Source organism: Cibotium barometz, chromosome 60 (assembly GCF_041138505.1).
Source record: "Cibotium barometz isolate CiBa-2024 chromosome 60, ASM4113850v1, whole genome shotgun sequence".
NCBI classification, from domain to species: domain Eukaryota; kingdom Viridiplantae; phylum Streptophyta; class Polypodiopsida; order Cyatheales; family Cibotiaceae; genus Cibotium; species Cibotium barometz.
The window spans coordinates 26,997,943-27,070,031 of record NC_141105.1 but is presented as its reverse complement, the minus strand read 5'-3'; the positions used below and the strand labels follow the sequence as shown (position 1 = coordinate 27,070,031).

General features: G+C 41.5%; 1 protein-coding gene across 1 annotated transcript; it reads left to right on the top strand.

Moving 5' to 3' along the window:
* The first annotated feature begins 23,546 nt into the window (after positions 1 to 23,546).
* On the top strand, positions 23,547 to 56,543 carry LOC147605187 (kxDL motif protein). Its single transcript, XM_086793939.1, has 3 exons — positions 23,547 to 23,705; positions 55,986 to 56,138; positions 56,233 to 56,543. The coding sequence occupies exons 1-3, from the start codon at positions 23,590 to 23,592 to the stop codon at positions 56,342 to 56,344; spliced, it is 381 nt and encodes a 126-aa protein (XP_086650065.1). The 5' UTR covers positions 23,547 to 23,589; the 3' UTR covers positions 56,345 to 56,543.
* Positions 56,544 to 72,089: the final 15,546 nt, after the last annotated feature.

Sequence of the window (72,089 nt, the reverse complement as noted above, 5' to 3'; positions counted from 1 at the left end):
AACTTTCTTTTATTTTAGAGAGGGAATAATTATAAGATCAGAAAGGGAGATTCTTACTCCTGTATACCTCGAAGGCTGGGGAGGAATCTTACATTCTACCCCACTTAAAAAGTGCGAGATGTCCTCATCTCGCAAGGTAGAGGACAACTCTTTTTCTTAACATCCAATTTATTTTGGGGCTCCTTATATTCTGGTCTACCCAACAGAACACTGGGATAAATATCCCTTATATAGAACTCATCATTAATATTCAGATCATATCATTCATATCTTTAACATGATAATGGTCCATTAGACTGAAAAATTTCCTTCTGAACATTCCTCCACGGGAATTTCAGTGAAGCAAGTTCTCAATTTGTCATCCCTTAACTTGATCTACTGATCAAGTGTTAATAGTAACAATTTGACAGCACAACCCACTAATCTCATAGTGATTTGCTGAATTCATTATCATCATTCCAGTTATGAATATCATCACTGGGACTCGTCCCATTCATCCTCATTGTGGTTTTGTTCAGATTTTTATATTTCAACTAATTTCAGAAATCATCATTTTTCAATCAGAATTTTCAATCAGAATCCAATTCAATTCATCAATTCTCAAACAGAATTAAAAATCATATCAACCACATTCGAATTCATCATCTGGATAGCATTAACGCTTATAATTTCAAGTCTTAGATTTACTCGTATATACTGTCAGTAAAGAGCTGCAGTTATACTCTCGGTATATACGGATAGTCACGGCCCTTGGAATTATAAGGTAAATACCATCATGTCTTGGCCTCAAGCAAGTCAAGGATTCTATATAATTGCGGTACTTCCATCTGAAGACCCAATTACCAAATTACGAATTTCAATTTGAATATCAAATTGTATGAATTATATCACACAATTACAACCTTTTTGTGTTTCTTGATAAATTTCTGACCTATTTGTCTTCTCAATTGATCTTTATTAACCAAATGCTCTGATACCAACTGTGAGATCCCCCTGTTCCCATCGAGCAACGGATTCGGGTACTAGCAGCGGAAGTAGCACTTCTCGCACGGGAGAGGGGTCCCACATTCGGGGCCTCGTCCACGGATATCCGGACAAGAGACTAATCCGTCGGTTTTTCCAAAACCGAACCCGGAAAAAACTTCCCTTACCTGGAAAGCACGGGCGATTCCACCAGGATAATTTTTTACTCTAACGTAGTCAAGATCATTACTGATCACGCTGATCCAACTGCACCTATAAAGATACTCGGTCGGATCAAGGAAGAAACTTGCACTTGGATCATTGGGATCAACGCTTTTTTCCCCATCAAGAGGCACAGCCGTTGATTCCTATCCATAGAACAATTACTATCCGGGACTTACTTCATCTATCGTAATAACAGAAATTGAGTCTCGGTTTACGGATCCATCAGTCCAGCCTAACCCCATCCGATCCCATGGGTTAGCCAACCGCCCAACCACTGTAGTGATGGGATCCAATTTGGAATTTGGTTAGGTTTTGTCCCGGGTACCAAGGAAAAGAGTTCCAAGGCCCCCTAGCCGGAATTTCATGCAAACATAAAACTAGCCACACCACTTACACACCCAATATGAAAATTGCCTTTTTCTTAGCATCAGCTAACTTTAAAACAATCCTTTAATGAAACCATAGTACCACTGATCACAATCTCCCAATTTATCCAGTTGATTCATAATTTCCCATCATTCCTTCATCAAAGTATCTATGGCATCATTGGCAACTAGAACGCTCACCACCTGTCCACACAGGGGCCGTTTCAATAGTTCCTAGCCCATAATACTCAACAATATAATCACTTATCAAGATGGACTCTCGTTGAAGATCAGCAAGATCAACCAACAGATCCATATAAAAGAGCCATGGACTCATCCGTTGAGGACCAGCAAGGTCAGTCAACCAGATCCATGCCCGGTTCCAGAAAACAACTCTTACTCCTTGTTCCAATATCTTCCTCGACGCACGCGTGGGTATCCTAGGCGACCCAGAGCCCGAGCACGGTATGGTCAGCACCCTCTAGGATCCTTCGCAGGTGACCTAGCGCTTCACTCATAGGCCGCTTCCTTGGTCCCTCATCCACCGTACCGGAAGCTCACCATTTTAATCGAACCGAGGCTGGTCAAGACCTCGGCCGACCTTGCTACGCGAGACGTCCTCCATTGACTCTCCGTCAGCAGTTGCAACTTTATCAGTTAGGTCTCCACGACCTTAATCACAAGACGGTCAAAATGCTTTCCCAGCATTCTTGACATAAAACAGCCATTTACAAACAGCATTTACAAACGGTTTACAAATACAATTTCTATATTAACTCTCATTTTTCCACATTATCCCTCATGCAATCCACATTACTTATTCCACATTTCATTTATATGTGTACTCATCCAATCATATCATTTTCCATCTCTTCACTTCAGATTCCTTCACATCACATATCATATATTCACATCCATATCCACATCCATACATCCACATCCACATCCACATTCACATCCATACATCCATATCTACATGCTTATCTCCATTTTCACATCCTCATTTATACATCCACATCCCATATCCACATTCATACATACACATCCATATCCACATCCATATCCGCATTCATACTTACACATCCATATCCACATCCACATGCATACATTCATTATCACATCCTCATTCATACATCCACATCCACATACATACATACATACATCCACATCCACATCCACATTCTCATTCACATCTATACATCCATATCTACATGCACATTCACATCCATACATCCACATCTATATCCTCATTCACATCCATACATCCACATTCATGCATCCACATCTACATGCCTACATCCATACATACACATCCACATTTACATACATGCACCACATCCACATCCTCATTCACATCCATACATCCACATTCATACATCCACATCCACATCCACATTCACATCCATACATCCACATCTACATGCTTATCTCCATTTTCACATCCTCATTTATACATCCACATCCCATATCCACATTCATACATACACATCCACATCCACATTCACATCCATACATCCACATTCATACATCCACATCCACATCCACATTCACATCCATGCATCCACATTCATGCATCCACATCTACATGCCTACATCCATACATACACATCCACATTTACATCCATGCATCCACATCCACATCCACATCCTCATTCACATCCATACATCCACATTCATACATCCACATCCACATCCAATTTCACATCCATACATCCACATCTACATGCTTATCTCCATTTTCACATCCTCATTTATACATCCACATCCCATATCCACATTCATACATACACATCCATATCCACATCCACATGCATACATACATCCACATCCACATTCCCATTCACATATATACATCCATATCTACATGCACATTCACATCCATACATCCACATCTATATCCTCATTCACATCCATACATCCACATTCATGCATCCACATCTACATGCTTATTTCCATTTTCACATCGTCATTTATACATCCACATCCCATATCCACATTCATACATACACATCCATATCCACATCCACATGCATACATACATCCACATCCACATTTCCATTCACATATATACATCCATATCTACATGCACATTCACATCCATACATCCAAATCTATATGCTCATTCACATCCATACATCCACATTCATACATCCACATCTACATGCATACATCCATACTTCCACATCCACATTTACATCCATGCATCCACATCTACATGCATACATCCATACATCCACATCCACATTTACATCCATGCATCCACATCTACATCCTCATTCACATCCATACATCTACATTCATACATCCATACATCCACATTCATACATCCACATCCACATCCACATTCACATCCATACATCCACATTCATACATCCACATCCACATCCACATTCACATCCATACATCCACATTCATACATCCACATTCACATCCATACATCCACATTCATACATCCACATCCACATCCACATGCATCTTATCATATCTTATCACTTCCCATATCTTTTATGCATACCTCTATGCATGAAATTCAATTATGCTAAAAGTAACACTTTTATAATAAAATATTCAACTTTTATGCATACCTCTATGCATGAAATCCAATATGATAAAAGTAACACTTTTGATAAAAAAAAATTATCCTTTATACATACTTCTATGCATGAAAATTAAAAATGATAAAAGTAACACTTTTGATATAAAATTTTTTTCTTTATGCATACTTCTATGCATGAAAATTAAAAATGATAAAAGTAACACTTTTAATATAAAAAAATTATCCTTTATGCATACTTCTATGCATGAAAATTAAAAAAATGATAAAAGTAACACTTTTGATATAAAAAATTTTCCTTTATGCATACTTTTATGCATGAAAATTAAAAATGATAAAAGTAACACTTTTGATATAAAAAATTTATCCTTTATGCATGATATTAAAATTCAATTTCTCCATGATTATAATGAAATTCTTTCAATTAATCTAGGATGATAATTCCTAGAATATGGTAGGAAGTCCTCTTTTTATGCTTTGAATGAAATTATTTTATGCATAATTTTTATAAAAATTTTGCCATAGCTCCGCTGCTATGACTGATAAATCTCAATTTTTTCTAAGGGATAAAGCTTATCATTAAGGAAATAATTAAAATGATCTCTAATTGGATCATTAATCTATAGTGGATTGAATCATCAATATGCATAAACTAAAAGCATAGAAAAAAGCCATTAAATTGGCCTCAAGCATAGCTTAATCTTGGGTTAAGGAAAAGCTTTATGAAAAGCTTGATTTGGATTGAGAACGGGTCATGAGTATGACCATTTCTTGAGTGAGAGAGAGAATTTACATAAAAATCATTAGAATTTAAACATAAATGAAAATTAACTTCAATAGCATTTATTAACTTATGTAACTCTTCACTACTATTCAAACTTCAATAGTATTTAAAAAAAAAGCCATACCAATTAAACTTCTCAAGCTTGAGAGGGGTTGAGAAGAGAGAAACATTGAGAAATTATAGAAAGATCAATATTCACTAATTACCTTACAACTTGCTTGATTCTTTGTTCACGGTAGAGGCCCCCAACCAATCAATTGGTTAAGTATGTTGATGGAGCCACTAATGGGGATTGAAGAAAGAGGGAAGCTCCAAAAACTAGTGAATTATTAAATGAATTCACAGTTCTTGGCTTAGGTGGAGTAGAGTAACGATGCATAAACACTAACTATTTTTCAACAAGGGGGAGGCTTCTATTTATAGGAAAAATTGAGCTCCTAACCAAACAAACTGATTCTAGAATTTTCTAAATCAGTTTGGTCAATATTTGACCATTTTTAGGTCAGTTAAGCTAACTTTTTGGAACTAGACTTGAACGAGGAGAGAGGAGAGATGAAATATCTCAATTTTTATGAGTTTAAAACTCATTCAAGCATGTGAAATATGCACCTCCTTTAAAGAACTCCCCTTCCTTACATATGTGTCATAATGGAATCATTTTAATATTGCTCATAGTTTTTTTTTACTAATAAACCTTGTACATTTTCAACTCTTCATCTTATGTGAAATATGCACCTCCTTTAAAGAATTCCCCTTCCTTACATATGTGTCATAATGGAATCATTTTAATATTGCTCATAGTTTTTTACTAATAAACCTTGTACATTTTCAACTCTTCATCTTATGTGAAATATGCACCTCCTTTAAAGAATTCCCCTTCCTTACATATGTGTCATAATGGCATCATTTTAATATTGCTCATAGTTTTTTACTAATAAACCTTGTACATTTTCAACTCTTCATCTTATGTGAGCATTTACTCATTTTTGGATACCCAAAATATCTCATATTTTTAATATTGCTCATAGTTTTTTACTAATAAACCTTGTACATTTTCAACTCTTCACCTTATGTGAGCATTTACTCATTTTTGGGTATCTTCTTTTTTACAAATTTGGATTTATCTCTTCCCTACACATGGATTGATGCTATTGGCCCATAGGAACCTTAATTGGACCATAGTCTAAAGATTTCTGAAAATCTAGACCCTTAGACTAAGGTTCTTTATACCTATTTCCAATTAATTCCAATTGCACATTGGAAAATTCTTTTTGAATTTCTATTTCAGGGGAACTCATCTGAATTATAAGAGATATTTTTCTATCCAAAAATATTCAAAATCTGAATATTCTCTCTCTAGAATATTTTTCTCTCTCTAGGCTAAAACAGATAGAAACAAGGTCTTTATATTTCTGAAGAGGGTTGATTACAGGGGAAGATACTAGACATCAAAAAGGGGTTGGGGGAGGAATCTTACATTCTACCCCACTTAAAAAACGCGAGATGTCCTCATCTCGCAACTTGGAATAATTTTGCAAGATGCACGAATATGAGACTTAGAGAAAAATTTTAATCACGATTAACCACCAAGAAAAGTCTTAAAGAGAGCAAGATTCAAAATAAGAACAAGATTTAAACTTTATTCATTCTCGGAACTTATACAGTAAAGATAGAGAAACTCTTTACACTTCCATAAGCCCGTCCATCATATGGTCACAAAAGCAGTCCTCACAAGCTGCACAAGTATAGGGTAACTCATCTATGGGAATGATTCTGCTGGTTATTGCTGCGCCTATCTCAGTGGTATGAGGTGTTCTAACAAAAGGACCTCTGAGAGGCAAGCCAAAAACGGGGTAAAGGCATATCTTCTCATGAGGAAGAAAACATGCCAGTAAGAAGACCCGCTCAGAAAACCCAAGATGCCTTGATCTCATGACACAGTAGTATCGGGGACCCAAACCCAAAGCTTCAATAACCATGGCCAAGCGGACATTGTTACGAAAGTGCTGCTGACCCCAGGGTGTTACCCTAGTTATGTCTTGATAGGTCCGCCATTTGGTCTGCGCTACAGAAGTTCCCAAGTGAGGGAAAAGTGAGCGCTCATACTGTTCTATAAAATCCTTCTTCACAGACTCACTTGCGTCTTGAAGGTGAGGAATCATTATGGATAAAACTAATTCTTGTTGCCAAGCCATGAAGGAGATTAGGAAGAAAGGAGATCGATGGGAGTAAGATTACTGTGAGCGACAAGTAAAAGTTACGACTTATATAAAGGAAGGAGCTAGCGTAACTTAGAAGCCAACGGTAGCTTGCCACTGAAGTTTTACCGTCTTTCCATGATTTGGGTTTGGCACAATTTTCTATAGAAGGCATTAAGAACTTTGAGATGAGGAGATAAAAGAAGCTTGTAGGCTAAGTCACCTACATTCATTGAATTCAGATATAAGGCTCACAATATCTGGGGGATAACTTCATATACTCCCCAAGAGATAAAGAACTTCTTTTGGGCCGTACTCGAATGAAGACCAAAACCTTGATATCCAAAACATCGATTCTCACTTCTGAACTCATTGTTCTGAATCCTTAAAACAGGTGGGACTCTTGAGAAGTATTCTAGAAAAAGGGTCTTCCTTTGTTAAACAGAACTTTCTTTTATTTTAGAGAGGGAATAATTATAAGATCAGAAAGGGAGATTCTTACTCCTGTATACCTCGAAGGCTGGGGAGGAATCTTACATTCTACCCCACTTAAAAAGTGCGAGATGTCCTCATCTCGCAAGGTAGAGGACAACTCTTTTTCTTAACATCCAATTTATTTTGGGGCTCCTTATATTCTGGTCTACCCAACAGAACACTGGGATAAATATCCCTTATATAGAACTCATCATTAATATTCAGATCATATCATTCATATCTTTAACATGATAATGGTCCATTAAACCGAAAAATTTCCTTCTGAACATTCCTCCACGGGAATTTCAGTGAAGCAAGTTCTCAATTTGTCATCCCTTAACTTGATCTACTGATCAAGTGTTAATAGTAACAATTTGACAGCACAACCCACTAATCTCATAGTGATTTGCTGAATTCATTATCATCATTCCAGTTATGAATATCATCACTGGGACTCGTCCCATTCATCCTCATTGTGGTTTTGTTCAGATTTTTATATTTCAACTAATTTCAGAAATCATCATTTTTCAATCAGAATTTTCAATCAGAATCCAATTCAATTCATCAATTCTCAAACAGAATTAAAAATCATATCAACCACATTCGAATTCATCATCTGGATAGCATTAACGCTTATAATTTCAAGTCTTAGATTTACTCGTATATACTGTCAGTAAAGAGCTGCAGTTATACTCTCGGTATATACGGATAGTCACGGCCCTTGGAATTATAAGGTAAATACCATCATGTCTTGGCCTCAAGCAAGTCAAGGATTCTATATAATTGCGGTACTTCCATCTGAAGACCCAATTACCAAATTACGAATTTCAATTTGAATATCAAATTGTATGAATTATATCACACAATTACAACCTTTTTGTGTTTCTTGATAAATTTCTGACCTATTTGTCTTCTCAATTGATCTTTATTAACCAAATGCTCTGATACCAACTGTGAGATCCCCCTGTTCCCATCGAGCAACGGATTCGGGTACTAGCAGCGGAAGTAGCACTTCTCGCACGGGGACAGGGGTCCCACATTCGGGGCCTCGTCCACGGATATCCGGACAAGAGACTAATCCGTCGGTTTTTCCAAAACCGAACCCGGAAAAAACTTCCCTTACCTGGAAAGCACGGGCGATTCCACCAGGATAATTTTTTACTCTAACGTAGTCAAGATCATTACTGATCACGCTGATCCAACTGCACCTATAAAGATACTCGGTCGGATCAAGGAAGAAACTTGCACTTGGATCATTGGGATCAACGCTTTTTTCCCCATCAAGAGGCACAGCCGTTGATTCCTATCCATAGAACAATTACTATCCGGGACTTACTTCATCTATCGTAATAACAGAAATTGAGTCTCGGTTTACGGATCCATCAGTCCAGCCTAACCCCATCCGATCCCATGGGTTAGCCAACCGCCCAACCACTGTAGTGATGGGATCCAATTTGGAATTTGGTTAGGTTTTGTCCCGGGTACCAAGGAAAAGAGTTCCAAGGCCCCCTAGCCGGAATTTCATGCAAACATAAAACTAGCCACACCACTTACACACCCAATATGAAAATTGCCTTTTTCTTAGCATCAGCTAACTTTAAAACAATCCTTTAATGAAACCATAGTACCACTGATCACAATCTCCCAATTTATCCAGTTGATTCATAATTTCCCATCATTCCTTCATCAAAGTATCTATGGCATCATTGGCAACTAGAACGCTCACCACCTGTCCACACAGGGGCCGTTTCAATAGTTCCTAGCCCATAATACTCAACAATATAATCACTTATCAAGATGGACTCTCGTTGAAGATCAGCAAGATCAACCAACAGATCCATATAAAAGAGCCATGGACTCATCCGTTGAGGACCAGCAAGGTCAGTCAACCAGATCCATGCCCGGTTCCAGAAAACAACTCTTACTCCTTGTTCCAATATCTTCCTCGACGCACGCGTGGGTATCCTAGGCGACCCAGAGCCCGAGCACCGTATGGTCAGCACCCTCTAGGATCCTTCGCAGGTGACCTAGCGCTTCACTCATAGGCCGCTTCCTTGGTCCCTCATCCACCGTACCGGAAGCTCACCATTTTAATCGAACCGAGGCTGGTCAAGACCTCGGCCGACCTTGCTACGCGAGACGTCCTCCATTGACTCTCCGTCAGCAGTTGCAACTTTATCAGTTAGGTCTCCACGACCTTAATCACAAGACGGTCAAAATGCTTTCCCAGCATTCTTGACATAAAACAGCCATTTACAAACAGCATTTACAAACGGTTTACAAATACAATTTCTATATTAACTCTCATTTTTCCACATTATCCCTCATGCAATCCACATTACTTATTCCACATTTCATTTATATGTGTACTCATCCAATCATATCATTTTCCATCTCTTCACTTCAGATTCCTTCACATCACATATCATATATTCACATCCATATCCACATCCATACATCCACATCCACATCCACATTCACATCCATACATCCATATCTACATGCTTATCTCCATTTTCACATCCTCATTTATACATCCACATCCCATATCCACATTCATACATACACATCCATATCCACATCCATATCCGCATTCATACTTACACATCCATATCCACATCCACATGCATACATTCATTATCACATCCTCATTCATACATCCACATCCACATACATACATACATACATCCACATCCACATCCACATTCTCATTCACATCTATACATCCATATCTACATGCACATTCACATCCATACATCCACATCTATATCCTCATTCACATCCATACATCCACATTCATGCATCCACATCTACATGCCTACATCCATACATACACATCCACATTTACATACATGCACCACATCCACATCCTCATTCACATCCATACATCCACATTCATACATCCACATCCACATCCACATTCACATCCATACATCCACATCTACATGCTTATCTCCATTTTCACATCCTCATTTATACATCCACATCCCATATCCACATTCATACATACACATCCACATCCACATTCACATCCATACATCCACATTCATACATCCACATCCACATCCACATTCACATCCATGCATCCACATTCATGCATCCACATCTACATGCCTACATCCATACATACACATCCACATTTACATCCATGCATCCACATCCACATCCACATCCTCATTCACATCCATACATCCACATTCATACATCCACATCCACATCCAATTTCACATCCATACATCCACATCTACATGCTTATCTCCATTTTCACATCCTCATTTATACATCCACATCCCATATCCACATTCATACATACACATCCATATCCACATCCACATGCATACATACATCCACATCCACATTCCCATTCACATATATACATCCATATCTACATGCACATTCACATCCATACATCCACATCTATATCCTCATTCACATCCATACATCCACATTCATGCATCCACATCTACATGCTTATTTCCATTTTCACATCGTCATTTATACATCCACATCCCATATCCACATTCATACATACACATCCATATCCACATCCACATGCATACATACATCCACATCCACATTTCCATTCACATATATACATCCATATCTACATGCACATTCACATCCATACATCCAAATCTATATGCTCATTCACATCCATACATCCACATTCATACATCCACATCTACATGCATACATCCATACTTCCACATCCACATTTACATCCATGCATCCACATCTACATGCATACATCCATACATCCACATCCACATTTACATCCATGCATCCACATCTACATCCTCATTCACATCCATACATCTACATTCATACATCCATACATCCACATTCATACATCCACATCCACATCCACATTCACATCCATACATCCACATTCATACATCCACATCCACATCCACATTCACATCCATACATCCACATTCATACATCCACATTCACATCCATACATCCACATTCATACATCCACATCCACATCCACATGCATCTTATCATATCTTATCACTTCCCATATCTTTTATGCATACCTCTATGCATGAAATTCAATTATGCTAAAAGTAACACTTTTATAATAAAATATTCAACTTTTATGCATACCTCTATGCATGAAATCCAATATGATAAAAGTAACACTTTTGATAAAAAAAAATTATCCTTTATACATACTTCTATGCATGAAAATTAAAAATGATAAAAGTAACACTTTTGATATAAAATTTTTTTCTTTATGCATACTTCTATGCATGAAAATTAAAAATGATAAAAGTAACACTTTTAATATAAAAAAATTATCCTTTATGCATACTTCTATGCATGAAAATTAAAAAAATGATAAAAGTAACACTTTTGATATAAAAAATTTTCCTTTATGCATACTTTTATGCATGAAAATTAAAAATGATAAAAGTAACACTTTTGATATAAAAAATTTATCCTTTATGCATGATATTAAAATTCAATTTCTCCATGATTATAATGAAATTCTTTCAATTAATCTAGGATGATAATTCCTAGAATATGGTAGGAAGTCCTCTTTTTATGCTTTGAATGAAATTATTTTATGCATAATTTTTATAAAAATTTTGCCATAGCTCCGCTGCTATGACTGATAAATCTCAATTTTTTCTAAGGGATAAAGCTTATCATTAAGGAAATAATTAAAATGATCTCTAATTGGATCATTAATCTATAGTGGATTGAATCATCAATATGCATAAACTAAAAGCATAGAAAAAAGCCATTAAATTGGCCTCAAGCATAGCTTAATCTTGGGTTAAGGAAAAGCTTTATGAAAAGCTTGATTTGGATTGAGAACGGGTCATGAGTATGACCATTTCTTGAGTGAGAGAGAGAATTTACATAAAAATCATTAGAATTTAAACATAAATGAAAATTAACTTCAATAGCATTTATTAACTTATGTAACTCTTCACTACTATTCAAACTTCAATAGTATTTAAAAAAAAAGCCATACCAATTAAACTTCTCAAGCTTGAGAGGGGTTGAGAAGAGAGAAACATTGAGAAATTATAGAAAGATCAATATTCACTAATTACCTTACAACTTGCTTGATTCTTTGTTCACGGTAGAGGCCCCCAACCAATCAATTGGTTAAGTATGTTGATGGAGCCACTAATGGGGATTGAAGAAAGAGGGAAGCTCCAAAAACTAGTGAATTATTAAATGAATTCACAGTTCTTGGCTTAGGTGGAGTAGAGTAACGATGCATAAACACTAACTATTTTTCAACAAGGGGGAGGCTTCTATTTATAGGAAAAATTGAGCTCCTAACCAAACAAACTGATTCTAGAATTTTCTAAATCAGTTTGGTCAATATTTGACCATTTTTAGGTCAGTTAAGCTAACTTTTTGGAACTAGACTTGAACGAGGAGAGAGGAGAGATGAAATATCTCAATTTTTATGAGTTTAAAACTCATTCAAGCATGTGAAATATGCACCTCCTTTAAAGAACTCCCCTTCCTTACATATGTGTCATAATGGAATCATTTTAATATTGCTCATAGTTTTTTTTTACTAATAAACCTTGTACATTTTCAACTCTTCATCTTATGTGAAATATGCACCTCCTTTAAAGAATTCCCCTTCCTTACATATGTGTCATAATGGAATCATTTTAATATTGCTCATAGTTTTTTACTAATAAACCTTGTACATTTTCAACTCTTCATCTTATGTGAAATATGCACCTCCTTTAAAGAATTCCCCTTCCTTACATATGTGTCATAATGGCATCATTTTAATATTGCTCATAGTTTTTTACTAATAAACCTTGTACATTTTCAACTCTTCATCTTATGTGAGCATTTACTCATTTTTGGATACCCAAAATATCTCATATTTTTAATATTGCTCATAGTTTTTTACTAATAAACCTTGTACATTTTCAACTCTTCACCTTATGTGAGCATTTACTCATTTTTGGGTATCTTCTTTTTTACAAATTTGGATTTATCTCTTCCCTACACATGGATTGATGCTATTGGCCCATAGGAACCTTAATTGGACCATAGTCTAAAGATTTCTGAAAATCTAGACCCTTAGACTAAGGTTCTTTATACCTATTTCCAATTAATTCCAATTGCACATTGGAAAATTCTTTTTGAATTTCTATTTCAGGGGAACTCATCTGAATTATAAGAGATATTTTTCTATCCAAAAATATTCAAAATCTGAATATTCTCTCTCTAGAATATTTTTCTCTCTCTAGGCTAAAACAGATAGAAACAAGGTCTTTATATTTCTGAAGAGGGTTGATTACAGGGGAAGATACTAGACATCAAAAAGGGGTTGGGGGAGGAATCTTACATTCTACCCCACTTAAAAAACGCGAGATGTCCTCATCTCGCAACTTGGAATAATTTTGCAAGATGCACGAATATGAGACTTAGAGAAAAATTTTAATCACGATTAACCACCAAGAAAAGTCTTAAAGAGAGCAAGATTCAAAATAAGAACAAGATTTAAACTTTATTCATTCTCGGAACTTATACAGTAAAGATAGAGAAACTCTTTACACTTCCATAAGCCCGTCCATCATATGGTCACAAAAGCAGTCCTCACAAGCTGCACAAGTATAGGGTAACTCATCTATGGGAATGATTCTGCTGGTTATTGCTGCGCCTATCTCAGTGGTATGAGGTGTTCTAACAAAAGGACCTCTGAGAGGCAAGCCAAAAACGGGGTAAAGGCATATCTTCTCATGAGGAAGAAAACATGCCAGTAAGAAGACCCGCTCAGAAAACCCAAGATGCCTTGATCTCATGACACAGTAGTATCGGGGACCCAAACCCAAAGCTTCAATAACCATGGCCAAGCGGACATTGTTACGAAAGTGCTGCTGACCCCAGGGTGTTACCCTAGTTATGTCTTGATAGGTCCGCCATTTGGTCTGCGCTACAGAAGTTCCCAAGTGAGGGAAAAGTGAGCGCTCATACTGTTCTATAAAATCCTTCTTCACAGACTCACTTGCGTCTTGAAGGTGAGGAATCATTATGGATAAAACTAATTCTTGTTGCCAAGCCATGAAGGAGATTAGGAAGAAAGGAGATCGATGGGAGTAAGATTACTGTGAGCGACAAGTAAAAGTTACGACTTATATAAAGGAAGGAGCTAGCGTAACTTAGAAGCCAACGGTAGCTTGCCACTGAAGTTTTACCGTCTTTCCATGATTTGGGTTTGGCACAATTTTCTATAGAAGGCATTAAGAACTTTGAGATGAGGAGATAAAAGAAGCTTGTAGGCTAAGTCACCTACATTCATTGAATTCAGATATAAGGCTCACAATATCTGGGGGATAACTTCATATACTCCCCAAGAGATAAAGAACTTCTTTTGGGCCGTACTCGAATGAAGACCAAAACCTTGATATCCAAAACATCGATTCTCACTTCTGAACTCATTGTTCTGAATCCTTAAAACAGGTGGGACTCTTGAGAAGTATTCTAGAAAAAGGGTCTTCCTTTGTTAAACAGAACTTTCTTTTATTTTAGAGAGGGAATAATTATAAGATCAGAAAGGGAGATTCTTACTCCTGTATACCTCGAAGGCTGGGGAGGAATCTTACATTCTACCCCACTTAAAAAGTGCGAGATGTCCTCATCTCGCAAGGTAGAGGACAACTCTTTTTCTTAACATCCAATTTATTTTGGGGCTCCTTATATTCTGGTCTACCCAACAGAACACTGGGATAAATATCCCTTATATAGAACTCATCATTAATATTCAGATCATATCATTCATATCTTTAACATGATAATGGTCCATTAGACCGAAAAATTTCCTTCTGAACATTCCTCCACGGGAATTTCAGTGAAGCAAGTTCTCAATTTGTCATCCCTTAACTTGATCTACTGATCAAGTGTTAATAGTAACAATTTGACAGCACAACCCACTAATCTCATAGTGATTTGCTGAATTCATTATCATCATTCCAGTTATGAATATCATCACTGGGACTCGTCCCATTCATCCTCATTGTGGTTTTGTTCAGATTTTTATATTTCAACTAATTTCAGAAATCATCATTTTTCAATCAGAATTTTCAATCAGAATCCAATTCAATTCATCAATTCTCAAACAGAATTAAAAATCATATCAACCACATTCGAATTCATCATCTGGATAGCATTAACGCTTATAATTTCAAGTCTTAGATTTACTCGTATATACTGTCAGTAAAGAGCTGCAGTTATACTCTCGGTATATACGGATAGTCACGGCCCTTGGAATTATAAGGTAAATACCATCATGTCTTGGCCTCAAGCAAGTCAAGGATTCTATATAATTGCGGTACTTCCATCTGAAGACCCAATTACCAAATTACGAATTTCAATTTGAATATCAAATTGTATGAATTATATCACACAATTACAACCTTTTTGTGTTTCTTGATAAATTTCTGACCTATTTGTCTTCTCAATTGATCTTTATTAACCAAATGCTCTGATACCAACTGTGAGATCCCCCTGTTCCCATCGAGCAACGGATTCGGGTACTAGCAGCGGAAGTAGCACTTCTCGCACGGGACAGGGGTCCCACATTCGGGGCCTCGTCCACGGATATCCGGACAAGAGACTAATCCGTCGGTTTTTCCAAAACCGAACCCGGAAAAAACTTCCCTTACCTGGAAAGCACGGGCGATTCCACCAGGATAATTTTTTACTCTAACGTAGTCAAGATCATTACTGATCACGCTGATCCAACTGCACCTATAAAGATACTCGGTCGGATCAAGGAAGAAACTTGCACTTGGATCATTGGGATCAACGCTTTTTTCCCCATCAAGAGGCACAGCCGTTGATTCCTATCCATAGAACAATTACTATCCGGGACTTACTTCATCTATCGTAATAACAGAAATTGAGTCTCGGTTTACGGATCCATCAGTCCAGCCTAACCCCATCCGATCCCATGGGTTAGCCAACCGCCCAACCACTGTAGTGATGGGATCCAATTTGGAATTTGGTTAGGTTTTGTCCCGGGTACCAAGGAAAAGAGTTCCAAGGCCCCCTAGCCGGAATTTCATGCAAACATAAAACTAGCCACACCACTTACACACCCAATATGAAAATTGCCTTTTTCTTAGCATCAGCTAACTTTAAAACAATCCTTTAATGAAACCATAGTACCACTGATCACAATCTCCCAATTTATCCAGTTGATTCATAATTTCCCATCATTCCTTCATCAAAGTATCTATGGCATCATTGGCAACTAGAACGCTCACCACCTGTCCACACAGGGGCCGTTTCAATAGTTCCTAGCCCATAATACTCAACAATATAATCACTTATCAAGATGGACTCTCGTTGAAGATCAGCAAGATCAACCAACAGATCCATATAAAAGAGCCATGGACTCATCCGTTGAGGACCAGCAAGGTCAGTCAACCAGATCCATGCCCGGTTCCAGAAAACAACTCTTACTCCTTGTTCCAATATCTTCCTCGACGCACGCGTGGGTATCCTAGGCGACCCAGAGCCCGAGCACCGTATGGTCAGCACCCTCTAGGATCCTTCGCAGGTGACCTAGCGCTTCACTCATAGGCCGCTTCCTTGGTCCCTCATCCACCGTACCGGAAGCTCACCATTTTAATCGAACCGAGGCTGGTCAAGACCTCGGCCGACCTTGCTACGCGAGACGTCCTCCATTGACTCTCCGTCAGCAGTTGCAACTTTATCAGTTAGGTCTCCACGACCTTAATCACAAGACGGTCAAAATGCTTTCCCAGCATTCTTGACATAAAACAGCCATTTACAAACAGCATTTACAAACGGTTTACAAATACAATTTCTATATTAACTCTCATTTTTCCACATTATCCCTCATGCAATCCACATTACTTATTCCACATTTCATTTATATGTGTACTCATCCAATCATATCATTTTCCATCTCTTCACTTCAGATTCCTTCACATCACATATCATATATTCACATCCATATCCACATCCATACATCCACATCCACATCCACATTCACATCCATACATCCATATCTACATGCTTATCTCCATTTTCACATCCTCATTTATACATCCACATCCCATATCCACATTCATACATACACATCCATATCCACATCCATATCCGCATTCATACTTACACATCCATATCCACATCCACATGCATACATTCATTATCACATCCTCATTCATACATCCACATCCACATACATACATACATACATCCACATCCACATCCACATTCTCATTCACATCTATACATCCATATCTACATGCACATTCACATCCATACATCCACATCTATATCCTCATTCACATCCATACATCCACATTCATGCATCCACATCTACATGCCTACATCCATACATACACATCCACATTTACATACATGCACCACATCCACATCCTCATTCACATCCATACATCCACATTCATACATCCACATCCACATCCACATTCACATCCATACATCCACATCTACATGCTTATCTCCATTTTCACATCCTCATTTATACATCCACATCCCATATCCACATTCATACATACACATCCACATCCACATTCACATTCATACATCCACATCCACATCCACATTCACATCCATGCATCCACATTCATGCATCCACATCTACATGCCTACATCCATACATACACATCCACATTTACATCCATGCATCCACATCCACATCCTCATTCACATCCATACATCCACATTCATACATCCACATCCACATCCAATTTCACATCCATACATCCACATCTACATGCTTATCTCCATTTTCACATCCTCATTTATACATCCACATCCCATATCCACATTCATACATACACATCCATATCCACATCCACATGCATACATACATCCACATCCACATTCCCATTCACATATATACATCCATATCTACATGCACATTCACATCCATACATCCACATCTATATCCTCATTCACATCCATACATCCACATTCATGCATCCACATCTACATGCTTATTTCCATTTTCACATCCTCATTTATACATCCACATCCCATATCCACATTCATACATACACATCCATATCCACATCCACATGCATACATACATCCACATCCACATTTCCATTCACATATATACATCCATATCTACATGCACATTCACATCCATACATCCAAATCTATATGCTCATTCACATCCATACATCCACATTTATACATCCACATCTACATGCATACATCCATACTTCCACATCCACATTTACATCCATGCATCCACATCTACATGCATACATCCATACATCCACATCCACATTTACATCCATGCATCCACATCTACATCCTCATTCACATCCATACATCTACATTCATACATCCATACATCCACATTCATACATCCACATCCACATCCACATTCACATCCATACATCCACATTCATACATCCACATCCACATCCACATCCACATTCACATCCATACATCCACATCCACATCCACATCCACATCCATACATCCACATCCATACATCCACATTCATACATCCACATCCACATCCACATCCACATGCATCTTATCATATCTTATCACTTCCCATATCTTTTATGCATACCTCTATGCATGAAATTCAATTATGCTAAAAGTAACACTTTTATAATAAAATATTCAACTTTTATGCATACCTCTATGCATGAAATCCAATATGATAAAAGTAACACTTTTGATAAAAAAAAATTATCCTTTATACATACTTCTATGCATGAAAATTAAAAATGATAAAAGTAACACTTTTGATATAAAATTTTTTTCTTTATGCATACTTCTATGCATGAAAATTAAAAATGATAAAAGTAACACTTTTAATATAAAAAAATTATCCTTTATGCATACTTCTATGCATGAAAATTAAAAAAATGATAAAAGTAACACTTTTGATATAAAAAATTTTCCTTTATGCATACTTTTATGCATGAAAATTAAAAATGATAAAAGTAACACTTTTGATATAAAAAATTTATCCTTTATGCATGATATTAAAATTCAATTTCTCCATGATTATAATGAAATTCTTTCAATTAATCTAGGATGATAATTCCTAGAATATGGTAGGAAGTCCTCTTTTTATGCTTTGAATGAAATTATTTTATGCATAATTTTTATAAAAATTTTGCCATAGCTCCGCTGCTATGACTGATAAATCTCAATTTTTTCTAAGGGATAAAGCTTATCATTAAGGAAATAATTAAAATGATCTCTAATTGGATCATTAATCTATAGTGGATTGAATCATCAATATGCATAAACTAAAAGCATAGAAAAAAGCCATTAAATTGGCCTCAAGCATAGCTTAATCTTGGGTTAAGGAAAAGCTTTATGAAAAGCTTGATTTGGATTGAGAACGGGTCATGAGTATGACCATTTCTTGAGTGAGAGAGAGAATTTACATAAAAATCATTAGAATTTAAACATAAATGAAAATTAACTTCAATAGCATTTATTAACTTATGTAACTCTTCACTACTATTCAAACTTCAATAGTATTTAAAAAAAAAGCCATACCAATTAAACTTCTCAAGCTTGAGAGGGGTTGAGAAGAGAGAAACATTGAGAAATTATAGAAAGATCAATATTCACTAATTACCTTACAACTTGCTTGATTCTTTGTTCACGGTAGAGGCCCCCAACCAATCAATTGGTTAAGTATGTTGATGGAGCCACTAATGGGGATTGAAGAAAGAGGGAAGCTCCAAAAACTAGTGAATTATTAAATGAATTCACAGTTCTTGGCTTAGGTGGAGTAGAGTAACGATGCATAAACACTAACTATTTTTCAACAAGGGGGAGGCTTCTATTTATAGGAAAAATTGAGCTCCTAACCAAACAAACTGATTCTAGAATTTTCTAAATCAGTTTGGTCAATATTTGACCATTTTTAGGTCAGTTAAGCTAACTTTTTGGAACTAGACTTGAACGAGGAGAGAGGAGAGATGAAATATCTCAATTTTTATGAGTTTAAAACTCATTCAAGCATGTGAAATATGCACCTCCTTTAAAGAACTCCCCTTCCTTACATATGTGTCATAATGGAATCATTTTAATATTGCTCATAGTTTTTTTTTACTAATAAACCTTGTACATTTTCAACTCTTCATCTTATGTGAAATATGCACCTCCTTTAAAGAATTCCCCTTCCTTACATATGTGTCATAATGGAATCATTTTAATATTGCTCATAGTTTTTTACTAATAAACCTTGTACATTTTCAACTCTTCATCTTATGTGAAATATGCACCTCCTTTAAAGAATTCCCCTTCCTTACATATGTGTCATAATGGCATCATTTTAATATTGCTCATAGTTTTTTACTAATAAACCTTGTACATTTTTAACTCTTCATCTTATGTGAGCATTTACTCATTTTTGGATACCCAAAATATCTCATATTTTTAATATTGCTCATAGTTTTTTACTAATAAACCTTGTACATTTTCAACTCTTCACCTTATGTGAGCATTTACTCATTTTTGGGTATCTTCTTTTTTACAAATTTGGATTTATCTCTTCCCTACACATGGATTGATGCTATTGGCCCATAGGAACCTTAATTGGACCATAGTCTAAAGATTTCTGAAAATCTAGACCCTTAGACTAAGGTTCTTTATACCTATTTCCAATTAATTCCAATTGCACATTGGAAAATTCTTTTTGAATTTCTATTTCAGGGGAACTCATCTGAATTATAAGAGATATTTTTCTATCCAAAAATATTCAAAATCTGAATATTCTCTCTCTAGAATATTTTTCTCTCTCTAGGCTAAAACAGATAGAAACAAGGTCTTTATATTTCTGAAGAGGGTTGATTACAGGGGAAGATACTAGACATCAAAAAGGGGTTGGGGGAGGAATCTTACAATGTACACATGTACAAGTTGAGTTTGAGGTTCTCCAAAAACTTCAGACACCGACTAAACCTAAAAATGGTCCACTATTACTAGTCTTAAGCAAGTATTTACATGAAGTCCTTAGAATTTTCCTATTTGACATAAAGCTCAATGTAAGACCACTATATATATTCCATTGTTGCCCATTTGTGTGAGTAAGATGGCAAACCGCCTTATGGTAGGTCAGGCGAGTGAAACCATGTTAATCTACAAAGTGATTAATGCCAACTTGTACTCCCCATTACCTATGCAAGATTTTAATCTCCAATACCCTTATCTAATCAAGCACGAAGGGAAGTGGCTAGCACAGTGAATCGCAACTCTATATGTGCCATGCTTGTCTGATTATGCAAGGGCCACTAGCACCCATAAGGTACACAAGTTTGGCATGTTCTATTGGAAGGCATAAGCATTGCTAGATAGGTCCCTTCTTTGCTTAACAAACCCTCCCTTCCACAAAAGATGACTCGGGAGTTGAAGATAGAAGGGGTCCCTATGTCCCTTTCATCTTTCCACTTTCCTTACATGTGGGATAACTTGACACCTCTTCCACCCTCTTGCGATTCCCCACCACCCATGCGAGATTTACACCTCCAACACCCCTCTTCGATTGAGCAAGGAGGGAAGTGGCTCACAAGCATCTTGAACCAAGGCTCTGATACCATGAGTTGCTAGGCTGTCCACACCACGAAGGAGGAATGATGGCTGACCAAATGTGCCTTTGCATGCTCCCTTCTAGGGCTATAATGCAACCATGAGGTGTACAAGCCCCCATGAGCCTACGAAGGCGCGCATGCTAAGGCAACTCCCACCACTCTCTCTAACCGCCCCTCCATTCTTTAAGTCTGAAATTGAACCTTAGCTACTTTGGATTTTCACTTGATTGTGGAAGTAACATGGCGATCCGGACCCACTAGCCACCCTTAGACTCGAAAGCTCAAAGTTTAGGAAGGTTGATTGTTACCTTGGTGAGCCGACATATCAAATTTCACTTGTTACTCAATTAAGAGTCTAAGTGTGTGCCTTTTTTCGATATATCACATTAAATTGTCCACCCATTTCCTTAAGAATACATTTTTTGTTGCCTGACAATCTAAGCTTGTGTAGTTGATTATCCTTGTTGCATTCATTGAATTCTCATAAGTGACGGCACCACAAAGTAGAGCTTTGAGAGTGGATCACTTTTAATGTGTGTTCATAAAGTTTTTACAAAAGCTCAACTACTTTTTAAAGCTTTTTAATCTCTAATCATTAATCCCAATTCCACACTAGCTAATTGTTTGGTGGGCTAGCTTTCCTTCTTTTGTTTGATGTATGTATGTGTGTGTGAGAGAGAGAGAGAGAGAGAGAGAGAGAGAGAGAGAGAGAGAGAGCATGCATTAAGAGTGTGATTTGGGAGGGGGGTTTGCAATGTGAATACGAGATAAAGCGACTTGGGCCACCTAAGATGTATTATCAATCCATGTGGATGATATGCCCCTACAACTAGAAGGAGAAGCCCCTTGCCTCGAGCACCCCCCCGCCCCTTCTCTCTCTCTCTTGTATAAATGTTCCCAAATTTTGCACAAGAGTGTAGTGCAAGTAAGGGTGTTTGTATAACTTTCTAACACTTGTCAAAACTGGGTGCAAGATGGATGGAGGAGACCCATATTCACAAGGGCTGACACATCTAGATATAAGCTCTAATAAAGCTTGCGATGAAGTTTCCCCATGTTCATATCTAGATTTAAGCTCTAATAAAGTTGTCGTGAAAATCATACTAACCAATCATTGTAGCTCACTTAGGATGGTTGTAAAGTTGTTCGCGCCAATTTTTGAACTTCTCTGGCCTAGACACATTGTTCTTCGATGAAGTCGGAGACGTGTCCTTTTTTCAAAGAAAAAGCTTTGAAATCATTATAGGAAGGGATGGTTTGCAATGAAAGGATTTTAGTTTTTTTATTTTTCGAGCCGAGGTCATAAGCAAGCAAGCTCGTTCTAAGACTTGAATAGAAAAACGTTTTTGTCATTAACTAAAGGATTTTAGTGTCCACATACTTAGGCACATGGGAAAAGTACACGTGGCATGCAACAATACTGAAAAGTTTTAATGAGCTTTGGGCGAAAGCTTTGCGACCGATGGAGCCAAAAGATGAAGCGAAGATCGGTGCTGCTTCCGGCGAGGCTGCTCGCCAGGTCAGAGATTTGCTCAGCCAGTCGGACGTCAACGAGCTCAAGCATCTGCAGCTCCTTGTGTAAGCAAGTGACTAATCTCCTTTTGCCGTTTATAACCCTAAAACCCTAAAAAAACACACTTGATGGGTAATAAATACGGAGCTCAGACATGCACATGGAGGTTTAGTGGTTTCATTGCCCCCTTGCTCTGAAGAACACCAGAAGACGATGGATGTGCGGCCTGCAATGCCTGGAATAGGGCAAAAACACGTTATTTATGTACCGACCGCCATGATGCAACTGCATGTAAAATGGGCCTTTGGTACAGCTCTCACTGTCACGCTGAACGCCAGCTGTCTGTTGTCAGCCTCCGCATTGCTTCATGCGACTGGCAAAGAGTGAACATGGCACATGCCATTAGTATCTACATAGCTGAGAATTTTCTGGTGAAGGACGCTCACCTTCACAAAGACTGATGTGTGTCACATTCTCCCCCACTACCGCAAATTGGATAACTCCACAACTATGATAAAGGCCCTTTAGGCAGCTTTAGGGTAAACGCATGTCCATGTGCCACCGTAATTGGGCATGTCGATGACATCCCTACTGCTAAACTTGGAACACTTGGGCACATAACACACCTTCGCTCCACTTCTGCCTAGATCTGTCACTTCCACGATGTATTCTGTAATCAGCCCCTTTTTACAGGATGCAGTGTATTGCAGTTTGTAAAATTCTGTGCATGTGCAAGAACCATCACATATGCAACAGGAGCTCCTCGACCAGCCCTGAAATTACCTATAAATAGGGGGTCATTCACAGCTGGTGGGAGAGAGGGATTGCAAAGCCAGAGTCTCAAGTAGCAAACAAAGACATCTCACCAGCATTCTGCATAGTCTTGCGAAGACAGCAGTGGTTTAGGTTTATATGGTCTTCTTTATTGTGTACTCGCTTAGTTGATTAGCGTTAATCTCTCTATTTTTCTTAGCACGAATCCATTTAGCTGCAGCAGTCATATTACATATTTGCAGGGGCAGTCTCCTGAGAGCCCTTGGATCTGATCTCAGCTGCACTTCCCTCAAGGCCACTGAGACTTTGAGGACGGACTCTCTCTGTGAACTCGCATAGGTTATAAACATTACACATATTTGCAGGAGCAGTCTCCTGACAGCCTTTGGATCTGATCTCAGCTGCACTAACTTTTTCTCCGTGCACATGGCTGTTGCTTTGGGCATTGAGATAGGGGATTTGGGACCCCAAATTGAAGCAAAGGCCGCTTTGTGGGCAAAGAGGTGCAAGTTACGCTTATCATAGGCAAGTAGTGTGTACACATTCACTGCAAGGATTACAAGACAAATAGAATTGGCTTGTGGTGGATCTCATGACTTATCTGTAAGGTCTCCATAGACCAAGCCCAAGGATCGTTTGAATGAGAACCGAAACCCTAACGAGGTTTCATAGACCGGACATTGTATGCATGGCATGATCATGATAGATTGTGGCTAGGGACTCACCACCCAACTGGGTATAGCCTCCTACCATCTCCGAGCTTGAGGTCTAATTGCCACGCACTTGCTTGGTATTGATGGTCGTAACCTATCGTCCCATACCACTAGGCCGAACCACCCACCTCGCAGCTCCATGGCCAATAACTCATAAGTGGCCCTAAGGTCACTTATGTAGCAGTGTCCGAAATCCTAGTTTTCGTGTTAGTTTTGTGGCCAGTGCATGGATCCGAGTGCCTGGGATCCACAATTCTGTGCTTTCTGATGAGCCAGACATGTGCGGAAATGCCAGTGCTTTACATGTTCCATGAGTGGGAGATTTGTTTATAACAAGGTTACACATGCCCACATGTTTGCATGTTTGAAACTGTTTTCACATGAATTATTTTCGTGTGACTTCCTACTATAGATGTACAATGCCAATTCATGAGACCGGGATGCCTATTTTGGAACCGTGTGAATGCCCTAAATTCTGACATGTTTTATGGAGTGTGAACAGGTGATAAGTGCATCCCAAACCTTTGTTTTAATATATTAAAATGCTTTGTAATGTTTATAACCTTTGTAGGTTCACACTCCCAACTGGGTGAATTGCAGTCCCTTCTTGGTCTGGAGAAAGTCCGTCCTCACTGCACAATCATCAAACATGAAGAGAGCATGCTGATTTTTAATCTGTCCCTTAGCCTTTCATACCAGTCTCTCATTACCTTCATGACTGGTATTCCCTTGTACATCGGGAACGGCATGTACATTCACCTTAGGTTGCTTGTCATTCTCATTCCTTTTGCATTGCGGGCGTTCTCTAAACATGGGTGAGACCACACTGTTGGAGTTGTCTTTAGATTAAGTATTTTCAGCTTTCCCACTTCCTTTGGCATCTTTAAGGTCTCTTCTTGGTGGCTGTCCACCTTTTTGCAGGTTTTCGACAGCCTTTTCTTTGCCCTTTTTAGCATAATCATTCTTGCTGGAATGCTGTAATTTTTACTCGAATTGCTTTGGTGGCAAGGGCTGAAGCAATAAGCTCTTGTAAAGTATGCCTTTTTTGCATATCTACACTCTGGTGTTATATGGATTGTAGTCTGTATTTGAATTCTCTTCTTTTTGGGCTCACTAATGTGCATAAATGGTGAGATCTCCAAGTAGATCTTCGAAAGATTTGTAACATAGGCATGCACCGATTCATTGTCCTTTTAATCTATTTTGTCGCACTTGCGGATGATCTTGTTCAAAGCATTCAAGGGCAAGAATTGTGCATAAAATCTCTTTTAAACTCTTCCCAAGAGCTGATGGGATAAGAGGAGAGCTTCTCCGTAATCCACCGATGTGTAGCCAACCCTTTTAGAAACATACTTGCATGACGTATCTTAGACTGTTCTGTGAAGTCGTTATCGTTGAAGGCAAGAGCAATAAAAGCCAATGCCTTGCTTGCATCATACTCACCATGATATGTTTCAAATTTGTCCGACTTTTCTCTAGTCTTGAATTCCTTTTTCTTTTTAGCAAGATGCTCTTTTTCTCGATGTTTCCGTTTACCCGTTTCCAATGTAGCAGCCCTTATGACATTGGGCTCATCATTGGCATGATATAATGCATGTATTCTTCGAGTACGTGGCCTTCCTACATACATGGGTACATCCCTTCTTGTATCTCCTTGCTCATGGGAATACTGTAAGGCATGAGTATCATGGGATGCATATTCGTCATGTACATCACCTGCATAACGTGAAAATTTCAGCCCATGTGTGTTCTCTCCACGAGCCAATTTAGTAGCTTGTATCACTAGGTACGTGTGGTATCATAGGATATACATAAGACATCATTCTGGATGAGACGGTGTGCCCAAGTAATGTTCACATCCGACTGAGTGAATTACACTGGTATCATGCGTGCCGACCCATCAGCTTATCAAGAATATTGGTAGTAAGCTTGTTCAATGCTGGATAATCAACACACATATGGAATGACTCATTCTTGTTTTGTATGAGGAGTATGCTCCCTGCTGTTGGCCGACTACACACGAGTGATGGCCGACTTTGATATGCTGGCCGATTGTTGTATTTTCAGGTCGTGGGCATTTCAGGTCCAGTCGGCTGTCCATCTACTGGCCGACCCCACTCATGGGGCCATATAAATAGGCCCCATTGCCCCCACATTGTATTCATTCAGTTTTCCTCGGGATCTTGTGTATATAGAAGAGTTATATGCCTCTCTCTCTCCTTCTCTTGTGCTGTCTATTTTCTGCACTCTATTTGCTCTTGTGGTCTCAAGTTTGGTTATCATTTCCGTTGCGTATTTTGACAGGAACGGTATGTACATTCACCTTAGGGTGCTTGTCACTCTCATTCTTTTTGCATTATGTGCATTCCCTAAACATGTGATCTTTGCCTCCCCAAGCAAAGGACTTTCCCTCTTTAGCATATTGCTCTCTTTGCTTCGGGGTGAGGTGAAACTTGTGCCCTTGTTGGAGTTGTCTTTAGATGAAGTATTTTCAGCTTCCCCACCTCCTTTGGCATCTTCAAAGTATCTTCTTGGTGGCTGTCCACCTTTTTGCAGGTTCTCGACAACCCTTTCTTTACCATATGCCCCGGGAGGCAATAGACCTAGTAGACAATCTCTAAGATAAGGATGTAGAAGTCATCCACCCAAACCAAGAGGTAGGGGATGCATCATCCAAAGCTCGACTAATGGTGTCCCACCAGCACAAGCTTGAGTCCTATCATCAAGGACATGCATATGGACAAGTTGGTAGAAAATTTGCTAAACAGTTTAGGCCAATAGTGGTAGGCCAGCCCCAAGGACAACCTCAAGGCCAACCCCATCCAACACCCCAAGAAGGACACCCACACCTATTCCCACGAAGAGTTATGGTTTGGTACACAATCTGGCACCATTGAAACCATACAAACATGGAGTGTCTGATACTAGACCATTGTGATACAACCCATTGTTGCTACTAGGGAAACTCGGCACCACAACCTATTCTCCCGACACCAAAGCAACCATGTCAAATCCCCATAAGATCTCCTCGTAGAACGCTCCTGGTACATGACTCGAAACCTGCAAACAAACCATGACTCACCTCCCAACCTTGACAGCCGTGGGCAAGCCCACAAGACTTGGCTGTCCCCACCGAGCCACGAGCTGAGTTAACTAGATGAACGTACCGACCAATCTCTACCTCGTGACGTCCCATACCGCCACGAAGCTACCCTTGCAGGCCTCGAGATAACTGCCGGCCTCGGTTGCATAAAGCAGGTGCACGTCTGCACTAGATCCAGGCTCCTGACCATAGAGCTCTCACAAAGACACGCGAGACTCTATATGACTAATGACTAACCTTGGCCACCCTTTTATAGGCTCTTGGCCGGTCATCGGGCGTCCACACTTGGGTGCCCGCCCGTCCATACTTGGGTGTCCGCCCGTTAGTCTATCCCTAACTCAGCTCGCCAATCAGTCTGCCTAGCTCCAAGCTTCCCCAACCTTGAAGCTAGTCTTGTGTGCGTGTAGCACACGGTAGATACACACTGTGCACATGACATACTCCCTTTCCTCTAAGAGCTCACTAAAAAGCCAAGGTAATCTCTCTGAAGAGTAGTCAATGTCTCCCATGTAGTGTCCTCCTCAACACGATTCTTCGACTTGATCTTGTATTCCGTGATAAGCGTATTATGCAATCTTCTTTCACGAAATCCAAGAATCTTTTCAGGTCGTGTGGAACAAATGTCATGTCCTCGACATCTATGATTTCTTGAGCAGTAACTAACTGGTCTGTTCCACCCAGTACTTCCTTAAGTCTACTGACATGAAATACAGGATGAACTTTCACATGAGAAGGCAAATCCAATATATATGACTGAACCAATCCGTCGTGTAATACGAAATGGTCCATAGTATCTAGGGGATAATTTCGGAGATCGACTTGTCCGTAAAGTCTCGGAATCTTTCGGAACTCGTAAATACACCATCGTTCCTTCAGAGAACTCTCTGGGTGAGCATATCTTGCAAAAAATTACGTGCTGCATCATCCAGAAGTCCTTTGAATCCCATCGTAACAGGTGATCTAAGTTGAAAACCATACATAAGCATGAAAGGAGTAAAATCTGTACTCGTATGCTTAGTACTGTTATATGCAAATTCTAACATAGGAAGATAATCCTCCCATGAACTCTGTCTTTTGGATACATATGCTCGAAGCATATCCTCCAAAATCTGATTCACTCTTTCAGTCTGGCCATCAGATTGAAGATGATCTGAGGAACTCAAATTCAAAGTTGTTTCTAACTTCTCAAAAACAAGTTTCCAAAAATCACTCGTAAACTTGAGTCCCTATCACTGACTATGTCCTGCGGTAACCCGTACAGTCTAAACAATTGCTCGATAAACTGCCTTGCTAATTGCGTAGCTGTAATGGTCTTTCGGGTCGATAAAAATCTAGCTATTTTTGTCAAGCGATCTACCACAACCCAAATAGAATCGTGGCCTTGATGTGTTCTTGGCAATCCGGTAATAAAATCCATGGAAATACTTTCCCATTTATTACTTGGGATTTGCAAAGGATGCAACAACCCAGCCTGTCTAAAGCGTTCAACTTTATTTGCTTGACAAACTTGACACTTGAGAACATAATCTTCCACGTACCCTTTCATCTTTGGCCAATAAAAAGTGTGTTTCACTAATGATAAGGTCTTGTGTACCCCAAGGTGTCCAGCAGAAGGGGCGTCGTGACACTCCTTAAGAATCTTGGACGTAATGTCCGGGATCTGTGGTACACAAATTTTGTCATTACGGAATAGTAAACCATTCCGAAACATCCACTGGCCTTCTGTAGCCTGAATGTTAGGTTGCTCAGTCATTGAGTAATCAATGAGCTTCCGTCTTGGATCTTCTGCCAAAATGGACCAAAATAACTATCAGTCCTGCAAAGCCCTCTCAATGACTGAAATAAATCAGTAGAAATCTCGGTGAACGATAAAGTACTCACCTCTCTAATTCGACTAAGCGCATCTGCGACACTATTCATGGACCCTTTTCTATATTGAATCTCAAAATCAAAATCTTGCATTAATTCAGTCCATCGAGCTTTCCTTCCTCTCAAATCATCCACATCACACATATACTTGATTGACTGATGATCAGTCAATACCACAAACTTGGAGCCATATAAAGAATGTCTCCAAACCTTGAGAGCGTGAAACACAGCATAAAGCTCCTTCTCAAGGGTTGGCCAACGAGATTGAGTGTCGTCTAGCTTTTTACTCTCAAAAGCAACAGGTCTACCATCTTGAAATAGAGCAGCCCCGATGGCATAGTCATTGGCATCAGTTTCAAGAACATAAAGTCGACTAGGATCGGGTAATGCTAAGATAGGTGCTTCCTTGACTTTATCTTTCAAAAGTCTGAAGGCCATATCCAGATTGTTATTCCATGTGATAGGCTGATTTGACTTACGTCCACCACATTTCAACAAGTCGGTTATCGGTAGTGTGAGTTGAGAGTACTCCCGCACAGATTTCCGAAGAAAAACAACAAAACCGAGAAAAGAACGAAGTTGTTTCACTGTTTGCAGTATATATCCAAGCCAAAACCTTCTGAACTCGGTCATAGTCAATGCTCAATCCATCTCTAGTGATCTTGTGTCCCAAGTAAATGATGTCTGTCATGAAAAACTCACATTTACTTAATTTAGCATATAGTCGATTCTGTCTTAAAATAGTTAAGACAATCATGAGGTGTCTAACGTGATTCTCAAGAGTACGACTATATATCAAAATATCATCCAGGAACACAACCACAAATTTTTCCAAATGTTTACGAAAAAGATCGTTCATCATTTGCTGGAAAGTGGCTGGAGCATTGGTTAAGCCAAAAGGTAATACGAGAAACTTGTAATGGCCATACCTAGTCCGAAAGGCGGTTCTTTCGACATGCCTTTCATGAATACGTATTTGGTGATAGCCAGTACATAAATCTATCTTCGTGAAATATATCGCTCCGGCTAACCGGTCAATCAGGTCATCTGATCTAGGGAGAAGATAACGGTTCTTATTGTCAGCTTGTTCAATCTCTTGTAATCTATGCACATTCTCCAGGTGTTGTCCTTCTTTCTCCTAAGCAACACAGGTGCACCCCAAGGTGATTTACTTGGACGGATCTGGCCTATCCTCAAATAATCTTCGAGTTGTTTGGCCAACTCATCTTTCTCAGCTTGGCTCATCCTGTAAGGTGGAATACTAATAGGGTGAGCACCAGGGATCAGGTCAATACGAAGATCTACTCCTCTTTCAGGTGGTAAGCCCGATGGCAATTCCTTAGGAAATACATCTTGAAACGAATCAAGTATCTTCTGTAATTCTTTGCTTTCAAATACACTTAATTCATTGACATCCATAGAAGGTATGAGAAATGAAGAAAGTGGAATCAATACACAATGAAAAGCAGTATACAAAGAAGAATCCATTATATTACTAAAATCAACTGTATTTACAAGAGGTCCCTGAGAGGGATGTATACAATCACCTAAAATACTATACTGGGTGTTCCTATGTTCAAAAGAAAAAATATGACTAGACCAATATATCTGAACTTGAAGAGTCTTAAACCACTCAATCCCTAATAACAAGTCTACATGTTCTAGGTGCATAATATAGCATTCCAGAGTATCTTTGTAGAAGGTTGGTCCGAAGACTTTCCTTCTGTCGTGCTAGCCATCGGTGCGGAGAACTTCCTTTTGTGCTTGTTCCCCTGCTCGGTAATGGGTTCAGACTTGGATGAGACTATTGTATCATCATAGATACGAGCGGAATGAATGGCTTCGTCCAAAGTTTTGCATTTGTTGTTTTTAACCTGTAAACGGTATGAGTCGGGTAAACCAGCTACGAAGAAACCCAAAAGAGTTGTGAAATCCATCTACGTAGCTTTCATCTGCAAGTCCCTAAATTTTTGGAGATAGACCTCATAAGTGAGATTTTGGGAGGTCATGGTCAAAGTAGCAAACCGGGCAACATCATCATAGTCATCCTCTTTCTTGAGGAATTCTTTCTTGAAGACGTCTTCGAACTGTGCCCAAGTCGTTGGTTTAGGGTTGAGTTCTTCACACCAAAGCAAAGCTTTGCTTGAGAGGAAACCTGTTGCTAATTGGATCTTTTTGCCATCGTCATATGGATGAAACTGAAAATGGACTTGCCACTTATGTAGCCAAGTGTCCACTATCTCTTTGGTACGTTGCTTTTGCTCGCTCCCAAACTGTTCTGGAGTAATATTGGGGCCTAAAGTAGATGCCAAGGTATCCATACCTGAAAGAGTAGATAGGGTAGTGGTCAACAAAGAGATGGAGTTCTGTAAAGCCTGCATCTGCGTGGCGATTTGTACTTTATGTTTCGAGGAAGAAGCTTCGAGAGCAACTTTAAACTCCTGGAAATCTAATTTTGAAACAAAATCGTCGAAAAGATTGGCATCGGTGGCTTCCGTAGCCGGCAGGTCTTCACGTTCGAGAATGGGCTCCAACTCGGATTCTTGGGTCGACATCTTGAAGAGGGCAAGAGAAGAAAAAATATTTATCTTGCACCAGGAGAGTGCTAGAGAGCTTGAGAGATGTGTGGCAAGAAGCCCGCTTTAGGGGTATTTTATAAGTCCCCCTAAAAGCACTTTGATTTTTTGTATGGCTTTTGTGTTAAAATAAAAAATAAAAAATGCTAGATGGCTTTTATAATAGCCACATATAAGGCTTGTAAAAGCCAAACTAAAAAAAAACATAAAAGCCACATATAATCTACTAAAAGCCACACGTTTCTTTTCTCTTTAAAAAAAAAAAACGCTCTTCGATTTGTTTTAAACCCCACGCTACAGGTTCTAAAGAAACGATGAGCAACGTGCGTTTAAAAAAAAAACGAGAGCTAAAAAAAATGAAAAGCACTGGTCGCCACGTTTACCTGCCGCGTGTCTGCTTGCGCGTACGGGCCCGACTGCGAGCGTGTACCACCCGCCTGCGTGCACCGATTGGAGTGCCTGCTGTCCGCTTATTCTAGCCCGTATGCGCACTCCGCCTACCTACCTGTGTGTACCAGCCTGCGCACGTGCACCGCTTGTTAGCGTGTGTGTATTACCCGCCTGACTGGTGCAGCGTTCATGTTGCTGGCCTCTTCATACAAGTGGGCTGCGCAGCAACCATACAAGCGCTACATAGCTACAGCTAGCGACCTCTCTCTCTCTCTCTCTCTCTCTCTCTCTCATACAAAAACATAGCCAACTGGTTTTTCTTTTTTCTCTTAAACTGTTCATACAGTTGAAAACACCTAAGCCCTTCTTCTTGCTAAGCAAACCAACCCTTAACAAGACCAAAACCTTCATCACGGGTTCCTACAATGCAAAGAAACATGCTGAATTTGAAAAAACAGCAGTATACTCAGAAAAACAGCAAGCTTCTCGAACTCATACCTTTTCTTCGACCTCTTTTTCTCTACCTACCTACTTGCTCGTTCACGAGGCTTGCTCTGATACCATTGTCAAATCCCCATAAGATCTCCTCGTAGTAGAACGCTCCTGGTACATGACTCGAAACCTGCAGACAAACCATACAAACATGAAGGGGGTGTAGGCCTGTCGCCTGACTCACCTCCCAACCTTGACAGCCGTGGGCAAGCCCACAAGACTTGGCTGTCCCCACCGAGCCACGAGCTGAGCTAACTAGATGAACGTATCGACCAATCTATACCTTGCGACGTCCCATACTGCCACGAAGCTACCCTTGCGGGCCTTGAGACTACTGCCAGGCTCGGTTGCATAAAGCAAGTGCACGTCTGCACTAGATCCAGGCTCTTGACCATAGAGCTCTCACAAAGACACGCGAGACTCTATATGACTAATGACTAACCTTGGCCACCCTTTTATAGGCTCTTGGCCGGTCATCGGGCGTCCACACTTGGGTGCCCGCCCGTCCATACTTGGGTGTCCGCCCGTTAGTCTATCCCTAACTCAGCGCGCCAATCAGCCTGCCTAGCTCCAAGCTTCCCCAACCTCGAAGCTAGTCTTGTGTGCGTGTAGCACACGGTAGATACACACTGTGCACATGACAAACCACTAGCTCTATGGCACCACACACACACACACACACACACACACACACGCACATGTAGGCTGGCTGATGCTGGACTATGAAGAGTAGAGCTCCATAGTGGAGTGTGGAGAGAGAGAGAGAGAGAGAGAGAGAGAGAGAGAGAGAGAAAACAATGCTCAAGCATATGCACGACTCAATGAGTGTTGGATTGCTTGATATGATTTGAAGCACATGCTTTTATAGGTTGCAAACCTTGTCTTTTGACTCACACAAATCACACATATATGAGGACATGACACATGACACACACTTATCTTATCCAAATAAGAGGGTGTTCACACACATATAGGCACACACTTACAGTGATACATGGGGTGTTCACACCTATACAAACACATATAGATGGTTACACACATACTGACAGGTATACGTGGTGGACATACAGGACACAAAAGACTCCGAAATACCCCAAAAAACCCCCCTTCGGACTCCGGAGCGGAGGTGGTATCTTATGAAGTGGCTTCATACTTACAGTGATTTGGGCTCACTGGCTGTAATTGCTGGAGGGCCTGGGGGTTTCGCAAAACACTTGATGATTAATGCAATTAAACACTGAAATTGGCCACATCCTTAAACATATGCCACTTAATCCACAAAGTTGTAAAAGAGATGTGCACAACTGACTCCGCATAGCGGCGTGAATGGGCCGCCCCCCCCTTGAGGCTTGGAGTATTTGATTACCCAAGGAGAAATATAACATGTACAAGCTTTGAGGGCCTTACACTCCCCATGGGAGATGCTGGATTATCCATATACAACCATCATTGGACCTCACCATGAACAAGTCGGGCAGCACCATGGGCAACCAAAACAGGTTAGGGCAGCACCAATAGAGCTGGTACAACAGCTAGAGAGTCTAAAACATTAGGTACAGCCCTCCACTCAGCCGGTACAGCATGTACAATGGCTGGTACAGCAGGTACAGAATCTGAAAACAGTAGGTACAGTCCTCCACTCAGCCGGTACAACGGTATAACAGATACAATGGCTGATACAATAGGTACAGTGGTTGATTAAGCTCGTATAGCATGCATACAGCCATGAAGAGGCTAAAGAAATAGAGAAACCCTCTGTAGAGGGGAGTGAAGTAGTGTAGAGACTCTCCATAAGGTGATGTAGATAAGAATGCGAGCAACCAACATGGTAGAAGAGAGCTTGCAGCAAGAGAGCCTACTCTAAATGAAGAGAGAGGGCTCCAATTTATAGATTAGGGCCTCCCATGAGCTAAAATGGCAAGAGAAGGCTATAATGACAAGTGGAGAGCCACACAATAGCTGAAGTGACAAGTGTGAGGCCACCATCCTCCCCAACTTCTTAGAAGTTGTCCGCAACTTTAAGTTTCAAGCCATATATCCAAGATATAATCATGTCCCATCAAGTAAGTGGGCGAGACGAGACAATCTCAAAAATCCAACAATGTTTCCCTGAAACCATCTCAAGGCAAACAACATCACCGTTTTGCTTGCATGGCTATACAAGGATTAGTGAACATCAAAAACACTTCATAATAAATAGCAAAAGCACGAACTTTGCAAACTCAAAGTATACTTAGCTTTTCTTTGCCAGGTTGGTCATGAAGCCAAAAGAAATATCTCCTCACCATATCGTTAAGATATCCCGAGATATATCTCCATATAGCTTGCATGTAAGCTTGATAATATAATCCACAATATCCATATGGAAAGAGTGCTAAACACGTGCACATAAAGCCAACTCCATACTTCCAAGCTAAATTCTGTGAATTCATAAATCCTTGGACCAAGCTTTCTATAGCTCATGCTCTTGCTTCATAGACTACGAAGCGGCTGGCCATGCTTAATAGCAATGATGGTAAGTGTGGTCTCCACTTGAGATCTTTTCTCTTCCTCATTGATAGAAGGAAGCCTTTGCTTCCAAGAAAGCCTATGCTCTGATACCAATGTAACTTCCGGAGAGCCCGGCAGTTTCGCAAAACACTTGACAATTAATGCAATCAAACGGTGAAATTGGCCACATCCTTAAACATATGCCACTTAATCCACATGTCATGTGCATCAGCAATGCCATGGACTTTCTCAGGGCTAGATCCAGAAAAGGCAGCCAGATAAAGAGTATAAACAGTAGATGAACCAGAAGGATCAAAGCTTCAGGTGTCTCATCTGAAGTAGACATGGAGCAGAACTTGGAGCCAAGATGGGATCAAGAAGGCTGTCGGCTGCAGGAAGGCTGACATCAGCAGACCAGATGGCTGTCGGCTGAATGGTGGACTGTACCAGAAGGAGTGGCAGCAGCCGGCGCATCAAGGACAACCATCAGCACTAGTCGGTGGCATTTATATGAATTTATGAATCAAGAACTGGCCGACCAGCAGTCGGCCAGTTTCCTACATGCTCCAGGGGCCTATAAAAAGGCACACTTGCTCTAGGTATTATTCATTCCACCCACTAGGGGTGTGAGTCAATAGGAGGTCCCATAGGGGACAGAATTTAGGGTTAGGAACCTTTTTATGAAGGCAGCCCATGGCTGCAAAGATCTGTACCTTTTTTGTACATAGTATATACTGAAATTCCAGCACTTCTCACTCTCTCTCTCTACTCTCTCTCTACCTGCGTTTTTGCATCATGGTGCGTTTTTGCATCAGGAGGTCTTCAAGAGTGTTTAGGGCTGAAAGAAGACTACCCAGAGCTTCCGCGCGTTACATTGGTATCAGAGCATCAGGCTCAGCAAAGCTAAACACTGAATCAGTCCCAGATGATGGTGTACAGGTCCAAGGTACAGGAAAGTACACGGATTCAAAGCCCAAGGCAAGAACACAGAGCGGGAAGAACTCCCAGGAGGTGTGTTGGTGGTGTTCCACAGTGCCAGATGGGGATGTCAGTTCCGTGAGCCAGATGGGTTCTAAGGGAATGGTCCCAAGGGAGGTTGATCCTCCAAGGGTGATGTGAGAGTGCCAGACTCAGTTCCAGGAACGAAGACCAAGACGGTGTTCAGAGTCAGGGCAGGAATGGATTGTGGACTAGAGGAAGACCAGATGCATAGATCTTCATCGGAGACAGAGTGGTTTGGAGAACAGAACGGAGTTTCAGAGAAAAAGGTTTGCCAAGGATGGATGGATGACAGAGGGACTTCGGAATAGGATTGGGATGATGACCGTCATCCAAGAGCAGGTTGGATTCCCGTCATCAAGTTTAGCAGAGGGGGATGTCATGTGCATCAGCAATGCCATGGACTTTCTCAGGGCTAGATCCAGAAAAGGCAGCCAGATAAAGAGTATAAACAGTAGATGAACCAGAAGGATCAAAGCTTCAGGTGTCTCATCTGAAGTAGACATGGAGCAGAACTTGGAGCCAAGATGGGATCAAGAAGGCTGTCGGCTGCAGGAAGGCTGACATCAGCAGACCAGATGGCTGTCGGCTGAATGGTGGACTGTACCAGAAGGAGTGGCAGCAGCCGGCGCATCAAGGACAACCATCAGCACTAGTCGGTGGCATTTATATGAATTTATGAATCAAGAACTGGCCGACCAGCAGTCGGCCAGTTTCCTACATGCTCCAGGGGCCTATAAAAAGGCACACTTGCTCTAGGTATTATTCATTCCACCCACTAGGGGTGTGAGTCAATAGGAGGTCCCATAGGGGACAGAATTTAGGGTTAGGAACCTTTTTATGAAGGCAGCCCATGGCTGCAAAGATCTGTACCTTTTTTGTACATAGTATATACTGAAATTCCAGCACTTCTCACTCTCTCTCTCTACTCTCTCTCTACCTGCGTTTTTGCATCATGGTGCGTTTTTGCATCAGGAGGTCTTCAAGAGTGTTTAGGGCTGAAAGAAGACTACCCAGAGCTTCCGCGCGTTACACCACAAAGCTATAAAAGAGAGATGTGCACAACTGACACCGCATAGAGGCCGGAATGGGCTGACCTACCCTTGGAGTATTTGATTACCCAAGGAGAAATATAACATGTACAAGCTTTAATGGCCTTACACTCCCCATGGGAGATGTTGGATTATCCATATACAACCATCATTGGACCTCACCATGAACAAGTCGGGCAGCACCATGGGCAACCGAAACAGGTTAGGGCAGCACCAATAGAGCTGGTACAGCAGCTACAGAGTCTGAAACACTAGCTACAACCCTCCACTCAGCCGATACAGCATGTACAATGGATCTGAAAACAGTAGGTACTATCCTCCATTCAACCTGTACAACGGTACAACAGGTAGAATGGCTGGTACGGCAGGTAAAGTGGTTGATTCAGCTCGTATAGCATGCATACAGCCATGAAGAGGCTAAAGAAATAGAGAAACCCTTTGTAGAGGGGAGTGAAGTAGTGTAGAGACTCTCCATAAGGCAATGTAGACAAGAATGCAAGCAGCCAGCATGGTAGAAGAGATCTTGCAGCAAGAGAGCCTACTCCAAATGAAGAGAGAGGGCTCCAATTTATAGATTAGGGCCTCCTATGAGCTAAAATGGCAAGAGAAGGCTATAATGACAAGTGGAGAGCCACACAATAGCTGAAGTGACAAGTGTGAGGCCACTTATCTCAGTTTGATCCACTTTCTGACAAGTGGGAGATGATGTGTCTCACTTTGATTCACTTTCTTGCCACGTCCCAATCTAAGAGATGGGTCCTCCCATAATCTTTACCTTTAAAAATATCCCAGTTGGTAACTCTTGGTCTTTGTAATGACACGAATAGAATTTCCATTGGAGTGAGGCCAAAAATAGCGACTCTCCTAGAATTTAGGAGTGTGATCCTTTGTACTTTCCAAATATTTAGACATCTTGGAGTACTAGACCCCTTTCATGCTTTGAAATGTCTAGGCTAGTGACGTCTTTTCCAACTTCTTAAAAGTTGTCCGCAACTTTAAGTTTCAAGCCATATATCCAAGATATAATCATGTCTCATCAAGTGGGCGAGACGAGACAGTCTTAAAAATTCAATATAGTTGAAAGAATTCATGTTCTAAATAAATGGGCGACACAAAACAGTCCCATAAGTCCAAATACCATAATCATTTCCCAAAATAAATGGGTGAGACAAAACAGTCTCATAAGTCCAAATATCATAATCATGTCCCAAAATAATTGGGCAAGAGACAAAATAAGTCTCCATAAGACCAGATTCGAGTCTATTGACCCTTGGTGTAGACATAAGTCCCCTGCCAAGAAGGTGCTAGCCCACATGACCCTTGGCGTAGACATAAGTCCCTTGCCAACCAGACGTCATGCCCACTCTACCACTTGCACTCCGTGTTGGTACTCTGACCACACACCTTGGATGAGAGGTGGGCTCAAGTAATAAGATAAAACAATCACTCTCGTAGGGATAGACAGCCTCGTGTTCCAAAAGCGTTTCTGCTATACATAGTTTATAGGCATTTCGGCCACCAATAGTTTGTAGGCATTTCGGCCACCAACTCACACTACACTCTGAAGTGTCCATGTTCCCTTCTATCTTCTCCCTATTGTTCCACCCACACACGGTAGAAACAATCTTCAAGAGAGCATGTAGGACAAGAGAACACTACACAGGCTATGTTGTGCTTGACACTACCGTATGAAGTGCCAATGTTCCCTTGCATCTGCTCTCTATTGTTTCACCCACACATAGTAGAAACAATCTTTAGGAGAGCACGTATAACAAGAGAACAAATGCATCCCAAATAAAGGGAGCCATAAACAATGTTTCCATGAAACCATCTCAAGGCAAACAACAACACTTGTCTGCTTGCATGGCTATACAAGGGCTAGTGAACATCAAAAACAAATAGCAAAAGCACCAACTTTGCAAACTCAAAGTATACTTAGCTTTTCTTTGCCAGGTTGGTCATGAAGCCAAAAGAAATATGTAAAGCTTTTATAGCTTTATTAACATGATTAAAACTTAATTAATGAACACAAATACTGCAGGAAAGACTGAGTTGTTTGCATTGAGATAGGGGCCTTTCTTAAATAGAGGCCGAAAGGGTACAAGTGAAGAGACACATCCTTGGGAAGGGGTGTGGCTCTTGAATCAATGGTTATGTCCTTTGGACTTAGGGGTGTGTCTTTTAATGAATAGACATGTCCTTTGATAGTGACCCTTGTGTAAGGGTGTGACCCTCATAGGTGTCCTTTCAGTTAATAAGAGATTAAGGAGTAATTAAGGAGAGATTAAGAGAGTTAGTCACAATTGTGACATTTCCTCCCACATAGAATAAGACTCCGGCTAAGAAGAGATGGTTGTCTTTGAAAGAATTTCCGAAGAAGTTCTGGATATTCCTGTAAGTCTTCATCACTTTGCCAAGTAGAGTCGGAATCATCAAGATCTCTCCATTTAACCAAAAATTCTGTAGTGAGCTTATGTCGTGTTTCTTTTTGTCTGACATCAAGAATTGTCTCTGGAATTAAGAGTATGTGTTCATCTTCGATTTTTGGAACATAATCCAAAATATCTAAAACTGGAAAATCACCGTTCACAAACTTCTTGAGCCAAGAAATATGGAAAGTTGAATGAATTCTACCCCAAGAAGGCAGTAACTCCAACTTATAACTGAGAGATGAGTTCTTCTTAATAATACGAAAGGGTCCATAATATCTTGGGCGAAGCTTTGGGAAGACTGATTTCACTGTCTTATATCGATGAGGAGCAATATATAATAATACCAAGTCTCCTTCTTGAAATTCAATGTGACGACGACGCTTATTAGTTGTGCGCTGATATTACTCTTGGACGTTGACCATCTTATCCTTAATCTGTAATAAAATATCTTGCATTTCTAGAATGAGTTGGTTTGCTAAAGCCACTTTATGTTGAAGAACAAAGTTGGCAGGAACAAGGGGAGTATGGCCATAAGCTGCTTGAAAAGGTTTCATTCCAATAACTGAATGATAAGAATTATTATAAGCAAATTTCACCAAAGGTAAATATTCTTCCCATGAAGCTAATCGAGACTGAACATAATGACGCATCATTTCTTCCAGAATCTGATTAACTCGTTCCGTTTGTCCATCTGTCTGTGGATGATAAGCTGAGCTAAAGAGTAAATTTGTACCAAGAGACTTGAATATCGAAGTCCAAAAATGTCCTGTAAACTTTGGATCTCGATCAAAAACTATAGATTTTGGCAATCCATGAAGTTTGAAGATATGCTGTATGAACAGTACTGCAATATCTGAAGCCTGGGCTGCTTTCTTGCACAGAATGAAATGTGCCATTTTAGAAAATATCTCAACCACCACAAGAATCTGTGTATTGCCTTTAGAAGAACGTGGCAATGAAGTGATAAAATCTAAACTAATACTTTCCCAGTGTTCATTGGGAATTGGAAGTGGTTGAAGAAGACCAGCAGGAACTTGTCTGCTAGCTTTCATACGTTGGCACGAGAGACATGCTGTAACAAACTTAATAACATCTTGCTTCATTTGAGGCCAATAGTATGTAGCTGTCAAAAGACGATATGTCTTATTGATGCCTGGGTGTGCAGCATAAGTGACCTCGTGATGTTCGTTCACCAATACTCTTCGAACATGAGTATCATGAGGTACACAAATATGGTCGTGATAATATAATAAACCATCCACTATGGTATATGCTCCATAAATCCTCAAGTCGGAAGGAGTTGCATTCTGAGAATTGAGAATTCGAAATGCATTTCCAAAATCATGATCTTTTGAATAACAGTCCTTGAAACTTTGAGGTATATCCATTTCAACTGTAGAAATAGCCAAGACCGAAGCTGGCGGCATACGACTGAGGGCATCCGCAACCACATTCGTAAGACCAGGAACGTACTCAATTGAACAAACATCATGGATGTTTGTGGGAGTTGGCCAATTGACAATAACCTGTATTTTCTTTGGATCCATGGAAATACCGTCTGCTGAAACAACATGTCCAAGGTACTCCAAGGATGTCTTCAAGAATTCACTTTTGCTTGGATTAATATAAAGAGCATTGTCACGAAGCACTTGGAAAACGATCTTAAGATGTGCCTTGTGTTCTTCCATATTACGACTGAACACCAGGATGTCGTCAAGATAGATAATGACGAACTTGTCCAGAAAAGGACGAAAAAGATTATTCATCAGATTCATAAATGTTGTAGGGGCATTGGTTAACCCAAATGGCATGAACAAGTACTCGTAATGATCATATTTTGTGCGAAAAGCCGTCTTATATTCATCACCTTCGCGAATGTGAATTTGATGATATCCAGACTTAAGATCAATTTTGGAGAAGACCTTTGCATGGAGCAATTGATCAAACAATTCATCAATGCGCGGAAGAGGATACTTATTCTTAATAGTCAACTTATTAAGGGCACGATAGTCGATGCAAAGGCGCATAGACTTATCCTTCTTTTTCACCAAAAGTACTGGAGCTCCAAAAAGGCTTTTGCTTGGTCGAATATGTCCTTTCCTCATAAGTTTAGTAAGTTGTCGCTGTATCTCCTGAGATTCCGTAAAAGAAACTCGATATGGAGCACGAGTAGGTGGAGCACTACCAGGAAGGATATCAATAGCATGGTCGACTGGCCGCCGAGGTGGGAGAACCGCAGGAAGCTCCTGAGGAAAAAGATCCAAGTATGGAGCAAAGAAAGGTTGCTTGAGGTACATCACCTTTGTATCTATATCCTCGGAAGGATCATTGGCTGAATAGACCATTAAAAGTGCTGAAGAACAACCACTCTTGCGGACCCACCGTTTCACTTGAAGAGCTGAAAGGGTTGGTGTAGAAGGTTGGTCTGTGATTCCTTCGAGTGCCACAAGCATATCATTTTGAGCAAATTGTATGGAATGGTTCCGGAAACTGATCAGGGGATCATATTGATACAACCATTCTTGACCAAGGATCATATCATAATGTGCCAAATTCATGACTTGGAAATCCAATTTGTCACGATAGTGCTGAATTTGAAAGGAAAGGTGTTTGGCAACGGTGTTACACAAGGATGTGGAACCATTGGCAAGCTCTACCTTATAAACAACAGCACTTGGAGAAGTCCGAATCTTCAATCTCTGAGTCAAGGTGGTTCACACAAAGTTATGAGAACACCCACTGTCAATGAGCACCTGAATAGGGTGACTGGAAATAGAACCTTGAAGAACCAGAACCTGAGTAGACCGCTGGGGCAACGGTGAAGAGGCAGCTTGTGTTGTGCCAGTAGGCGGTAATCACTGAAGCATGTGCAATAGCATGGTGATTAACTGTACGCTTTCCCTTGTCAGCAACTAGGAGTTTCTCCTCGGAAGTGGAGGGTTCAGCATTAGAATTCTATCGATGGGTTGGTCTTTTGGGGCACTCAAACCAACGATGAGATCCATTACAAATTGTGCATAATCTTGTCTTTTGTTGATCTCGTCCAGAAGGAATAGTGGAAGGATGAGGATTGCGAGATTGGTCACGTCCTTGGTCCCGTCCACGATCCGAACTGCGTGGTTGGAAGGATTGAGAACGTCGGGGCCGAAAAGAGGATGGTCCTTCTGATCGGCGAGGGTGTTGAGAATTATTCCATTGGGGATTAGGCCGGGAGGTAGAAGTGCCAGAAGATTCTCTTCGACTATCTCGGTTTATATGAGATCCATTGGCTTTCTGAAAGTCATTAGCTTGACCGGAAGAGGCCGAATTTCGAGAATTAATGTCTGCAACGCGCTCGGCGTATCGTATGGCATCGGCAAGATCAACAGGGTCATATTTCTGAACATCGGCATGCAGTGTGGGGTTAAGACCTTCAACGAAGGCATGGAGTTCGTCCGCTGGGGACACAGAGTCAATCTCCAGTATCAAGTTGGTGAACTGGGAGATATAAGAGGCCAAGGAACCAGTTTGGTCCAAATGGCGTGAGTGAGTACGGGCTTGGAAATCCGCATTGGCAGGTATGAACTGCTTACGGAGGACCTGCTCGAATTTTTCCCCACGTTGTAACTGATTTTCCGGCGTATTGTCGTCGTTGCCACCACAATAAAGCAATGTCTTTGAGGAGGGATACCGCAAAAATCACCTTTTTGGAATCAGAAAGGGTCATGGTTTCAAAGTATAACCGTAGTTTGTAGAGCCATTGGTCTAAGATGCGCTTATTGCGTTGACCACCATAAGAGTCAGGGGGTTTAATTTTCAATTTCTTTGTTTTACTGGCTTGTAAAAGACGATAAAGAGTTTTAAGGTCGTCGCCTTCTACCTCGGAAGGAATGACGTCTGCGTCTGCTGGTACTGTTGCTGAAACATTTGCTGTCGGTACGGAACTCGTGTAGGAGTGGCGATCCGTGTGGAGCTGTTGGATCTGCGAAGCCAAGGATGCCATAGACTCTTGGAGTTGCTGTTGGAACTGCTGCTGAAGTTGCTGCAAAGCTGGCTGCCATTCCGGAGGGGCTGGTATGTCAAAAGGTTCTGCCATGAGAGAAGATGTTGATGTAGAGGCTTCAGGGTGATGAGGCTTTGGGGGTTTTTGCTGTTGATGACGCCGTTGGGCTCTAGTAAGAACCATCGGCTGGAGGGTGCGGCATTTGGAAATCCGGAGAGGAGAGGCTACGTACTGGTGAAGCGGCTATAGACCATCCAGTATAGTAAGGGCGATCCTCTAGGACTGGGCTCGCACGAGAGTTTGCTACTGGAGAAGAAGTTACAGGGGTAGGGGCAGCTACAGGTGTCAAGGGTGTATATTCTGGTGTAGAGGGGCGCACCGTGAATGAAGATGGATAAACGTCCTCAGAATAGGTGCAATATTCGTGAAAAATGATGCTACACTCAGGGAGGATAGCGCCCAGATAAGGATGATGCCTGAGTATAAAACAGTAATGGTCCAGATCCTGTGCAGAAGTACGAACACGGATCACCCACATGTCGAATTCTCGGAGGTGAGAAGTCGATGTGGCTATCTGAATGCGGTAATGAGTGGGTTGGAAAAAGGGGGGCGCACTCACTGGAACAGGGGTTGAGACTGGTGGAGAAACACGGGTAGGAGAGGGCACTATGGATTGAGAGGGTGTATCCTGTAAATAACTGAAATCATAGGTTTCCTCTGCCATATGCCGTCGGAGAAGAGGGTAATGTGTGTCCATGTGATCTGAGAGGTGCTCTTGAACCCGTAAAAAGTGATATTGGCCCTGGATGAGTGGAGAGCCCGCAAAAGAATGAAATGGCGGGTTTCTGATATTTTGATACTTCACATTATGTGATATTTTTATGCCCAAGAAAATGGAAAAATCACACCTGAAGGAGGTTGCTATAATGAATGTTGTTGCTGTAGAAGAAGCACCAAGGAGACGGTGACCGGCAATCCAACAGAAATCAGCAAGCGCCTGGTCCAAACATCGGGAGGAGACAGCAAGCAGCAAACGATGAAGAGGGCTGAGGAGTATTGAATCCGTGGAAAGAGAGGCGGTTGCTGACTGGGGCACTGAAGGCGTGTGCAGGGTGGGGGCGGGCGCAGGCTGAAAACAGCCCGAACAGTTGGCGCCGTTTTGAAGGAGCCCATAAGGTTTGCTTTTTTAAAAAAAATTGTTTGTTTGTTTGTTTTTTTTTAATTTTAAAATGTTTGTTTGTTTGTTTGTTTTTTTTTTGGGGGGGGGTTTCAACTTTCTTTGTATACGTGGCAATTAAAGCCTTAGAGGCATAACCTTTGGGTGAGGTTATGGTGTGGGTTTGCCTTGTTTTTTTTAAATTAAAAAAAAATCAGCAAAGCAATCGTGCGCTTCTCAACGGCATCCGACTAGAGGAATTTCCACGAAGGGGTGCGACTACTCATGGGAGGGGTGCCTGTCCATGAAAGGGTGCCGGCTGAAGAGGTAAGCCTCTTGGATTGAAGGGTTGCTTCTTGTCTTGCCTTTATTCAAGAGTTTCCTGCATATGGCTAGCGTAAAATTAATCAGCAAAAATTGGGAGTTGGGGGCTAAATTTGATGGGGCATTCTCTCTTGCTCTTCCATTCAACACTTGCTACACCCAATTTTAGGGTTTGGGTAGGCTGATTTTAGGGTTAGGGTTAGGACTGATTTTAGGGTTAGGGTTAGGGTTTGGGCATGTCATAGGGCAAAAAAGATTTGCTCTGATACCACTGTAAAGCTTTTATAGCTTTATTAACATGATTAAGACTTAATTAATGAATATAAGACAAATAGTGCAAGAAAGACTGAGTTGTTTGCATTGAGATAGGGGTCTTTCTTAAATAGAGACCGAAAGGGTACAAGTGAAGAGACTGTGGCTCTTGAATCAATGGTCATGTCCTTTGGACTTAGGGTGTGTCTTTTAATGAATAGACATGTCCTTTGATAGTGACCCATGTGTAAGGGTGTGACTCTTCACAGGTGTCCTTTTAGATAATAAGAGATTAAGGAGTAATTAAGGAGAGATTAAAAGAGTTAGTCACAATCGTGACAAAATATCTCCTCACCATATCGTTAAGATATCCAGAGATATATCTCCATACATAGGTCGAGTTTGGACAGCCAATTTTGGGCGGATGTGGGGCTGTTTTAGGTGCTAAAAAATGCTTAGGGAAGGTGAAACCGGCCTTTGATAGAAAACCAGAGTGCGGTAGGAGCAATCACCCGTCCACTTGTAGTCTAGATGAGAAACAAAACACAGATTGGGGCTAGAGTGCCCAAATCTGAAAACACAGCGACACCGGTTGGCCCCAAAGCTTGGCGCCCCTTGCGGTATTTCTTTATTCAATTAAAATAATATGTATGGCTGAGTACAACACAAAGACCAGCCAAGAGTTTACACCTGTAAGTCCAATCTGACGGCCCACAAATCCTTCTCAGCACAGAGGATCTATGCACACAGATCTGTGTCCTCAAGCAACACACTGTGCCTCCCTCTGATCAGCCAAGATCACAAAGCAGGCCAGCCATGGGCATACATCTGGCATAACTCAAGAGCATGATACATCTTCTCAGCTCAAACATACATGTGCTGTCCAATCTCTGTCTTAGTCCCTTGTCAATCTGCCATACCCCTCCTCTCACAAGGAGCCAGATAACACATACCTGCAGCAGACATCAAGCAGTAGAAAGAGAGATGGATGAACAGAAACAGAGCTTACCAAGTTCAGCTCGTGAAACAACACTGGAGGAAGCAACAGCACCAATCTGTGCCTGCAGGCACTTGAATCCACAACCCTGCTTCACACGTGTGCTTGCACTTGCCTGTATCCTCCTCCTGATGCTCACTCTTATGCTGTCCTTGAAAAATACAGATCTGAAAATCAGCACAGTACCCGTCTGTACCGCCTCGGGATACGTGCCAGGAGTTGTATTTGCATAAACAGCCTGCTGTCCACTTCTGTACCAACCTGAATCAGAGTATTCAGGTCTGTCCAGCACCTGTTTGCACCACCTGCAGCAGCCTGCAGCAGATGTACTTGCTGTACCTGGCTGTCCGTACACTGTACGGCAGCCGTACAGTGTTGTACTGGCTGTTGTACCTGCTGGTACAGTCTATTCAGACCTGTGCGCAGAGTATTCCAGCAGCAGTACCTGTGCGCAGCCAGCAACAGAGGAGAAAGAGAGAGAGAGTGTTTGCCCAGTTCTGGCCGTACAGTGCTGTACGGCTGATTCTACTCAGAAAAACAGCAACAGCACACAGCAAAACAGCCGCCTCCTTCTTCCTGTGCTTTTCCACGCTAGGATAACATGCGCATGAAAGAAGCTCCTCTTTTGCTACACGATTCCCCAAAAAGGGAAGAGAGAGATAGAAGAGAGAGAAAACTCCTCCCCAATTTAATCCCTACGGCCCCAACTTTAATAAGTTCCTAGGGCCACTAAGGCCTAGGGGCAAACTCCAATAAACATTAAAACTTAATGTTTTTAGTTCCCCCCTTCACACCTAGGGATGTCCACACATCTTAAACACTGTCCGGGCACCCCCCATGTGAATCATAAAATATTCTGACTCTGCAACCACCATGCCCACACTTGTCCTGCTCCATTTTCACAGGGCCATGACATACCCCCCTCTTGAAAGATGGCAAGCGTCCTCGATTGCATTCTGGTGATGCATCAAAATATCCAAAGTGAAATATACAATATGGCAAGATCAGCGTCCCAATCTCTCTGAGCCATACACATGTATCAACATTCACTGCAAACCAATACCACTATGAACCATACATATCCACAAAAATCTCCATGTGACTAGTACACATATATCATAGAAGTCCCATAAACAGATGTACTGTCAGCCTCAGTACCTTCGGGTGAGATAAGATCTGCACCAAGCGACCTCTAGATGTCATCTGAGCCTGTCTGTATCAAGGGAGTGGAGGTGCTACCCCCCTCTTGAGCATCAGGTAATGCTCCAGACCCATGCTCTGCTGAACCTGAATGAGCCACAATAAGAGTCGGCTCTAACTCAAAGGCATCGAGATAAAGCTGCAAAACCTGAGGTGAATCTGTTAAGTCACCTTCCTCCATCCACTTCGCATCCATCGGTGAATAGTTCTTGAACTTCACAAGATAGCGACGGGAAACTTTACCTCGTACCTTCCTTTCTTTATGTGCCAGTATCTGCTCTGGAATCAGAACCTCATCAAGTTCCTCAACTTCCGGCTGAGCTTCATCTGATACATCCTCAGGCACATCCCCACGGAAAGGTCTAAGAAGACTCACGTGAAAAGCATTGTGAATCCTCCAGTGATCTGGTAACTTCAAACGATAGGTTACCTCACCAATCTTTTCCAAAACCTGAAAAGGCCCATAATATCGCATGCTCAACTTAGGGAATAAGCGCTCTTTACCCTTCATCTTCTTGAGTCTAGCCTTTTCAAAACGCAAAAGAACCCAATCACCCAATGCAAACTGTAAATCACGTCTGTGACGGTCTGCGGCTTTCTTTTGCTTCTGCTGAGTTTTCTGGAGGGCCAACTTAACTCTTCGATAAGCTTCATCCAAGCTCTCCACATACTGATCAGCCTCAAAGATCTTATCCTTTGTATGCAAAATGGGCGGTACCTTCTTCCCTCCTTCTACAATCTCAAAAGGCGCCTTGCCTGTCGAGCTATGTACAGTGTTGTTATATGCAAACTCCACCAAAGGAAGATATTTTTCCCATTGTTGCTTGTGCTCTGACACATAACACTTGAGAAGATCCAACACTGTAGAGTTAGCCTCTTCTGACTGACCATCTGTCTGTGGATGAAATGACGATGAAAACTTGAGAGTTGTACCCATGTTGTCAAATAACCCTCTCCAAAACAAACTCGTCATCCGTGGATCACGGTCACTAATGATAGACGTAGGCAAGCCATGATACTTGAAGATGTTCGCCATGAACAACTTCACCATATGATCCACTTTAATTGTCTTCCGCACGGGAATGAAATGTGCCTGCTTACTGAACCTGCATATGATAGTCCAGATGCCATCATTTCCCGTTTGTGTCCGTGGAAGATCAAATACAAAATCCATGGCAATGCTCTCCCAAGGTCTATCTGGAATAGGTAAAGGCTGTAATAACCCTGGTGTCTTCTGACGGTCAAACTTTACCTTCTGACATACGATGCATTGCCTCACAAAGGCATCAACATCTCTTCTCAAGGTTGGCCAATAAAAGAAAGTCTCCACTGCTTTGACTGTGGCGTCAATCCCTCTATGACCTGCATACGGTGGAGCATGACTTTCAATCATAACCTTGAGTCGCAATGGCCTGGTAACACACAGTCTGCCATGCATCAATAAAAACCCATCTCTGAGAGTGTAATGCTCATGCCGCTGACCCTCAGACATCTGATCATACAACCTTTCAAAATCCTCATCATGGGCATACTGCTCTTTCATTTCATCAAGCTCATGATGATAAGCAAGTGAAACTGCAGAGACCTGTGGCTTGCGTGACAAAGCATCTGCCACTACATTCTTTTTGCCTTCCACATGCACAATCTGGAAGTGAAACATTGACAAAAAGTTTGCCCAACGCATATGCTTCTCTGAAAGCTTAGTCTGCGTGAGGAAGTAACGCAAGGTCTGATGATCTGTCTGCACAGTGAAATCAGCCCCAAGCAAGTAGTGTTTCCATGTAGAAAGAGCGTGAATTACAGCCAACATCTCTTTCTCATACACCTGTAAATGCTTCTCAGCATCTTGCAAAACTCTACTCTCATAGGCTATCACATGTCCCTCTTGCATGAGAACTGCACCAATGCTACTTCCACATGCATCACACTGGACAACAAAAGCCTTTCGGAGGTCCGGTAAGACCAATACTGGGTCCAAAGTAAGCTTTTCTTTGAGCTTTTTGAATGCTGTAATTTCCCGATCAGCCCATCTAAACGGAGTTGCTTTCTTCGTCAAAGCATGAAGAGGCGAAGCAATTTCAGCAAAGTGCCGTATGTAACGCTTGTAATAGGAACACAATCCTAGAAAGCTGCGTACATCATGCACGGTCCTCAAAGCTGGCCAATTAAGTATTGCTTCCACCTTTGCTGGATCCATACGGACTCCATGACCAGACACAATATGCCCCAAGAAATGTATCTCCTGCAAGAAAAACTCACTCTTCTTGCCATTAACCACCAATCTATGGTTTCTGAGTTCTGCAAACACAATGGCCAAATGCCTTCTATGCTCTTTCTCAATTCGTGAATGCACAATCATATCATCAAAGAATGTGCCCACAAACTCTCTATGAGTTCTGAAAATCCTGTCCATCATTCTGTTAAATGTGGCAGGCGCATTCGTCAAACCAAAGGGCATAACCAAGAACTCATACAACCCAAATGTGGTTCGGAATGCTGTCTTATGCACATCCTCGGGTCTAATGCGTATCTGATGATACCCGCTTTTCAAGTCAATACGACTAAAAACTGTGGAGCCCTGTAAGCGGTCCAAGATGTCATCGATCCTCGGTATGGGGAATCGATTCTTGATGGTATTCTTATTCAGCGCCCTGTAATCTATACACATGCGCCAAGAACCATCCTTCTTCTGCACTAAGAGCACAGGTGAGCAAAAGGGTGATGAGCTAGGCTGAATCAACCCCTTATTCAATAGCTCCTGCACCTGACTCATAATCTCTTCCTGTTGGGCTGCACTAACACGGTACGGCGGTCTATTCGGTGGAGTACTACCAGGAATCAGATCTATAGCATGATCTTCTGGCCTCTCAGGAGGTAATTCTCCTGGCAATGACTCGGAAAAACAGTCTTGAAACCCACTTAAGAAATCAGCCCTGTCCTTATCTAACATTGACAAATTAGACTTAGACTCATCATCCTGTGCATCCTTTACATAAATCAAGTACGCGGAAAGATGCTTTTTCATTACTGATGAAATCGCCGAAGCGGATACAATAGGAACAGATTCCCCTTTGAGTTTTACATCCAATACATGCTCTTTCCCTCTATGAGTCAGAGTAATTTTCCTATTGTAAGTATCCACCACCGCATGTACCCTGTGGCACCATGGCATCCCCAACAAAACATCACAGCCATCCAAAGGCATGATGAAGAACTCCTCGCTGTCCACATAACCCTGCAAATGAAGCCGAAGCTTCCCAATAATAGGAGTAACGGGTTCTGCATACCCTGGACAAGCCATATTTGCCTCATGTAACGGCCCCATCTCCTCTGCGCGAATCCCCAATCGGCTAGCCAAATCTGGTGAAATGAAGTTGGCTCTAGCACCTGTGTCAAAGAAGATCAAAGCATTCTGATCTCTCACTTTGCCCCATGCCCTGCACAACTCTGTAGCTTCACCACTTAGCTGCTCCCCCACAAGATCAGGAACTAAGCCTGCAGAAGGCTTTGGTTTCTTTGGCTTGGGCTCTCCTTTATTGTCAGGGTCCTTCTTGGACGTTCTCTTGGGACAATTGAATGACATATGCCCCTCTTCAGTACAGTAAAAACACTTTTGAGCATCTCTCAAAGCCTGTCTTTCCTCAGAAGTCCTTTTGGGCATTGGCAACTTCTTATACTTTGTCTCTGTAGACCCTTTAGCATCACGAGAAGCATGCCCAAATTTTTCAGCTTTCTTGCTCAATTTCTTACTGCCTTTAAATCCAGATGAACCACCTGTGAGTAACGCATTAGCTGTCAAAGCATTTTCAATCATCTGTGACATGTTCGTTACTCTCGTCTTTATACAGTAATCTCGTACCTCTTTGGGCAGCCCACAACAATACTTCTCTACCTGCTCAGATAATGGCACGGCACGATAAGAAGTCACTGGGAGTAGAGCTTCCCAAAACTTCTTGTTATAATCCTCCAAACTATCACACTTTGAAGCATCCAGCTTGTGCCATGCTGTCATAACATCCACCTCAAATGTAGATGTGAGCCATACGGAAGAGAAAACCTGTTTGAATTGGACCCATGTGGTGGGTGCTATGCCCTGCAAAAGAAGAGTAGACCACCACTGCAAAGCATTGCCCTTGAGAAAAGTGGCAGCTTTCCTCACCTTCGAGGACTCTCTGTAATTCCCACCAGAAAAAGCAGCATCAAACTGCTGTAAAAAGGTAAGTGCCTTCAATTTATCCTTGGCCCCACTGAAAGTGTCAAACTTCACTGCAGCTCCCCCTTCCTTGTAATCCTTCGCCTTTCCCATAGGCGTTAGATTATCATATGGAAGTGGTTTCGTGAGATTGCTGCCCCCAACATTCATACCCATCATTGGGTCAACATTTCCCATTCCAACACCAGGCATACCATACATCCCAGCCATGTTTCCAAACATTCCATGCTGCATACCTGGCTGCATGCCACCAAACATATTGCCTTGCATCCCAGGTTGCATGCCTGCAAACACATTTCCTTGCATACCGGACTGCATACCACCATACATATTCCCTTGCATGCCAGGCTGAAAATTGGCTCCAAAAGGCCCATACATACCCATGCCTCCCTGAGGATAACCCCCAGTCATGGATTGAAACACCGAGCCACCACCAAAATAACCTGGATGCATGTTCTGCTGAGGAATAGGTGGCTGTCCATAGAAGGAACTCTGTGGGTTAGCACCAAAAGCATGCTGCATGTTCGGAAACTGTGCAGGAGATGGATCCTGTGGAGTGGTACCACTATGACCTTGAGAAAGATTCTTTGAACGAACCTTCTTCTTCTTTTTCTGGGGCTTTGTGCGGGGCTCTGAGCGAGATCTTAAAAATTCAGCAAATCTCTCACTCTGAGTGAGCTGCATAAAAGTATCCATAACACTAGCCAAGCGATCTTTGAACCGAGCATCATCATCCTCTTTACCATGCACATCTTCTGGCTGTGTTACATCCTCATAAGGCTCAACATCTGCAGCCTGTTCTCCTGCAAAAATATCCTCAGATACATCTCTTTCAGGAGAAGTCTCTTGCTCTTCTTCTTCATGATAGAAGTACTCTTCCTCTGTATCAGACATGATTGCTGAATTTTCAGCGATGGCTTTTTTCAAAGCAACCACGAGCTCACCCCCTTCAGAAAGTTGATGATTGGTCCCGGCAACGGAACCTTGAAACCGGCCTCTGATAGAAAACCAGAGTGCGGTAGGAGCAATCACCCGTCCACTTGTAGTCTAGATGAGAAACAAAACACAGATTGGGGCTAGAGTGCCCAAATCTGAAAACACAGCGACACCGGTTGGTCCCAAAGCTTGGCGCCCCTTGCGGTATTTCTTTATTCAATTAAAATAATATGTATGGCTGAGTACAACACAAAGACCAGCCAAGAGTTTACACCTGTAAGTCCAATCTGACGGCCCACAAATCCTTCTCAGCACAGAGGATCTATGCACACAGATCTGTGTCCTCAAGCAACACACTGTGCCTCCCTCTGATCAGCCAAGATCACAAAGCAGGCCAGCCATGGGCATACATCTGGCATAACTCAAGAGCATGATACATCTTCTCAGCTCAAACATACATGTGCTGTCCAATCTCTGTCTTAGTCCCTTGTCAATCTGCCATACCCCTCCTCTCACAAGGAGCCAGATAACACATACCTGCAGCAGACATCAAGCAGTAGAAAGAGAGATGGATGAACAGAAACAGAGCTTACCAAGTTCAGCTCGTGAAACAACACTGGAGGAAGCAACAGCACCAATCTGTGCCTGCAGGCACTTGAATCCACAACCCTGCTTCACACGTGTGCTTGCACTTGCCTGTATCCTCCTCCTGATGCTCACTCTTATGCTGTCCTTGAAAAATACAGATCTGAAAATCAGCACAGTACCCGTCTGTACCGCCTCGGGATACGTGCCAGGAGTTGTATTTGCATAAACAGCCTGCTGTCCACTTCTGTACCAACCTGAATCAGAGTATTCAGGTCTGTCCAGCACCTGTTTGCACCACCTGCAGCAGCCTGCAGCAGATGTACTTGCTGTACCTGGCTGTCCGTACACTATACGGCAGCCGTACAGTGTTGTACTGGCTGTTGTACCTGCTGGTACAGTCTATTCAGACCTGTGCGCAGAGTATTCCAGCAGCAGTACCTGTGCGCAGCCAGCAACAGAGGAGAAAGAGAGAGAGAGAGTGTTTGCCCAGTTCTGGCTGTACAGTGCTGTACGGCTGATTCTACTCAGAAAAACAGCAACAGCACACAGCAAAACAGCCGCCTCCTTCTTCCTGTGCTTTTCCACGCTAGGATAACATGCGCATGAAAGAAGCTCCTCTTTTGCTACACGATTCCCCAAAAAGGGAAGAGAGAGAAAACTCTTCCCCAATTTAATCCCTAGGGCCCCAACTTTAATAAGTTCCTAGGGCCACTAAGGCCTAGGGGCAAACTCCAATAAACATTAAAACTTAATGTTTTTAGTTCCCCCCTTCACACCTAGGGATGTCCACACATCTTAAACACTGTCCGGGCACCCCCCATGTGAATCATAAAATATTCTGACTCTGCAACCACCATGCCCACACTTGTCCTGCTCCATTTTCACAGGGCCATGACAGAAGGCACCCATAGATGCTGGCTGACCTGAACCCATGCTGGAGTGATTTGTTTCTTTGTACATAATACAACATAATAGATTTAGACTATTGTGTGTGTCGTGTGAGTTCCATTACTCTCTTATCTTTCCATTCTGAAAACCCTAGCACATATGCATAAGAGATCTACAATTGTTATCAGAGACCAGGGAACTTGAAAATTTTTTCTTTTCTGGCACCCGTGTGCATTGACTGTTTGGATGGGGTAAAGAGCTCCTAGATTCCAAGAGTGGAGAAGGGGAACCCCCTTCTCATTCTGACTCATTTTTGGATGAAAAAAAGGTGAAAACATGGGAAGTCATGCAGTCTTGGATTTGTCAATTGGAGGCAAGTACCATTTTACGTATGGCTTTGTAAGAGGGTATATTAAGGGGAAGGCATACACATCGTTGAAGGATTAAAACTTAAACGTGGCTCTTCTTCATATATATTGGTTTGCACAAGCTATGGACCGAGTATGCCGAGGGCTGTACGCATTTTAGTAATTGTGCCATCTCAAATACTACCACTTTGGTGAGATAGTGCTCTTTCGCCAAGGGCTCTATCTTAAGCTTTAGTACCATTAAGCAATGGAAGTGTTGGAAACTACTCATGTCCACCTTAGTTCTCACACATGTGCATGTGTGAGATAGTGCTCTTTAGCCAAGGGCTCTATCTACCTTAAGCCCTAGTACCATTAAGCCCTAGGACCATTAAGCAATTTAAGTGTTGGTGACTATGTTAATGCAAGCTAGCATTATTGAGGATAATTTTATTTTTCTATCTTACCAGGCTTAGTAAAATTCAGAGAAAATTCATCACTTGTATTAAGCTTGCACGACACCTTTTCTTCCCGACTATCTGTGAAGGTTGTGTGGACATTGTTTTTTTCAGACTTGGCAGACTACAGGACAGCAATGCAGTACTTTCGCATCTGAATGATTTCTCCGAACGAAGCTTTGCTGCTGTTGCAAATGACTTTTCAAGAAATACGAGGCTGGTTAAATCTATGAAGGACGACCTGGACTATATTTTTACCCGCATCAGGCAATTCATCATGATTTCTAAGTTAGCTTTTAGATGGTCAAGCCAGGAACTGGGTGGCTAATGAGAGTTTCCTCTCTTGCTTTAAATTTTGCAGAATCTTGAAGGCCCGCCTGATTGCTCAATATCCAAATGCTTTCAATGACGCTGTCAATAGTGAGACGTTGGATCGACGACCTGATCTGGAGGAGCCTCTAGAAAAATCATAGGAGCATCATAGCATTGCATTCTCCATCACATCAGTGACGTGCCATGATATAGGGGGAAGGGAGTAGGTGGCCGAATATGCAAGGTCAAGAGATACATATGCAATAAAAAATATGACATTATTAATGCAGCACAATCCTTACGTATAATGGATCAAAGATTGTTGTATTATTAGAAAATCAGAGTTCATTTTTTGGATTTCTCCCATGGGTTTATGTAAAGCATCTGCTGTTAGACATATTTTGGAGGCAGTTCTTCAAATTCAATGCAGCAAAGTGCTGCTCAGTCAATTGTCCATGTGTTACATCCCTATCTGGCCGAGCCCGCTATTAACCTTGGGTTGGACGACCTAAGGTTCAGGGGATGGGCTAACTGAGATCATCTAGACTGAGTGTTAAAGGCTAACCTTGGATTAAGGTTAGGGCTTAGCCGGGCTTAGGAGTTGATAGGATCTTGGGTGAGAGGCTAGGGCTAGCAAGGATGAGGTTTAGATAGCCTTGGGTCAGGTTTAAAGTAGACCAATGGCTAAAAAAAGAGAAGGCCTTAGGATAGGGCTACATGCTAATAAATAGATGGGGCTGGTTTATAAAAGAGTACCGAGGTCTTAGATAGCAAGAAATGATGGAGGCTATCCATGGGCAGAGATGCCTGCTAGGAGTGTGGATCCTCAGGCCTAGGAGTAGCTCAACATGGGATATGGTCTTGGTGGTGTGGGAATCCAAGGCCTATTGCCGTGGCAGGGCTGACTCGAGGCAACAAGGTGGTTCTGAATGGGAAAACCTACAACTGGGAGAGGAGATTAGATTCTATCACGTTCATCATTGCTAGATTCGAAGCAGGTTAGCTTTACACAAGAAGCGTTCTAGGTATGTGCAGTCCTTACATTGATATTGGAGTGAGTGTCCTTGAAGTCTTGTAAAGATTCTTCTGCAGCTGAGAATCCTCCTCCTACAGGTCTTGGTTGAGGGATAGAGAAATGGAATCTCAGGGCTGGTGTTTTGTTTCAGGGCCAGACCTATTTGGTTGAGAGCTTTTGAAGAACAGTTGATGGCATAGGAAGTGCTTTGCGGTCACTTGCTTTTTCGTCCGATTTGCAGGATCTCCACCAGGGACTTCCACACAAACTGAATTTGCACCTTGTGATGCGTAAGGGCAAGTGCAGGTGGAAGGGAGGAGTGGGAAAAGGACTGATTGACTGGTTGATGCCACAGTAAGTGCTTTTTCAGCTGTTGTGCAGGATCACCACTAGAAGAAACCCCTGCAGGAGCTGATTTGCGTGAGGGTATGTTCCTGTGGGAGGGCGAAATTGTGATGAGGAGAAGCATGTTTTTTCTCAAAAAGCATGCTGTTTTTGTATTCTTTTGTGGTACAACTTGGTGCTAATCATACTGGTTGTGCAGGCTGTAGAATCGTAGGAATGGCCAGACAATGTAGGGATGCTCATATAGGTGGCCGTACAGATGTGCATATGGTTGTACAAGGGGCAGCACGTCATGGAGATGTGGGTTGGTGCAGATATCTGAAATCGGTTGAGTAAAATCAGAGTGGATAAGGATGGCCACTTTCTTTTGCGCTTTCGGTTTATTCACCATTTTTGCTCTCAAATTGTGGAGCTTTGGTTGACCAAGTGTGTGTACACGAGCAACCAGCTAAAAAGAAAAGAGGCACTCTCATTAGCTTGCAGATTCCAAACATTGCACATGCTTTTTATCAACTCGCTACAGCTAGCATCCCGGTGCCTCACGTGAATCTTATTTCTATCTATTAGGCAGCTATTTGTGGCTCTTGTGAGCTTGTTTTCGAGTTGATTTAGGGCGGATCATCATAAATCCTTATGAAAATCAGCAAATATAGCGACAGGAACGGGATATTCCTTACAATCTTGACAACCACAGTGAAAGGTTTATGAGATGGAAGGGGGTGAGCAACAGATTCAACGCCGTCAATCTACCGGATAGCTGTCTCGTGTTCAGCTCACCATAGGTGGCATGCTGCTGCCAGATAGATTTGTTGGTTTGGGGTGTTGGGGGGCATAGGAAGGCTACTCTGGGCAGGTATACAACAAGCTACACAAAAACCTCGCAGAGAGGTCGTTTGCTTTATGTAGTGTCGTACATATGTACGGAGAGCTTGTACAGGGTCACCATTGGCAAGGCACAGCCACTCGTGGGCTGGGCGTCTTAAACCAGAAAGTAAGCAGCAGGGTTGTGGGGCTTGTGCATGTTGCAACTTGCCAGGATGAGGCTACATTGATGTGTGGCAGAGAGACAGATTGTCCAATTTTAATGGCAAGTTCTTCATCTGTAACTTCTTGACCAAAAAACAGTCCTGCGGAGCCTGAATTTGTCGTTGGGAGAGTAATTTTGGTGGAACCATATTTAAAATTAATGCTTCCTACTCCAAAATGCCCAACGCTAATTAAGCCAAAATTAACCTAGCTTATTTTTTGAGGGACAAAATTACCGTTCAGTCTCCAAATCATCATACTTTTAGCGAATAAGCCTATTTGCTCTAATTACGATCCATAATCTAGCCCTTCGCATCCTGTGCACTTCAAGTAGTTAATTAGCTTACTAATTAAAATTAAAATTTCACTTTGTCATGTTTCACATGAGCAAATCTTTGTAAGTTAATGTAACCTATATTACATAGCACAAAGAATCATATGGTTCAAAGCAATTGAATCCCTTTAGATAATAAAGATAAATTCAGCTTTCCCATACCTTGAAAACTGATAGTGCCTTGCCTATGCTGAAAGCACTAAAGACAATGATGGAGTGTTCTTGAATTTCGTGACTTCTTCCAAATTATCAAGGTCCTATAAAATACTAATGAAGAATAGACCTAATAGTGATCAAAACTCATATCAATAAACATTACCCATTTTACATTAATTTGATTTCCTCAAAGTTGCCTCAGATACATTCAAGTTCTCCTTCTGTTTGAACCAAAGCTTCAAAGTTACTGAATGCAACTCATAAGGGCATCGAAATTGCCAAATTTAATTTTGTGTCAAATGTGAAAATGATATTTTTCTTGTAGGCTTAGTGATGTACACTAGGCTAAGCAAAGGGGATTCTGACATCTAAATATAGTGCTTGGATTTAGGGGAAAATTGATCTTTTGGGCTTGCCTAGTAGAGACTGCTCCGTGGGGTGTGTTCCGGTGGTATGGGGCACCTTGTGGTTGGTTAGGAGTTGGGTGTCGATTCTTATCCTTGGGTTGTTTTGCGAGGCATAATCCGGGGTTGACATTGCAATAATATACCTTCTTGGGGTGTGTTGTGCTTAACAACCATCATCATAATGCAATTTCTTGAGTAATGTTGTCTAGGAAAGGTAGTTTCTGTTGGTGTTGGACTCACACACTCACACACAAAATCCTGCAAATTAGGGTTAGGTGCAGGAAGAAAAAGCTCACATAGAAATGAGAGAGAGAGAGAGAGAGAGAGAGAGAGAGAGAGAGAGAGAGCCAAAAGTGTGGTAGCCACAAAACGCAAGTCAACCCTTGCATGTGTGTCACATCCATATAATATAGAAGTACAAAATATTATATGGATAGAGTGTCCTTTCACACTTGATATCCAAGGGGAAAAACCACATGGGAAAAAGTGCCCTTGGTTAAGCCCTGTTCACACATAGCACTACCATGAGTGAGTATATGCCTACAAATCTCCCTTGTAGTGAAAGTGTGAACCTGTACAAGGTAGCAGATCACTCTCTGTATGAGAGTAAGCCCAAAGCTTTGCGGAAAGCTTCAAACTTTTCTCATGTAAAGCCTTAGTGAATAGATCTGCAACATTATCTTGTGTAGGGCAGTAAGATAAACTGATCTCCCTTGCATGTAACCTCTCTCTGACATAGTGATAATGAATCTCAATGTGCTTGGTACGTGCATGAAATACGAGATTTCGTGCCACGGCCATAGCACTCTGGCTATCACTGAGAATGGTGGTGGGTGTCTGTTGACACTCACAAACATCAGCCAATCTCCTCAACCATACACAATCTACTGTAGCTGTGAAGACTGCCTTGTACTCAGCCTCGCAAGTAGATGTGGCAACAGTGGGTTGCTTTTTGCTCAACCAAGATATGCATGAACTACCAAGAAAAAAACAATTCCCACTGGTGGATTGCCTGGTATCATAATCACCAGCCCAATCTGAATCACTGTATGCATAAAGTTGCAAGCTGCCCTCCCTAGGATAGAACAAACCAAGATCCAAGGTACCCTGAAGATAACAAAAAATGTGTTTGACTGCTTGCCAATGCTTTGTGCCTGGGCTGTGCATGAATTTGCTCAACAAAGACACCCTAAAAGATATGTCAGGCCTCGTGTTACACAAGTAAATGAGGCAACCCACTGCTTGGCTGTAAATGCCGACCTCAAAAGGCTCTCCAATATCATGCATAGGAAGCCGTACACCTAGTTCTACTGGAGTAGAAATGGGCTTCCATTCATCCATGTGAAACCTTTTATCAAACTTTTTATATACTTAGTTTGTTGCATAATAATGCCATCATCTGTATGCATAAACTGTATGCCGAGATAGTAGTGTAAAGGTCCCAAATCTGAGATATCAAATTTAGCTTTCAAATCAGCTTTGAAATCTGAAATTTGTGCTTTGCTAGTCCCTGTAATGAGCATGTCATCTACATACAAGATGACTATGAGAATATTGGTACCAGTTTTCTTCACATACAATGTGCTTTCAGCTGGACTATTCACATAACCTTGGCTGGTTAGATGAGCATGTATTTTATTATACCAAGCTCTTGGAGCTTGCTTTAACCCATACAATGCTTTGTGTAACCTGCATACTTTATGTTCCTCACCAGGAACTACAAAACCAATGGGCTAATTTACATATACTTCCTCTTGTAAATCCCCATTTAAGAATGCAGTTTTGATGTCCAATTGATGCACTTTCCATCCTTTATGTGCAGAGCCAATGCAATAACTGATCTTATTGTAGTCATTCTCGAAGTAGGAGCAAGTCTTTAGCCACAAGTCTTGCTTTGTACGTGTCAATAGTACCATCAGTCTTCCTTTTGACTTTGTACACCCACTTTGTTCTCCAATGACATGCTTGCCTTTCAGCAAGTCCACAAGATCCCTCCCAAGTATTGTTCTTCATGATAGAAGAGATTTTATCTTGCATAGCTTGCACCCAGTGCTCATTCTCATGTGCTTCTTCATAAGAAGAAGGCTCTTTTGAATCAAAGAGACCACCCATGACTAATGCAGACTCCCCATGATGCATATTCAATGCATGGCTAGAACTAGCCCTTGTTCTACCTGTGATGAGTGGAGCTGCAAGTTTACTTTCTTGCAAAGTTTTCAACAACCATCTTGGCACCGACTTGGCTGTGTCTTAAAGCCTTTATGCCTCCCTCTTTGCTTTAATCGATTTGTGCCACATTACCCAAGTGGGCCAACCTTCAATTCAATTCGATTCAAAAGGTGCATGGCTGTTTGCTCTTCCCTGATAAGATCTCCCACTTCTTCCATAGAAGGGGGCTGAATGGCTGGGTGTTCCACATGTTCTACATGAGGATTTTCTTGTGTAGGGGCTGGCTGATCTGAATCCCCTAGAACATGAGGATTTTCTTGTGTAGGGGCTGGCTGATCTGAATCCCCCCTAATTGCAATGGGTAATAGCCCATCAAACATGTCGTGTATGCCTGTATCATGACTTTTATACAAGCTGTACATGGGCTGTACTGAATTTTCAGCAAATACCATATCTCTATTGACAAAAATCCTGTTATTGGATTATAAAGACGGTATCCTTTGCTCTCATTGCTGTAGCCCACAAAAATGCATTTCATAGCTTTATCATCTAGCTTTGTTCGAAGTTGTTCTGGCACATGTGCATATGCCAAACACTAAATGTACACATATAATCCACTTGTGGCTTTCGGCTATACCAATCCTCAAATGGTGTTATGGTTTTCAAAGCTTTTGTTGGTCAACACATGAGTGGCACACATTATAGCTTCCATCCAAAAATTGTGAGGCAACTTTTGTGCTTTCACCATGCATCTTGCCATCTCCATGAGAGATTTGTTTTTCCTCTCAGCTACACCATTTTGTTGTGGTGTATAAGGCATAGTACATTGGTGTTTGATGCCCTTTTGAAGCATATAATCCTTGAATGCATTTGACATGTATTCTCCACCTCTATCTGAGCGGAGTGTTTGGACTTTACATCCACACATATTTTTAGCCATTGCTACAAAGTGTTGAAAGCATGTAAACACCTCTGCTTTTTCTTTCAAGGGGTAAATCCAAGCAAACATGGAGTAGTCATCATCAATGAATGTGACGAAATAAAGATGCCCCCTATGGATGGTGTCCACATTGGACCACATACATCACTGTGTATGAGCTGTAATTTACTTTCAGCTCTAACAGCTCCATCCTTGGGGAATGGTTTTCGATGCATCTTTCCCAAAATACACCCCTCACATACATGTCTTGTTGGAGACTCAAGAGGCGGCATATTATCAACCATATGATGCTTCTGCAAAAGCATCAAACTCCGAAAATTTACATACCCAAAACAAGCATGCCATAGCTCTGCATCATGCATAGCAGGAGTGTGGGCAGCCACTGTATTTGCATCATAAGTACGCTTGTCATAGCTGTCTAGCTTATACAAGCCTTGTATCGTGTTCTAGAAGTGACTACTTCATAACCCTTTGATGGGTCTTTTACCAAACACTTTCCATCTTCAAATTCAACCTTTAAACCTTGGTCGTTTATGGGGCTGAGAACGGAGAACAGATTTTTCTTTATCCCTAGAACATACAACACATTTTTCATACATATATTGGCACCATTGGCTGCAACAAGTCTGACATTGCCAATTCCCTTTACTGGATATGTGGTATGATCTGCACATGATACAGTGCGGCCATTTGAAGCATAAACCAAGTGCTAAAATACATCTTTGCATGAAGTGATTGGCTTGAAAGCACCACTATCAAAATACGATGATACATCCTGTTTGTCAGATGCAATGCAAGACATATCATTGTCTGAAGCACTTCGTGTGTCACTAGTGCATGTGACCAAAAAAGTGTACTCTTCCTAAATTACATTAGCCGATTGTTGTGCTTTGTCATCAGAAGAGTCTACTACTGCATTGCCTGCATCTTTTTTTTCTCTCTCTTTTACAATCCGCTTTCTACATTCATTGATGTAGTGGCCAGGCTTATGGTAGTAATGACATTTGCCCTTCTTTTTAGGCTTGTTTGCATCCCCTTTGTTAGACTTTTCACCACCAGAAGAGGGCTGTCTATGACCAGCCTTACTAGCGTGTTGTCTCCCATGCCTAAAGCTCTTTGCTTTACCCTTATCCTTGGCTATAAATGCCTTGTTTCCACCACGGTTGCTAGATAGGTTTGCTCTTGTTTGCTCTTCTTGCAAGAGTAAACCCACCAGCTCTTCAAAAGTGACGGGATCACCACCTCTCATAGAGAGGTTGAGTGAGGTGTGAAAGCCCAAGTAGGAAGGTGGTAAAGAATGAAGAGTGTTGGTGACCAGCTGTCTGTCTAGGATAACCTCATCAATGTTGAGCAATTGTTCCTGCAAATCTTTCACTTTGGTGAGATGATCTATCATGGAGTCACCCTCATCCGTAGAAAGAAGATCCAATTGCCTCTTCAAGTACGCAACTCTTGCCTCGTTGCGTACCTGATACATTGCTTCCAATGTGTCCCATGCAAGCTTCGATGTCTTGCAAGACCGAATGTGTGGAATTGTAATAAAGTAGGAACTTTATTCAATAGGGTTAATAATGGGACAAGTCCATGTATAAAAGAGGAGACTTGGACCATGGTTGTAATTTTGGATGATCATTTTTAGAAATGAAAATTTATGTTTCTTGGAGCTCATGGCTTCTCTCTTGGCTTGTGGAAGGCTATTTCCATTCTCTTGGTGAGAGACTAAACACACTTAGGCATCATGTTTACATGGTGATTACTCATATTTTTCATGCATTACATCCCTTCATTCCAATTGGTATCAGAGCTCTTGATTTTGATCATGGGCATGCATGGGTTGTTGGGAAAATTTGCTTGAAAATTTGAGTTTCTTTCATTTTTTTCTCATTTTCTTGTAATCCTTGAGTGATTCTTGATAAATTTTCTCTAATCTTGCTTAATCTCATGGAGATGGTGAGCATTTCATGGAAATTGCTTGAATTTTGAGTGATTTTGGCCAATTTTTGCCATTTTTGGACCAAATTTTGGGCCTCTGGATCAAAAATTTGGGGCAGTAGGACCAAAACTTAGGGCAAGTGACTAATTGCAATTAACTTTTCTGCTAATCACGTTTAGTAATCATCTTCTTCTTCCTCAAGCTTTCCATAGCCATGGGATGCTCTTCCTCTACCCGTTTTGATGCCAAACCTTAGGGCTTTTGTAGAGCTTCTTGAGATCTTTCATTTGAGCCTCTTTCTTGCAAATTTTTTCTCAAGATTTGGGAGCTTGTGAACCTTTCTCCATGGCTGAAAGTTGAGCTTTCATTGCCAAGTTCTACTCAACATAGATGGCTGCAAGCATCATATTATGGTGATTTCTTCTCTCAATGAGCATGGAGACTAGCAATGGGGCTGATTTTTCACTTCCACGCTGAATTTCGTGGCTGAATTTCGCTGATTTCGTCGCCTCTTCCATGCCTCCTCCAAGCTATGAAGCTTAGCCATTGTTTGAAGCTTATTTTAAGCCATCTTCTTTGCACATGGGAGGTCTTTAATGGCTGCAAATCAGGGAGCAAAAAGGGGCCACGTTTTTCTTCAACAAGAGGCTTCTTCAACATTTTCTACCATTGAAGCTTTCCGGATGACATTGGTGAGTGGTTTGATCAATCCCTTGCAAGTTTGAAGCATTTGGTGGAGCTTGGGAATGGATTAGGGTTGGACACATTCAAACTCCCCTAATTTTCAGAAATTAACCATTAAAGCTTGACCATTCACATGCCAATATTGCTTCTCCATGCATTATTGATGGCAATGGTGAAAGGAATTGATTCCACATGAGCTTGGCCAATTCATAGATCACATTTTGGGGGATTTTCTTCATTATGTCTCATTTGGCATGCCATTGATGGAATAGCAAGCTTATGCAATGTTTTTGGAGTCCCTCATGCTCATCTTGATGCCATATGGACACTATGGATGCTATACATAGCCATGCCAATGCTATGTTTTACACATGGGCATAAGAGAGCATAAGTTTTGGAAGCATGCATTTGTCAATATGATGTGAAAGGGATTATTGGAATGCAATTGCAAATGCCTTGATTGTGGTTAACAAATGCTTATGCAAATGCCATGGTGAGGGCATTGTGAATTGTTGGTTTGTGTTGGAGCTTTTGGATGATGGATTGAGGCATGAGCCCATGCTTTATTGATGAGTTCTAAATTGTAAAAGGGCATGAGTCATGCTCAATACTTGTAAGCCAACAAACTTGTTCTATCATTTGATATTATCCACATCATTTTGTACCTACACTCACCATTGCTACCACTTCAAGTTTCTATAGAATCTAGCAATGTGTGAGGGTACCTTGGCATTGGTTGGAGAGGCCAAGGGGAGAATGGCTTGAACTCTTTGTGCCGTGATTGCTTGGTAAAGCGGTACAAAGGGGGATTAGGTACACCGGTGTGAAGAAATGGCCTCAACCTTCACCTTGGAGGAAAACTCGGTGAAGGGGTGAGAAGAGCTTGGCCGGGAGATCGGCAAGCTTCAACGCGCGTCCTCAACAATCCTCACCATCGACTTTGTGGATGCATTTGGGCAATGGGGCCCCTTTTCCGTCATATTGTGTGGATATTGCAAATGCTTTGATGGACAAAGAGTGCATATGATCTTTCATGACATTGTGGGATACAAAGAGTATTGCATTGTGATTTGAGAAGTTGCATTTTCATTTGAGATTTGGTTCCAATTACAAAGGAGACTCTGGCGGAATTTTTCCAACAAGGGAGCCAAACAAGCTTATTGATTGGAGATTTACCCCATGGATACACTTGAAGAGTTATTCACAACTACCAAGGGGAGAAACACCAATCATTTGTAGCCGGATTGAGCTTTGGGACCGAATTTTGGAAATTTCTGGGATTTTACAAAACCCTAATTCAGTCCTAGGGTTTTTGGGATTAGGTCCGAGTGATTACACGACTCTATTCTACTCCTTGAGAGTTTTCAAATGAGCCATAGAACCCCTTAATCGGATATCACAATCTCGGTCAAAGTAGTCATGTTGACTTTCTGGTCAAAGTCAAACAGAATATACTTCCACTTTGACTGAATCAAAATGCTTTTAGGGGTAGGTTCTATCTTCCGTTAGCTTTCTATAGAGCCGTCAAAATCCTAATTCCGACATATATTTTGCGTTTTAGAGCCAAATTACTACTTTCAGCTGTCCCGCACAAACCCTAAAACAGAGAGTACTTGCCCACACCTAATTCTTACTGTGTTCATTTGGGAGGATAGTAGACACCATTACCTACCCATAGAACCTTCTTTTGTCCCAATTCCGACATCATTTGGGCATTCTACCAACATCTTGCATTTCTTCACTATGCCGAAGGGAAGACCACGCAAGGGTGGGGATGTTGTGCAAGAAATGATCATTGGTGATGAGGACATGGAAGGTAATATGGATGCAAGGGATGCATTCATCAATGAAGACAATGGGGGCAATGTACATAATCAAATTTCTTAAGGGACACAAGCGGCGGTTAACCATGACACCCTCATGCAAATGCTTGTACAACGGTTGGAGACCTTAGACTCCAAGCTTGATTCTCATTTTGAAACATTATCCTCACGGATTGGTGTGATGGAGGACAAGTTTGGGAAGTCTCAAGCACAAGAAAAGCATGGGAATTATGGTGACTATGAGCAAAGAAAAGGCAAGGGCATCTTGAATGAGGATTCCATGAAGGCCGTACAAGAGGATCCATTGGGAGCATCCACTCGGGGATTCATGGCGGATGCACGGAGACCTCTTGTCAAGGACATGTTTCCTCCTTCTTTTCATTCGGGTTTGTCTCACCTCAATGCATCAAAGGGTCCTACCTTTTCTAGGGCAATGCATTCAAGGGAAGAGGATGAGGTGTTTGTGAATGATGAGGAGATTGCACTCGATTGGAATCAAATGTCCTTTGCCCAAAGACAAAGGGATGCTCACGAGAAGTGGATGGAATTGTCGAATATCATCAAGAGGGATTACAAAGACTTTGCACAATTTATGGAGTCATACTCGAAGATGCAAAGATTCAAGCCCTCTACCCAACATGATAACCCATCCCACATATCTTCCAAGGATGTCAAAGACAAAATCTCACTATCAAAGTTCAAAGGTGACGGGTCATCTCCGCAAGAGTTGGAGGAGTGGGCTACCAAGCTTGACACCTATTTCCAACTTTACCCAAAAAGTGAGCGTGATATGGTACAATTTTTCTCCTTACATCTTGAAGATTATGCTCATCAATGGTGGAGGCACTTGGTCAAACAAGGGAACACGCCATCAACTTGGGAAGGATTGAAGCGGGAGATGAACTTGGCCTTCATTTCACCCTTAGTGCTCGACCGATACCATGAAGAATGGTATGAGCTTTCTCAAAAGGGGATGATGGTGAGAGGTTACATCAAGAGATTTTTGAAGCTTTCAATGTACGTGGAAGGCTTGAGTGAAGACATGAAGATGAAAAAGTTTGTGCATGGGCTTGAACACTTCATCAAGGCGGATGTGTCGGCTCAAAGGCCTAGCTCTCTCAAAGAAGCTATGAGGTTAGCCGAACTCTATGAGCCAAAGTACAAGAGGTCTCAGCCCATGACCTTCACCAAAGACACACTCAAACCAACCACTACTTCTTACAATTTTGGGAAAGGTCCTACCTCTATATTACCATCCTCTAATCCAAGAACTCCTACATCATTTGGGGGTGGACAGCCAAAGAATGGGATACATCAATTTGATGCCAAAAAGAGTAGTGACTTCATGAAGAAGAAGCCCTTTCAACCCTTCAAGAAGACTCAAAGAATGGATGATCCAAAGATTGAGGAGTTGAGAAGCAAAGGGCTATGTTTCAAGTGCAAAGAGAGGTGGTCACCCGAGCATGTGTGCAAATCAAAGAAGATTGTGGCCACTATGATCCTCATGGATGAGGAAGAGAACAAGGATGACTCTCATGACATTGAGGAATGGGAGGATTGCAATGAAGAAGCACATGAGGAGTCACTTGAAGACCATTCTTTCATCACGGAGGATGGTGAGTTTCCGTTTGATCCGGGAGGTGGAGTTAAGGAAAGCCTTGTGGACGGAGACATGCCTACCAATGCAGAAATTTCAGCTTGCATATGCTTTATCTCACAAGAGTTGTTGGCGGGTTGCAAGAACCCAAGCACACTAAGGTTGGTGGGGACCATCAATGGGAGGGTTGCACATATTCTTGTGGATTCCGGGAGCACTCATAGCTTCATCAACTCTAAATCCATCAACTCTCTCAAACTCAACACAAAGAAGACACCTACAACGTTCCAAGTGCAAGTGGCAAATGGGGAAAGTGAGAAGACTAGCTTGGTTTGCCCTTCTACAAAAGTGGTTTTATCCTCTTCATACACTTGGGAAGGTGATTTGGTGGTTTTGGATATGGGTCCCATCGACATTATCATGGGGTGTGATTGGTTGGCTTCACTTGGTGACATTCACATGAACCTTCAACAAGGTTTCATGAGCTTTCTACATCATGGGCAACAAGTGGTACTTGCTGCAAATGCACCTAAGAAGCTCTCTTTGATCACTCCAAGGCGACTCAAGAAAGAGATTAAGGCTTTTGGCACTATCTATGTGTTACATGTTACCCAAGAGGGGATGGAAGGCAGTGGACAGCACATAGATGAGGAAATGGCAACTCTTCTTAAGGAGTATGAAGATATTTTGCAAGTGCCAAAGAGTCTACCACCTAAGAGGGAGATTGACCATGCCATAGTACTTGAACCGAATGCAAAGGTTGTCAACAAGCCTCCTTACCGTTTGTCTAAGGTAGAAAGAGAGGAAGTGGCTAAGCAAGTGCAAGATTTGCTTGCTATGGGTCTTATTCAAACTTCACAATCTCCATTTGCATCTCCCGTTCTCTTGGTGAAGAAGAAGGATGGATCCTTTCGCATGTGCATTGATTATCGTGACTTGAACAAGGTCACAATCAAGAATAGGTATCCCATACCTCGCATTGATGATCTTCTTGATGAGCTCAAAGGGGGAAAGTTCTTCACCAAGATTGATTTGAGATCGGGATATCATCAAATAAGGATGAAGGAAGGTGATGAAGAGAAGACAGCATTTAGGACGGAAAGGGGATTGTTTCACTTCATGGTGATGCCCTTTGGTCTTACAAATGCTCCGGCCACTTTTCAAGCATTGATGAATCGGATATTGGCTCCCCTTCTTTTCAAGTTTGTGCTAGTGTTCTACGATGACATCTTGATCTATAGCAAGAGCAAAGGGGAACATCTATGTCATGTGAAGCAAGTGTTTGAAGTGTTGAGGAAGCACAAGCTTTATGCAAAGGAGAGCAAATGCACATTCATGGTCAATGAAGTGGAATATCTTGGACACTTGGTGGGTGAGAATGGCATAAGGGCTGATCCTAAGAAAGTGGCATGTGTCAAAGAGTGGCCAACACCAAGCAATACAACTCAATTGAGAGGATTTTTGGGATTATCTTCTTTCTATAGAAGATTCATGCAACATTATGCATCCATTGCGGCACCTCTTACCGACTTGCTCAAGAGGGAGGCTTTCTTTTGGGATTCCATTGCCAACAAGAGCTTCAATGAGCTCAAGGAGTTGCTCACTTCAGCCCCTATACTTGTATGTCCGGATTTTGCAAAGACATTTTATGTGAGGGCGGATGCAAGTGGTAGAGGAATTGGGGCAGTTTTGTATCAAGAGCATGGAGTCATTGCATTTGAAAGCAGAAAGCTTACCGAAAACGAGATGGGGCTTCATGTTTATGAGCAAGAGATGCTAGCCATACTTCATGCCATCAAGAAGTGGCATCACTATCTTTATGGTGCTCATTTCAAGGTGAGAAGTGATCATAGGGTGCTGAAATTTTTCCTCTCCCAACCAAATCTTTCTCCAAAGCAAAAGAGATGGCTAGCCACACTTCAAGGATATGATTTTGAGATATCCTACACACCCGGGAAGGACAATGTAGTGGCGGATGCATTGTCTAGAATGTGGGCATGCGCTACAACTTCAATCATGGAGGTATATAGTGAATGGATCAAGGGGATTCAAGAGGAATACCTCATCAATGAAGGTGCTGCCCATATTTATACCAAATTACAGCAAGGTGATGATGGAGAGTTTCCTCATTACAAGCTTCACAATGGTCTCTTGTGGTACAAGGATAAGGTGTATTTGGTTCCTACCTCATTCTACATACCAAAGGTGCTTCATGAGATGCATTCTTCACCACTTTCGGGCCATCTTGGTGTACTCAAAACCTATGATAAAGTGAGCAAGAGTTTTTATTGGAAAGGTATATGGGGAGATGTGAAGAAGTTTGTGATGGAATGTGCTTCTTGTCAAAAGAATAAGGATAGCCATCAACTCCCAAGTGGTTTACTTCATCCATTACCTATTCCGGATGGTAAATGGACTCACATTTCTATGGACTTCATCACGGGTCTACCCAAGACAAAGCATGGATGGGATCAAATATTTGTGGTGATTGATAGGCTTACAAAATCAGCCCATTTCATTGCTTCAAAGACCACTTATGGAGCATCTCATATTGCCAAGCAATTTTTGGAACATGTATTCAAGATACATGGCTTGCCACTCAACATAGTTTGTGATCGAGATACCAAGTTCATGGGGACTTTTTGGAGGTCATTATATGAGAGCTTGGGTACTCAAATCACTCCATCTACAGCCTATCACCCTCAAACGGATGGGCAAACGGAGTGCACAAACAAATGGCTTGAGGTGTACTTGAGGCACTATTGTCATGACATGCAAACATCTTGGGATGAGTGGCTTTATCTTGCTGAATTTTGCCATAATTCAAGCAAGCATTTGAGTATTGGCATGTCACCATTTGAGGCTCTCTATGGATATCAAGTACATGTGCCATCGATAGCCTTCCATGAAGACAAAGTGGTCAATCCATTGGCAAAAGAAGAGTTGGAAAGAATGAGACAACTTCTTCAACTTTGCAAGGACAATATGAAGAAGGCTCAAGATGTCATGAAGGCTAATGCGGATGTTCATAGAAGGAATGTGGAGTTTCAAGAGGATGATTATGTGCTCTTGAAGCTTCCCAAGAGTCGGCATAACACTCTCAAAGGTGTAACCAACTCAAAATTGGCTCATAGGTATTATGGACCATACTTGATTATCAAGAGGGTTGGTGATTTGGCCTACAAGTTGGATTTGCCTTCTTCGACAAGGATCCATAATGTGTTTCATGTATCTAACCTTAAGAGGTTTATGGGATCTTTGCCTCAAGAGATGGAAGAGCTTCCACCCATGAATGAAGAAGGTGAGATCATTTATGAGCCGGAGAGGGTTATTGGCAAGAGGACAAGAGAGTTGAGGAATCGGAATATTGATGAATACCTTGTCAAATGGAAGCAATTACCCATGGATGAGGCTACTTGGCAATCATTGGAGTATGTCCAACAACATGGCTTACTTGTGGATGACTTTCCGTGACCA

Excerpts from the sequence above, each read along its gene's own strand:
- LOC147605187 (XM_086793939.1), top strand. The coding sequence starts at position 23,590 with ATGGAGCCAAAAGATGAAGCGAAGATCGGTGCTGCTTCCGGCGAGGCT. Across the intron at positions 23,706-55,985 it reads AAGCATCTGCAGCTCCTTGT|ACTTGGCAGACTACAGGACA; the intron begins GTAAGCAAGTGA and ends TGTTTTTTTCAG. Across the intron at positions 56,139-56,232 it reads TATATTTTTACCCGCATCAG|AATCTTGAAGGCCCGCCTGA; the intron begins GCAATTCATCAT and ends TAAATTTTGCAG.